This window comes from Lactuca saligna, chromosome 7 (assembly GCF_052625555.1).
Source record: "Lactuca saligna cultivar CGN05327 chromosome 7, ASM5262555v1, whole genome shotgun sequence".
NCBI classification, from domain to species: Eukaryota; Viridiplantae; Streptophyta; class Magnoliopsida; order Asterales; family Asteraceae; genus Lactuca; species Lactuca saligna.
The window spans coordinates 32,091,618-32,142,978 of record NC_136423.1 but is presented as its reverse complement, the minus strand read 5'-3'; the positions used below and the strand labels follow the sequence as shown (position 1 = coordinate 32,142,978).

General features: G+C 32.7%; 4 protein-coding genes across 5 annotated transcripts; 1 reads left to right on the top strand and 3 right to left on the bottom strand.

Annotated features, from left to right (window-relative positions):
* The first annotated feature begins 27,338 nt into the window (after nt 1-27,338).
* Nucleotides 27,339-30,535, top strand: LOC145004210 (16S rRNA processing protein RimM family). Of its 2 annotated transcripts, XM_078963095.1 has the most exons (9): nt 27,339-27,566; nt 27,879-28,015; nt 28,209-28,343; nt 28,449-28,559; nt 28,648-28,917; nt 28,996-29,424; nt 29,555-29,665; nt 29,773-29,955; nt 30,087-30,535. In XM_078963095.1, exons 1-9 carry the CDS (start codon nt 27,398-27,400, stop codon nt 30,429-30,431), a joined length of 1,890 nt encoding a protein of 629 aa, XP_078819221.1. In that variant the 5' UTR covers nt 27,339-27,397; the 3' UTR covers nt 30,432-30,535. The 2 variants fall into 2 exon arrangements, with proteins under 2 accessions (XP_078819221.1, XP_078819222.1); XM_078963096.1 differs by lacking the exon at nt 27,339-27,566 and having other exon boundaries at nt 27,884-28,015; nt 28,213-28,343.
* LOC145004211 (putative ADP-ribosylation factor GTPase-activating protein AGD11) lies at nt 30,491-33,443 on the bottom strand. The gene is made up of 9 exons (XM_078963097.1): nt 32,967-33,443; nt 32,628-32,708; nt 32,454-32,547; nt 32,196-32,271; nt 31,932-32,095; nt 31,540-31,756; nt 31,284-31,400; nt 31,072-31,167; nt 30,491-30,972 (listed from the first exon to the last, which is right to left on the bottom strand). Exons 1-9 carry the CDS (start codon nt 33,010-33,012, stop codon nt 30,694-30,696), a joined length of 1,170 nt encoding a protein of 389 aa, XP_078819223.1. The 5' UTR covers nt 33,013-33,443; the 3' UTR covers nt 30,491-30,693.
* A 5,136-nt stretch (nt 33,444-38,579) lies between these two features.
* Nucleotides 38,580-46,190, bottom strand: LOC145004942 (plant/protein (DUF810)). The gene is made up of 26 exons (XM_078963972.1): nt 45,909-46,190; nt 45,647-45,822; nt 45,216-45,280; nt 44,001-44,334; nt 43,845-43,911; nt 43,527-43,680; nt 43,079-43,246; nt 42,834-42,944; nt 42,501-42,710; nt 42,142-42,243; nt 41,832-42,062; nt 41,674-41,748; nt 41,495-41,566; nt 41,226-41,411; nt 40,981-41,136; nt 40,754-40,846; nt 40,607-40,678; nt 40,397-40,514; nt 40,133-40,323; nt 39,928-40,009; nt 39,725-39,817; nt 39,528-39,637; nt 39,366-39,443; nt 39,187-39,282; nt 38,974-39,069; nt 38,580-38,886 (listed from the first exon to the last, which is right to left on the bottom strand). Exons 1-26 carry the CDS (start codon nt 45,914-45,916, stop codon nt 38,725-38,727), a joined length of 3,306 nt encoding a protein of 1,101 aa, XP_078820098.1. The 5' UTR covers nt 45,917-46,190; the 3' UTR covers nt 38,580-38,724.
* A 958-nt stretch (nt 46,191-47,148) lies between these two features.
* Nucleotides 47,149-50,314, bottom strand: GSNAP (gamma-soluble NSF attachment protein). Its single transcript, XM_078962750.1, has 9 exons — nt 50,160-50,314; nt 49,019-49,086; nt 48,829-48,912; nt 48,580-48,739; nt 48,349-48,486; nt 48,152-48,230; nt 47,967-48,046; nt 47,740-47,869; nt 47,149-47,482 (listed from the first exon to the last, which is right to left on the bottom strand). The coding sequence occupies exons 1-9, from the start codon at nt 50,204-50,206 to the stop codon at nt 47,381-47,383; spliced, it is 888 nt and encodes a 295-aa protein (XP_078818876.1). The 5' UTR covers nt 50,207-50,314; the 3' UTR covers nt 47,149-47,380.
* Nucleotides 50,315-51,361: the final 1,047 nt, after the last annotated feature.

Sequence of the window (51,361 nt, the reverse complement as noted above, 5' to 3'; positions counted from 1 at the left end):
AAAGGGATATGTGATCACTTAGTTTAGAACTATTTCATATGTTTTATTTTTGAATTCAATATTTTTCATGTACGATATGTTATAAGTCGACTTTAGCATAGAGACGTATTTACGATACACCATTATAGGTGTTACTGTTAGGAAGTAAAGCGGATAAACACAAAACCACAAGCATATAAAGACATGGTATTTACATGGTTCGGTTAAGGTGACAAACGTCCACGTGCATAAGGGGAGTATTCTTTATTCACAGAGTTCTTAAACAGAGGTTACAAGTACAATTCAATAGAGATTTGAATACTCACTACAATTCAAGACACTAACAAATTACTAGCAGACATCCCTATTTATAGATAATGGATTAGGCCTAAAACCCGAATGGAACAAACTCATTAATCTATAGCCCCATGAAAGGTGTCAACCAACACAATCCTTTATGCAACTGCTTTTGGAACCTTTATTCTTAATATACATTGTATGAGTATCCTCCTTGATCATCTTTAATTAATGATCACCCTCCTCGAGAATCTTCAACCTATGAGCATCTTCATTCTTAATATGAATTTGATTCTTTCGTTTGTGGCAGTGTCAAGAATTTTCCAAATAAAGAAAGATTCTCGTCACCTGAGTTTCAGTTTGATAGAAACTTAGAATCATGCAACTCGGATTGTATGGCGAATGTGAACCCTTATCTTTTGGAAATTAAGACTAATTCTTTGTTCACATGAATGTGTGAGTCAAGTGAAGGACTAGGAGATTGGGTACACTTGGTTGTGCACTGGTCAGGTCCACCACGAAGATCGATAAGACTATTTGTCATGATTTACTAAAGTTTAGTAAACATGGTTATGCTTACAAATTTAAGTATAATTCTGAAACATTGGAAAATGTTTAATGTATTTTAGAACGAATGAGAAGAATCAAATTAGGTAGAAAAATAAAAGTTTCTCCAATCTGAAAAGATGGGAGAGTACTTTAGTATCGTGTTTTATGATCACCTTAATGATTATGGAAAACCATATCACAATTGATCCTCTAAAGACATCTTAGTGTGTTCTTATGGCTAAGAAGAGGATTCGTGAATTCTTGAAATTGTTAAATCAATAAGATGAGTCATACTTCGTTCCAAAATCAAGTCTTAGAGTCGTACTCCGAGATTCTGCCTTGAGTGACATATCTTAAGAAAGGTATATAACACTCATCAAATGTAGAGTAATATGTCTCTTGCTCTTGTACACTTAAAATTGATAAGTTATGATGTCTTGGACAGGACAAAGACAAACTAAGACCAATTGTATGAAGTGTTAGTCTTGATTAAAATCCACACTAACTCTTGAATATTTTTTTTTCATGTAATATTCCTTGAAAAAGTGAATCTTATATGTCAAGAGGTCAGTGGGAGTCTTGAATATCTTAAAAGTTTCAAGAACTAATCAAGAATAAAACCTATTGTTAATCACTAGCACACGACTTGAGGTTTATAACCTATCGTGTTGACATATTCTTATTTATGTGCTCATTTCAGTTAAAGTTAAGTTCTGTGAGTTCTCAATTGTTTGCATAAGGCAACAACCTGGAAGCAATGGTAGGCCCTTGTGCTGTCCGGTGGCAAGAAATTAAGATTAAACATGTTCAGTCTATAAGAGTTTGGATTTGTCACAAACCTAGTCTTAAGATTATGGTTTGACAAATTCTCATGGATAGGAACACATACACCATAAAATCTAAATGTCATAAGGTTTATCTCTGTGTCATGAAAATTATTGTGAGGAAACGCTTTCACTAAGTAGATTTTAAGGAGATAGAATTATGATATCTGCATTCTCCAATTCAATTATGATTACAACATCCCTCTTCATAATTTGAATTGTGAGACATGGCAAAGGGTCTAAACATTTGAGACTTACTGTTGTAGGTTCTAAATTTTTTAAGACACACACGTGAGCTAAGGAAAGGTGTATGAGTTTGAGAAGCCTATATAAAGTCTTATCGAAGCATCTCATATCAGAAATTTGAACTTTGGTAAGAAAGTCAATGAAGTATTGATTTCTAGAAGTCCAGTTGATTCTGGGTATATATTAAAGCTAGTGAGAGCATAAGTGTTATGCTAATAAAGATAATAATTATTATGCTGGTGGGAGCATAATTATTATGGAAAAATGTTGCAAGTTAGCAATGTTAATTATAGAAAACAAAAGTTTCAATTCGCAAAGTTGTGGATTTGAAAAGTTGGTTTGCTATAACTAAGGGAGAGGAATTTATACTTCATTTCAAATTCTAAAAGCTTAGATTAAGTTTTTAATCAATTTTAGTCAAACATATATGAATGTTATATTGGAATGGTTCAACATAAGGAAATTCTATATATGGAAATGTTAATTGTGTTCTCAAAATTTGATTATCATTACGGCATCCCTTTTCATAATAAAAATTATGAGAACATGGCAAATAGAAATATTGTAGCAAAAGACTGATCAAGTATCATGTCTTTATGAATCGTGTCCAATATGCTTCGAGTATAGGATCGATTACATGTGTTATAATATTCATCCTTTCTAATTTTCCAAATGCCTAGGGCATGAAGAGGGAAAAGGAATAGAATCGGATATGACTAAAGTGGTTAAACAATTGTTAATGACAATCTAAGGTTTGCCAAGGATTAGTCACTTAATGACAGTTGGAAGTATAATAATGGATGGGACATATTGACAGTATTATGAATAAACATGATTCTATTAATAATGAGTTGTCGTATGGCAATATATGGAATGTTTCTATATTGGGAATTGGAGATTAAGAATATATAAAAAGGTTAGAAAGTTTTATGCAAGAAGGATGTTCAAAGGAATATTTTGTAATATCGTTGGTCAAGTCTCTGTGACTTTTGGTACCTAGACATTACAAAAGAATCATTGTATGATAGTTTAAAATTTAACACTTTCTAGTAGCGACAAGAATTTGGAATTCTTACACTTGCAATAAGGATTTCGAATTATGAAATAAGCATCTTTGAAATGTTTTTCAAATGAACTATTTTATAAAGTCAGGACCATAGACAAACATAGTGTATATGCTTAGATCATGACATAGCTATTGTTTAATTCAAGTATTCAGTTGATTATTCGAAACACTATACAATGGATAATGAGTAATCAATATGACACTCAAAAGTTTTGCGGCATATAGGATTGGTATTATTCTTGTGTTTCACCGTGCAGGTTTTGACTTCCCGAATAACTAGGCTATTCAAACCATCCACAGTCGATCATACTTTGGAAGTAGGTATTAAGGAAAGACTGTCATGAATGGGCCTGTAGAGGTGTTTTAGTCATAGCACAAGTTGGCTACAGTGTTCATGAGTGCTCCTGGAATAAGATTCAAGCATTGGATTCAACCACACTCATCTGAATCACTTCATGGATTTTATCACGAGTGATTATGAGATGATAATATCTTATATTCTTGAAACGGAGACATGTGAGTTGTAGTTACAAGTCAGTTGCACATTGACATACTTAAACACACCAGTAACTTAGTGTTATAAAATGTATCGTTGTGTATAATTTGATGAGTAAGTGCAATCAAGCATTTGGGTCGAAGTTTATATGTTACTTTTACCCCACATGGGTAAAGGCGATATATGTGGGCCCTTAGACGATTTAGTGATGACACCCCTAAGTGTTTGGCCAAGCCTGGACTGATTTGATTTGTTCAATTAGTCGGTCGTCATAAATCAGAAATCAGGAAACAACAGATGGACAGAGAGAATGATTATAATCCATGTCTCAATCCATATGATATCTAGAATTGAGGAATATATTATCCATTATCTAATGGACGCGTCATTGACTAGGTCAGAGTTCAACAACGGCTTTTATGAGCTATGATTGCTAGTCGGGTTGTGGAGTCGTACTTGCAATAATAGTTATTAGAATTATCAAATTATGAGACATTTGGATTAGTGTCTAAGTCCATAACTATAATTGGTATGTACTTGACCCGAGAGTAGCATGGTCAATTTGGGTTACATGGCACCGGAACAATCTGAAGGATGGATAATTGAGAAGAGGTTATTTATGGTTTATTAATATACTATAAGTTCTAATATATTAATATGAAATCATGTTATTTAATTAGTATTGATCAAGAATAAATTTGGAATTAATTTTGTGATCAAAAGAGACTAATTAATTATATGGGGATTGATTATGTAAATCATTTATTCTTATAATGTGGGCTTATGATCCATATTTCTTTATGTTGGGCTAAACCCATGTGGTGACCCATTGAGGTTTAAAACCATGGAGCATGAGGAATATGGAAGGTCATGCACATTAGGGTTTGCATGGTGTAACCCTAATTAAGCCACACTATATAAGAACCCCTCTAGCTCATGAAATCGACACCTAAGAAAGCTTAGAAGAGTGCTAGACAATTTAGTGAAGCAAGACAACCTCCTATCAAGTTCCTCCATTGTTGGTGTTGTTGTGTGATTCCATTTGAGGTGCAAGACTTGGGTCACTAAGTTCTTAAAGGTCCAAGGTTTCTGTAACGCCCGTAAATCCGGGCTAGTCAATTTAGAGACGATAAGCATCAAAAATGAATTTTTGATGGAATATTATTTAGAAGGATTAATCTTAACCAAGTTTTAGTATATGTCACAAGGTTTCCGTGCATATAAAAAACGCCAAAATCCGAGTTATAACGAAGAAGCTATGACATGTCGAAGTTTCGCGACAGAACCGGCACGACCTAGCGCGACGTAAATAGTGAATTTAAGGTAGATATATATATCTATCCTTAGTGATCTAAATGAGAATTGAATAAATCATCGATAGTAGTGCAACGACGGAAAGACGGACGAAAACGGCGTTCAGATGAAGGAGTTATGAATTTCGAACGGAGTTTTCCTGTCCCGGCCTACTAAAGATACTATATAAGTAATATATTTATAATATATTAATAATAAAGTCAAAATTAGCCAATGTAGTCTAAACGAGAGTTGTAGAGCATAATCTCACCTTCGCATCGATATAAAGAACGTCGAAAACGAAGTTCGTATGCGAAAGTTATGAATTTCTGAAGTTCGGGGTGCGAAACCCCAAAATTGTCAGAGACCACGACGTGGCATGCCTTCTGACACCTCCGGGAGTCCCCCAGATGTAACTTGAGATGACGCATGCAGTGATGACCAAGCCCACGACGTGGCAAAAGGTTCCACGACGTGGAAAGGGCTAGTTTTGCCCTATAAATAGATTTGAAGGGTCATCCGAGTTTGGTTGCTCATTCTCTCATTTCTCACCCATATTACCTCGATTTACGTGAAAAGAAGTACCCCCGAATCCCCAGTATCATCCCGATACCCAAATCGAGTCCTGAAGCCCGAAGATTCCGAGAAGAAAAGAGTTTCCGAGCCGAAGCTCTATCCGTGAGGAGTCCGGTTTTTTGTGAAGATCTTCCAGATCTACCGAAGAATACTACTTCTACAAGCCGTAGTGCTGTCTTATCATCTTCTGATCAAGTGAGTGTATAGTCCCTTTCATAAACATGATCTTAATACAAGTATTGTTTGAATGTACTAAGTATATGTGTTATGTGAGTGTATCGATGTTATCTTCTAATCTCATAGATATGATTTATTCTCTATGAAATATGTGTTATGTTTATGTGCCTCATCTTTTATATAGAATGTGTTTTGAATGAACGTACTATACAGGTTTTAAACTATGTCTAAAAATGTATATTTTTATCTAATAAAATGTTAGGTAGAACAAGGGTAGATAGTTATCTTGTGATAAAAGGATGAGAGGCCTCGATGTCATTGTAATCCAGTCATCTAGCGGAATTTAGATGATGAACACGGACTTTTCTAGACAGTCCAGTGGAACGCTAGCAGGCTCATAACCTGTAGGTGTTAATGAACTTGGGTATTCATTCGCTGTATTCCATCCCCCTCATGGTTGCCTTATTTGACTTATATTGCTGAGGAACCCCCGAAGCATGTGTTGTTGCCCCGATAAAATATTCTTAGACTAGGTCCCTTGTGTTAGTTGTCTTAGGGATGTAAAGTGAGAATAACGAGAATGGGTAATTAGGTTATTATTGGTTGATGAAATTAAATTAATTATTTATTGTGGGTTGAAAACCCTAGATGCTCACCAGGCTCCCAAGCCTGACCCACTCAGTTTTTCTTTGCTTTACAGGTAATAGCACAAGGGTATAAGTTGGTGGACTTGACGAGAGATTTTGGATTATAGATAAGTAGTTATAAATAATTGTTGTAAGGTCTATTTTATATCATTTATGCTTTTGGTCTATATCGGAACATGGCATCCCGATGTTTTATTATTTAATGAAAATACATTCTCTTTGAGAAACGTTTTGATAAATTTTATCATATTTTGTTTTGGGAACAAATTCCGCAACTCTTTTAATCAAAGGATTACTCTGATTTTATAAAGCAAAGCATAAACAAATCGGTTTTTTTTTGCTGTGAAATTGGGGATGTCACAGTTTCCAACTACAACAAAAGGTATGTCATCTAACTAGAATTTTGTAGTAAAGATACTCCATTGTATACTAGTTAGGATGATGCTTTGAAAAAAAAAGTTTGTATGTACTTTAGAGAAAGCATAGATCCAAAGCATCTAGGGTTGCATGTACACCATATGTGTGTTAGGATGCTCAAAACCCTTCACAAAGACCCAAGATTTATGGAGCTAGAGGCAAGCCTATGAGTACCAAACCCTTGTTGGAGCTTGTATTGGAATTATGGAGCAAATATGCCATGCATGAATGTAAAGATCGAAGCTTTACGTGACATTCTAGCCTTAGGAGACTAGATCTAGAGTTTGGAGTGGTTGATCTGCCTTAAAACGTCTAAATGAGGATACAGACTAAATGGAATCACCGAGTCAATGAGCTTACTCGACGAGTCGGCTAGGGTTTTTCCCGATGAGTCTGGACATGGGTAACTCGACAAGTTGATGAGACAACTCGACGAGTTAAGTTGGGTTTTCGCGGTGATCTAAAGGAACAATGGGGACTCGGCGAGTCACATAGATGTACTCAGTGAGTCAGGTCAACATGGACAGTTGACTTCTGTTGAGTTTAGGGTTTGGTTAAGGCAGGGATTATGGGGACCATGGAGGGGTAAAATGGTCTTTTACCAATTCCAAGAGTTTGAGAGATATAATAAATTAGTTTATTTAGATTCGTGATTTAAATGTTAACTAGAGATAATTATTGTCGAGGCCAACAAAATTAATAACCCTAAATATTACACTCTAAAATAGTGTATAGTAGTAAAGGGGTTGAATCCACGGAAATTGGTTCAGTTTAAATATGTATGTAAATCACTTGTTCAAGTACTTGTAAAGCAAAAGTAAAAGTAAAACACCACCCATCACCACCATCCATCACCACCACCTCCACCCACCACCCACTAAAACCACCACCCGCCACCACCTCCACCACTTATCACCACCACCCGTCAACACTATCAACCACCATACCCACCACCACCCACCACCATGCACCACCACTCATTACTACCGACCACCACCACTCATCATCACCACCTACCTCCACCACCACCTGCTACCACAACCCCACCCATCACCCCATATAAACCACCCGCCACCACCATTGCACCTACCTCCACCACCCATTACCACCTTCTCCACCCATCTAATCACCCATCACCACCAACCACCACCATCCACCACCACCTACCACCTACCACCATTACCACCTATCACCACCCATCACCATCATTCGTCATCACCATCTCCATCCACCACCCATCAAAACCAACACCAGTCACCACCATCACTACCAACCTGTGACATCCCCATTTTCACGGCCAGAAAAGACCGATTTTGTTTATGCTTTATGAAAATCAGAGTACTTCATTTTATAAAAAGGTTGCGGAATTTGTTCCCAGAAAAACACGATAAATACGTTATTAAAACATTTTCGAAGAAACGTATTTTTATTCATCTTAAAACGTTTGGGATGTCATCGTTAATACAGAAACATAAGCATAAACAGAACTTACAATTATTTACACTAGTGATCTACATCTCTTTAAATCTCTCATTGTAATGTCACTTCATTTCGTCACCTGTGGTATACATAAACTGAGTGGGTCAGGTTGGGAAACCTGGTGAGTACATAGGGTTTTCAACCCACAATAATATAATTATTATGTTTAATCAAACAATCAACCCAATTACCCATCCCCATTATCTTCTTTACTCTTTAAGGATTTAACCTAAGATTCATCTATCCTTCATTCGTTTATTCCGAAGTCCCTTACTTCCAGGGTTCTAGGACTGGCACTAAATCCATAGCTGCCAATGTTCGTTCATAAAGCACTAATTCCATAGCTGCTATAGTCTATTCATCGGGTACTAAATCCATAACTACCAGTCTTTATCTAATAGGTACTAAGTCCATAGCTACCAATGTTCAACAGGTACTAAATCCTTAGCTACCAGCATCTAACTAATAGGTACTAAGTCCATAGCTACCAATTCCCAACAGGTACTAAATCCATAGCTACCAACGTCTAACAGGTACTAAGTCCATAGCTACCGGTGTTTGTCCCATAGGCACTAAGTCTATAGCTGCCAATGTATACTCACGTCATCTTCTATCTCTCATCATTTATCTACCCATCATCATACCCAACATATTCGTATATATAAAATACGTATACAGTTTAAATCCTTTAAAACATGTATAAAACGTTCATCCAGCATAGACAGCAAGTATTCAGATAATATGCACACATAGCACGTAGTTTATATAAAATACTTCATATCTATGTGTAAGATGAAAGGGACTATGCACTCACCTGATTAGGTGGTGATTCTGAACTCAGACAGCACTTCGTTATCTCAAAACAATTTTCCTCGACAAAACCTAGTATCAATACCACTAAGGTTTAGTTTTTAACGTTAACCACGACTAATTAATAGTCTAGCTATTATTACTATTATATAAGCGTTAAATAACACTCAATATAACTCATAATAATAGCCCAAATAATTATTTTAAGGTCCTAATAATGTTACTATAATTAAATAAAATCTATATTAAATATAGTATGGGCGTAGCTCACTTACAGCGAGTTTTTATTAAAAACCGGGCTTCGCTGGAGCAGCGTTTCCAAGCCGAAAGCTTTTCTTCTCGGAGCCGTCGGGCGCTCCGGGGCTTTCTTCTCGTGCTAGGGAGGTTCCGTAGACTTGGGAGGGGTTTAGGGAGGCTAGAGAGAAGTTAGAGAGAGAAAGAGAGGCTTATGGTGTGAAGAAAATATGAGGAGTTCACCCTTGTATTTATAGGAGTTTTATAGTAAAGTAGCCTCTAAGCTTCGTCCGTAACTTTTGCATACGAGCTCCGTTTTTGTCTGTCTTTTTACCGTTGAGATCCTATTAATGAGATCTTAAACTTTCATTTAGACCTCGTTAGCTAATTCTCATTCTATCTCGGATTTACAAAACTGTATCGAATTCGCCGTGCTCGAAAAGTAGGGACTAAGCTTCGTCCATAACTTTCGCATACGAGTTCCGTTTTTGTCTGTCTTTTTACCGTTGAGTTCCTATTAATGAGATCTTCAACTCTCATTTAGACCTCGTTGGCTAATTCTCATTCTATCTCGGATTTACAAAACTGTATCGAATTCGTCGCGCTCGAAAAGTAGGGACTAAGCTTCGTCCATATCTTTCACATACAAGCTCTATTATCGACGTTCTTTATATCTACGCATTGGTATTTACGAGTACTACAACATTCATTTAGATCCCGTCGGCTAAAAATCGACCGATCTAAAATTCAGATTTCGGGCTGTACACTGTTATGCTAAATCTTAGAAAAATCATAACTTCCTCATACGAAGTCAGATTTGGGCGTTCTTTTTATCGATGTTCTTAGACTAACATATTATACGACTTTCGTTTATAGCGCTAAGGCTAAATCTCGCTCTATCGTAAATTCACTTTTTACGCTTCTCGGTGCCGTGCCGGTTTTGCCGTAAAACTTCGACGGGCCATAACTTCTTCGTTATAACTCAGATTTCAGCGTTCTTTATATGTACGGAAACCTTGTGACATATACTATAACTTGGTTAAAATTATTTATTCTAAATAATCTTTTTCCGAAAATTCGTTTTCGACCCATATTGCCTTTAAATTGACTAGCCCGGATCTACGGGCGTTACACAACCACCCATCACCACCACCCACAACCACCATCCATCACCACCAACCACCACCACCTACACCTATCACCTCCACCCACCACCCACCAAAACCACCTCTCACCCGCCTCCACCATCCATCATTACCACCCATCAACTACTCACCATTATGAAACCACCTGCTATTACCACCACCTACCACCCATCACCACCACCCACCTCCACCACCCCATCACCACCGACCACCACAACCTATCATCACCACCCGCCTCCACCACCCATCACCTACTAAAACCAAAATACACCCTCACCACCATCACCGCCAACCACCAACCACCACCACCTATTACCTTTCACCCGTCTCCACCACTCGCCACCGCCACCTGCCACCCACTATAATCACCACCCTACATGTCACCCCACCACCCTTCACCATCACCACCACCTACCACTACCAAACATCACTACACACTACCCCCATCAATCACTACCTCTTGTGATTATGTGTATATAATCACATGTGATTATTTATATTTAATCACATATGATTTATATGGACAATATTCCTTTTTGTCCATATAAATCATGTGATTAGATACATATAATCACATGCGATTAGATATAGTTAATCACATATGTCATTATTGTGTTCTCGATTCAATAATTATTTTTTGTCAACTTTAATCATATGTGATTAGATACATATAATCACGTGTGGTTATATGTATCAAATCACATATGATTTACATGAACAATATTCATTTTTGATTTTTCGTTTCAATAATTTTTCTCATATATTTAATCACATGTGATTATAAGTATTTAAACACTTACAATTAATGTGGACATAAATTTGTTTTAACGTTCTTGATTCAATAGTTGTTCTCATATATATAATTACATGTGATATTATATATATATATATATATATATATATATATATATATTTAATCACACATGATTTGTTGAATCAAGAACATGAAAACAAATATTTTTCACATAAATCGTATGTGAATAAATACACGAGACCAACTATTGAATTAAAAACTCAAAAATGAACATTGTCCATAAAAATCATATATTATTAAATACATATGATCACATGTGATTATATGTACCTAATTACATATGATTTATGTGGACAAGATTCATTATTTTTTTTCTCAATTCAATAGTTGTACTCATTTACTTAATCACATGTGATTATATGTATAAAATCACATATGATTTATATTGATAATATTCGTTTTCACATATTTGATTCAATATTTTTTCTTATGTATGTAATCGTATGTGATTGTATGTATTTAATCACATATGATTAACGTGGAAAAAGATAAACTATTGAATCAAAAACGCGAAAATGAATCTTGTATATAGAAATCATATGTGACAAAATGTACAAGAACTATTGAACGAGAATGTGAAAATGAAAATTGTCCATATAAATCATATCTTATTAGATACATATAATATCATGTAATTAAATACACAAGAACAACAACTGAATCGAGAACGCAAAAATAAATATTTTCTACATAAATTCTATGTGATTAGATACATATAATCACATGTGATTATATGCATTTAATCACATATGATATATATGTGAACAATATTATATGCATTTAATCACATATGATATATATGTGAACAATATTTATCTTTGTGTTCTCGATTCAATAGTTGTTCTTGTGTATATAATCATATGTGATTATATGTATCTAACCACATATGATTTATATAGACATCATTATTTTTTGTCCATATAAATCATACGTGATTAGATACATATAATCATATGTGATTATATGTATTTAATCACATATGATTACAGTTGACAAATAACAATTACTGAATCGAGAATGTGACAATGAATCTTATCCACATAAATCATATATGATTGGATACATATAATCACATGTGATTATATGTATTTAATCATATATGGTTTATGTAGACAATATTTATTTTTGCGTTTTTGATTAAATAATTGGTTTTGTGTATTTAATCATATGGAATTATATTTATATATAATCACGTATGATTTGAGGTGGACAAGATTTATTTTTGCCTACTCGATTCAATAGTTGTGCTCCTGTACTTTATCACATGTGATTATACATATAATCACATGCGATAAAATACACGAGAATAACTATTGAAACGACGAAGCGAAAATGAATTATGTCCACATAAATCATATGTGATTAGATCCAGATAATCACATGTCATTAGATGTATTTAATCACATATGTTGAATGTGGATAAAGATTTGTTTTTGCAATTTTGATTCAATGTTTGTTATCGTGTATATAATTACACGTGGTTATATGTATCTCATCACATATGATTAGATATGCAAAAATGAATATTAGCCACATAAATCATATGTGATTAGATACATATAATCATATGTGATTATATGTATCTAATTACATATAATTTGCGTGGACAATATTCATTTTCGTGTTCTTGATTCAATAAATTTTCTCATATATTTAATCACACGTGATTATAAGTATTTAAACACTTACGATTAATGTGGACATAATTCTTTTTAATGTTCTTGATTCAATAGTTGTTCTCGTGTATATAATTACATTTGATTATATACATTTCATCACATATGATTTATTGAATCAAGAACGTGCAAACAAATCTTTTTCACATAAATCGTATGTGATTAAATACACGAGACCAACTATTGAATTAAAAACGCAAAAATGAATATTGTCTACAAAAATCATATGTGATTAAATACATATAATCACATGTGATTATATGTACCTAATTACATATGATTTATGTGGACAAGATTCATTATTTATTTCTCAATTCAATAGTTGTACTAATGTACTTAATCATATGTGATTATATGTATCAAATCATATATGATTTATATTGATAATATTCTTTTTCACATTTTTGATTCAATATTTTTTCTTATGTATTTAATCGTATGTGATTGTATGTATTTAATCGCATACGATTAATGTGGAAAAAGAAAAACTATTAAATCAAAAACGTGAAAATGAATATTGTGTATAGAAATCATATGTGACTAAATGTACAAGAGCTATTGAACGAGAATGCGAAAATGAAAATTGTCCGTATAAATCATATCTTATAAAATACATATAATATCATGTAATTAAATACACAAGAACAACAACTGAATCGAGAACGCGAAAATGAATATTTTCCACATAAATTCCATGTGATTAGATACATATAATCACGTGTGATTATATGCATTTAATCACATATGATATATGTGGAAAATATTTATCTTTGTGTTCTCGATTAAATAGTTGCTCTCATGTATATAATCATATGTGATTATATGTATCTAATCACATATGATTTTAATAGACATCATTATTTTTTGTCCATATAAATCATATATGATTAGATACATATAATCACATGTGATTATATGTATTTAATTACTGAATCGAGAATGTGACAATGAATCGTATCCACATGAATCATATATGATTGGATACATATAATCACATGTGATTATATGTATTAAATCATATATGGTTTATGTAGACAATATTTATTTTTTCATTTTCGATTAAATAATTGGGTTTATGTATTTAATCATACGTAATTATATTTATATATAATCACATATGATTTGAGGTGGACAAGATTTATTTTTGCCTTCTCAATTCAATAGTTGTGCTCCAGTACTTAATCACATGCGATTATACATATAATCACATGTGATAAAATACACAAGAACAACTATTGAACCGACAAAGCGAAAATGAATTGTGTCCATATAAATCATATGTGATTAGATCCAGCTAATAACGTATGATTAGATGTATATAATCACATATGTTGAATGTGGATAAAGATTTGTTTTCGCGTTCTTGATTCAATGTTTGTTATCGTGTATATAGTCGCATGTGGTTATATGTATCTAATCACATATGATTAGATATGCAAAAAAATAAATCTTAGCCACATAAATCATTGTGATTAGATACATATAATCATATGTGATTATATGTATTTCATCACATGTGATTTGTGTGGACAATATTCATTTTCATGTTCTTGATTCAATAATTGTTCTCGTGTATTTAATCATATGTGATTATACGTATCTAATCACATATGATTTATGTGAATAAGATTCAAATCCGTGTTCTTAATTCATAATTTGTTATCATGTATTTAATCTAGATGTTATTATGTATTTAGTCATATGTCATTTTATGTATTTAATCACATACAATTAATATGTAAAAAGAACAACTATCGAATCGAAAACATAAATGAATTTTGTGCATATAAGTTATATGTGATTAGATCATATAATCACATATGATTTAATACACAAGAGCAATTAACAAATCGAGAATCGGAAATGAATCTTATATGCTTGTCTTACTAGAGAACAAACTACATTCTGCCTTTCTTTGTTCACTCTACCGGATTAGGGTATCCGTGAACAATAACATAAAAAAGTAATGCTTACATAATAGGAGAGTTAGTGTAACTCACCTCCTTGAACTTGAAAATTAGCTAGCTTGAGCTAGTTGAATCATTTCCTTTCCAAGAACCTACACAACAATTATAACATTATTTAGCTTGTGCTTTGTTGTATTACTCTTATAAAACTTATGTACACATTTTCTTATTTTCTCTTTGATTGTAGTGCTCTATTTGGGATATGTTTTCTTACATTTCAACCCACTCTTAAATTTCAATAAAATAATATTGGCAAAGAATCCCCTTTTATCTATTCATAAATATAAATATCTCGTTCTAACGATTTTTGATTGATTTTATATTAAATTTATAAGTTAGTAACTTTAAGTTGTCACTTTCTGGACCACTCAACACTCTTGGAATAAAATGTACCAATCTACTAAGAATTATATCAGTTCCTTTATATGTGGGAAACTATTCATCCATATCTAACTATAGGCTTTGGAATTTTAGCATTTGAAGTTCTAATGAATTTATTACGATTTTTTGAAGACAATGCATGAAATCTATGACAGCATGGACCAGCCTAAGAAGATTGCCAATTTTACCCCTCAAGGAGTTGGAATTTCGAAATGCGATTCAAAGTTTGAAGAAAATAGATACACTAAGATTTCCACAAAACTAAGTCTCATGACTTTTAGATGTTCTTATTGACCTGAACAGATTTTAGAAGTTGGAGGACAAATTTGGGAAAATTTATCATAATAGCTTCTAAATCACTTTTGGTGTTCTATTAAGTAATTAATGGTTAAGCCTTAAGTCTATCACTTAATTTTAGCATGATTTTTGGTTACTTATTAGGATATAGAGATTTCAAATTCAATTTAAACTAAGGGCCTTAATGTTCGGCTTAATGAGGATTCGAAGTTAAGAATTTTCACATAAAATATCACTTTCACACTTATTAGGTTCTTTCAGACAATATGATAAACACATGGTGTGCATGAAATCTTACAGTGACCATAAACTCTCTAATAGACTCCAATTAGCCCATAGAGCTTACAATCTATATCATAAGTGCTTGCAACTTTATCATCGACACCTTTATATGATCTTGACAACATTTTTCGACGTGAATAATCAATGAAATTAGGACATCTTTTACACCTAAGTTTTTTCCAATTTCTTACTGAAAAAAGCTAAATTTGCAGCGTCGTTGCTTAACTTAATTCTATATCAAGACAAAATATAAATTAAGACCAACAAGAAGTAATTAAGAATTAAGTTATCATATTTCCCTTGCAATTTCCCTATATGTTGAAAACCTAATGGAACAAAGTATTCGAAATAAAAAGGAAGCATTTAGAGAAATGACCAGAAGAGAACGGAACCAAAGGACGAGGAAGAATCACGGAGCTGAGAAGAAGCAAGGAAACGTCCTACGACGGATACAAGGCCAAAAGGAGGATAAGCGCATGAACAGTAACATAGATGTTCTGCACCGGAACAAAGGTCCCAACCGCCAATTCCGACTTCAATGGATGAAGAAGTGATGGCTATTTCGTCTTCCATTTATAGATAATTTAAGGACTTGATGGAGGTTCGGTTGTAGAGACGACCGCGAATGCAGATGAGATGGAAGTTGCAAGAAAATCAATGGATTGTGGGTTTAGGAACTCCACTGCGAGGGTTTGAACTCATAAGAACAATGTTACTGAAATAGCCCTAAAAACAATTAGAAAAAGAAAAACGCATGTTTTTTGAACTTGTAGGCTAAAAAATGTTTTCAATCTCAAAAATGTTCTCATTTGAACATATATATATATATATATATATATATATATATATATATATATATATATATATATATATATATATATATATAATCAGGTAACGAAACCAAATATTTGAAACACCTTTAGCAATGATTTACCGTCCATTTTGTTTCTAAGCTTTGACTCTTAAAATAACCTAGGATCTTACAAAGGCAAATAAATGTTTTCACATGTGGTGGGACCAAAATGCAAGATATCCAACGAGACACATAGGAGTTATTTTATAATTTACATCTTGAAGATTATTAGCTATTATTAGTTGCATAGAGAAATAATGTTTTGATTTTGATTTAATAATATATTTGATACGTATAGTAGCATTAAGAAAGTGAATTAGTTTGGAAGGCTAAGCTATCGAATAAAGTGACTTGTAATTACAATCGACTAGTGGCCAAAGCTTAAAGTCCTGTATTTAGCAAAAAAAAAAAAAAAAAAGTAGTAGAAGCCAAGCGAACACTTACATGTTCCAAATATTAAGACTTTTAAAATTAAAGGAAAAAATAATATATACAATCATTTGAAAATATGTAGTTTCATTGAACACGAAATATAAAGATGAAATATTAGATCAAAATTTTTTTATGACTTAAATCAAAGATAAGATATTTGTAATTATCAAATTAGTTTTTAATGATACCTTGAATTTTTAAAATAAATGGCAAGGATAGTTACGATATAAAAACTTAACATACATATTAATTAGTCAAAATCTCTCTCTCTCTCTCTCTCTCTCTCTCTCTCTCTCTCTCTCTCTCTCTCTCTCTCTCTCTCTCTCTCTCTCTCTCTCTCTCTCTCTCATCTTTATCTAGATTGAAGTGTAATTGATGAGAAACAACCAAATATGAGAACATTTTCAGGCATCGTTTATCTCAATTGATGATTTTTTTGCCAAGTGACTCTCATTATCTCCATTAGAATAAATTGATGAATCCTTAGTTTCATGTCAAATGACCCCACATTCCCACCATGATAAGTATATGATGGAAGATCTCTTACAAGCTCCTCCGCCAATGATGCACTCACCGACTCCACCATCGTTGAATTTCAGATTTATGTAATTTACAAGGTGGTTAATTTCAATTCCATCATCGCTCTTAATCAATCCATCAAAATAAGAGTTCTTAATGGATCCAAATCTGGAATCGATCCACCAAGTTCAATATAAAACCAAAGTATAAGCCTTAACCACATAACCACATTAAATAACCAATGTTCGTTTCTAAACATATATATGTTCATGACTGTTTAGATTAGATATGAACATGAGTCACTTTCACGTAATTATGAGTTTATGTTGTTTAGTTTGGTTATATAGTAGACCATTATATATATATATATATATATATATATATATATATATATATATATATATATATATATATATATATATATATATATATATATATATATAAGTGTCAAATAAGAAGATAATATTTGGTAGGAGTGATGTATCGTTTGAATGTTTTTTTGGCGAACCAACAAAATGAATCATTAAGTGATACAAAATAACAGGATTAATAAAAAAATTTGAAAAAACATCGATAATTCACTTTTTTACTCAATCAAGTGTTGATTCATTTTCCAAACAACTTTAGTGAATCATCGCAAAAATGGATTATTAGTGTGTTTTTTTTTTCTCGAAATTTTTATTTGTAAATCATATTATTTTTGTATTACCTAATGATTCATTTGCTTATTCATCAAAAATCATGCAAATGATGCATTTCTTACCCTTTCTACCATATATATATATATATATATATATATATATATATATATATATATATATATATATATATATATATATATATATATATAGGGAAAAGTGAATATAACCTTAAGGGTATATAAGCTTAGGTACCCAAACTCATCATAATACAATGTTTTGTTTGATATATTCATTATAATGTTCTTAAACTTCAACCCCTAACTTGATTTACTTTCAACATTTTTAAAATTTCAACATTATTTTCCTCTTACATCACATCTTTTTGTCAAGCACTACTAAGTTATATATATTATAGTTAAAAGTGAAAAATTATGTAAGAGGACAATAAATGTGAAATTTATAAAAATTTTCGAAGTAAATCAAATTAGAAGTTGAATTATAAGAACATTAAACAATTATAGTGTATATATATGATATAAGACGACATTATATAGTGAGTTTGGGTACCTAAGCTTATATACTTTAATGGTATATTCACTTTTTCTATATATATATATATATATATATATATATATATATATATATATATATATATACACACACACATACACACACATAAAGGTCGGTTTATTAAAAAATACAAATAATTTACAAAAAGAAAGAACCATTAAGCATGAGACACATGTAATTTTGAAAAAAATATTATATTAAAGTAATTTAAAGTTTGCAAGGAAGGGTAAAATTGAGATTATATAACAAGTTGGTTTTATGGATGGTTGTAACCGTGACACCATCAACATTCATTTTATTTTAATTTCCATTTTATATTAATACTCATTAATACATACTGTATCTCATTCTAGAAACACTTTCAGAATCTCAAGAAACCCTAACATTAGAGAATACTGTTGTCACCACATCCCCCACTAAAATCGTCGTCATAGTCATCGGAGTTGTCAAGCAGTTTACTATCAATGCTCGCTGCCATTAATACTGTTTTTGGTAATTTCCTCTTCTCACCACTGTTGGCACCACCATATGTGTACACTAAGGCCATCGTCGGTGAGAATCGAACCATCATAGATTGACCACGACTTCAACTAGATTGCATTGCCACCGAAAAACATTAGCACTGTCGGTCATCTGTCATCCATGGTCTAGTGTCTACGCCTAATACCCTCATCGACACCTTAGTCATAATGGATACGAATATGTTAAAACCAAACCTATTTATCTTATTCGGGCTCGGTTAATTGGGTTCGAGTATTTTTGACACCCTAATCATAATGGATGTTATCTTTAATGTACTACTTGAGCTTTTTCAATACTAAAGATATCATGACAAGGCACCACAAACATAGTCTCTTGATGACCATGGCTTTTTGATGAAGAATGAACAAATGTTTGATGATCGTTATCGTTATTGGGTTTACAATAAAATTCATATCTTGCTACATTGCATGGGTAACAACCATGAAATAACTAATTATTAAACATGAAATGGTCAATTATCAAACAAATTATAAACCATAAAACCAATTTGAATGATATAACCATAAAGTGATTAAGTATCGAGCAAGCTACGACCATGAAATCAAATACAAACTACAAAAGCATGAAATTATTAAGTATCGAACTTGTTACAAATCCATGAAACCAACAAATTATAAAACCATGTGATGATTAAGAGCTGGAACAAGCTACAAGCCATTAAACCAATTACATATTACAAGCTATGGAATGATCAAGTATCAAGTGAGGTACAAACCATGAAACCATGCATTACAAATTACAAAATTAATTATCAAATAAATTATAAATCATGAATCAAATCTTTTTCATCGGGTCTTCGAGGACTCCTCTGGTGGATACACAACCTTGTGTTCATGGATTATATAATTTTTTTCATGGGTAACTAACTTACATGTTCACATTAACATCATTCTTTAATCAATAACCAATGATCAAATAATTTGTTTTAAGTTTGCCGATTTGAAGGCGAATATATTGAAAACATTTTAGTACATGTTTTGAAGACAATCGTGATATAATTTTGTGATACAAGTTGATAAAGGAATGTTCAACAAGAATCATAGATAAATCAATGTCTACTTATTAACATCATACCCATTTAATATTTTACAATAAAAGATTGTGTTTTACTTCATTGCAAGAATATACAAATAGTTTGGTATTATGTTTATTAACATTAACTTTGGTTAGGGAGATATCCGGAAAAGTCCATAAACTTTGGTATTATTAACGAAAAAGTCATCCATGATTTCTATTTACGATTAAGCTTAGAAAACCGGTAAACGTTTGCAAAATAAGCCTTGTACCCCGATTAACACTTACATGTATCGGCTTTTTGGTTTTGATCGAAAATAAAAAAAATCAAGGATTGCTTTTCCGTTATATTCGTAAATACAATTTTAATTTGTTTATTCGGTTAACCAAATTGATTAAATCGAATCTTATTTCCTCTGATTACAGACAATTTAAAATTATATAAAAAACTAATTAAACCTAATCAAATAAACCATAATCCAATTACACGAGCATGTTATTAGGGATGACTTTTTCGTTAATATGGTCAAATTTTAGCATTTTTCTAGAGATTTTTTTTATAAAAATATGTTAAATCATTGCGAGTAATTTCGGTTTATTTCACTAACCTTTTATCTTAAGAAAATATCCATAATTAAAATGTTATTTTTTAATCCAGTTAACCAAATCGTTTAGACCAAATCTTATTTCATTTGATTACAATCATTTTAAAATTATATTAAAAACTGATTAAACTTAATCAAATAAACCACAATCCGATTACATGAATACTTTATACTTTTGAGACTACACTCGGGTTAATGTTCAAGGAGTCGATAATTAATATCTATAATAGAATGGATTTGTAATAATGAGAACTTGAGTACCAAAGGGCATTTGATCTAGTGGTAAAAAGTGACTCTCTTAAATTAGATGTTTCAACTCTCACTATGAGATATATGTGGTGTTTAAGATTAGATTAGGAGTATAATAGTTTACCGTTTCAAACAAAAAAGAACTTGGGTGATAACTATATATGAAAAAAAGAAGACTAAAATTGGATTTTAGTAAATTGTATTTATCATGTGGTTTAATAACTATTGTAGCTTTTATGATGTTCTTTGCAAATATTTTCCATATTAGCATTTAAGTTTTATATTGTAGAACAACTTAAACTTCACCCAGTCACTTCTAAAAAAGTGAAAACTTTCTCCATTGTCATTCTTCACACCTAAGTCAAATTGTTGTACACTTAAGACCTGAAAATTAATCAACGAAGGTAGCATAAATGACAACCATATTCATGTGACTACGACAATATATCTTATTTATACACGCCAAGTAGAGATGTCAATGGGAGCAACCGGGACGGGGAGCGCATCTCCTGCCCTTGCCCCCGAAATTTTCCCGTTCCCCCGCCCCCGCCCCTTCCCCCGGAATGTTCAACCTTTCTACCCCCACCCCCGCCCCCGAAGCCCCTTTATTACCCCCCGCCTCCGATTGATTTTGGGCTACTTTTTTTGGACTAAAAGAAGTTGTTATTTAGGTTAAAAGAGGCTATTTTTTAGGTAACAATTATTTATAGCAGAATTTTATATGTTAAAAATAAAAAAATTATGACGTTTTAAAAAATTATACTAACAACTTAAAAACATGTTTTTGATGAATTTTGGAAGCTCAAAATCATGTTATTGTTTATTATATTTATATAATGAATATACGTAAATATATGTGTAATTTATTAACGGGGTCTCCGTGTGGATTTCGGGACGGGATTGCCTGCCTCCGCCCCTGAAATTAAAACGGAGGTTAACCTTTCCTCCGCCCCTGCCCCCGTTTTTTTTTTTTTTTTTTTTTTTAAATCCCCCAAATGGGACGGGACCCCCACGGGAACGGGGTCTCACGGGACTATTTGACATCCCTAACATCAAAAAGATAGATAAAATGGCATATGGAAGAGTAAAGGTTGCCATTACACAGCCAAATACATTCCGTAACTACATCCTACCTAAGAGTTTCTAACAATCGAACAACACATCGGAAAACAAAGGCTCATCAGATGTTGATATTCTGATATAGAGCTCCATTAGACATGTTATGTGATCTAACGCACTCCTTGTGATAAATATAAAAAAAGTAATTTTAAGTTATAGAAGATATAGATGTCTTTACAACCATAGTTATGATATTTATGGAAGCGAAAATAAAAAAAAAAAACCAAAAATGATACATAAATGATCAGTGACGGTGGCAACCATGGGGTGTGCGAGTGTTGCGGTCGCATGGGGCCTCCGATTTTAAATGGCCTCCGAATTTAGAGACATACATATAGTAATAATGTTGGTATTTTCATAAAATATATTTTTATGTGGTATTATCAAATAAAATTAGCACTTAGCTATATACATAATGTAATGTTTTGTTATAATCTCGAAGTAATTTTAATTGTGAAAAAATTAGCAAAAATCAAAAATCAAAATCTTATCATATATATTAAAAAATTTCAACAATTTAAAGAAAGTATCCATACCAGAAAAATATATATGTTTCTAATATCAGTTCAAGCAAACATTATAGATTTTTATAAAACTCACCAAAAATATTAAACCCTAACAAACCTAATAATGGTGCTAGTAGATCACATGTGTTGCTCGTCTCTCTCACCAACAACTGTTGTTATGTTGATTTGAATCTTGATATCTTGATGTCGTTGGAAGTCACCTTATCATCCTCTAAGTGCTCTAATTGACTCCCTAACTACATGTTAATATCTTTTATTTCTTTAAATTTCTCAAGTCGCAACCGTGCTTGACTGTTCTCTCTCAGGCTAAATGCTCATTTCTATTTGAATGATTTATTTATAAATTTATAATGACGCTAATAAATAATAAAGTAGAGAAAGTAAAAAAACAATGTTATTTTTGTATAGTATAGCTTGTAAATTGTGTTTATCACTATTTTTTTTTTTTGACAAAATTGCAAAAAATGGTCACTTTGGTATGCATTTTTTTTCTAGGTTTAGTCCAAACCTCGAATTTTTTGATTTCGTGGTCATTTTAAGCTAGTTTTGTTGCGAATTTGATCACTCAGTATACTGAAACGATTGTAATACCATTGTGGTATTTATTTTCTATTTTCTTTCATTTTTTAAATCTAATACTTATTTATTTATATAAACAGTTAAAAAAATTAAGAAAGGCCCTCTTCCTCTCTCTCTTTATAATACTTTTTTTTTCTTTCTCTTTCTTTCTCATCTCCTTCCCTTCACCTTTTAACTTGCAAATAAGATGAAAAAAAAAACCCAGATTGCAATGAAATAATAGTTTGACACAATGAGCTCCTTATCCATGTTTGATCAAGCTTTGTCTTTCATTGTCATGCATATATCTTCATCTACAACCCATCTTCTTGTTTAAACATTGCATATCTTCATATGTCTATCATTTTTCTTCAAACAAAAAATTCTACGGTTCTTTATAGGTTCATCAACTCAAATCCTAGAAATCCATCATCATCTTCTTCAAAACCCATTTCGATTATCTCTATGCAAAACAAAATCTGGTTCCATTATCGAATCCCATAATAACCAGGTTCAACAGAGATATGTCCTTTCATCTTCACTTATGTTTAAAAATTAAATCATCACACTCATAAATAAGATTACAACTCAGATGTATTTTATCGATCACATATCCTATCAAAAGGAGAAAAGCACGAATGTGAAAACCCTAAAATCCGACCTTTAAAACCCAAAAAATCCACATTCAAAGATATAAATGTTCATCATTTGAAATTAGACCTTGAAACCCATTAAATCATATCATGACACCCTTGAGATCCAAACTTGAAAACCTTAAAATTGGAATATATGAAATTGAACTGATGGTCTTACCTTCATCAGATGAGAATGTGTGTAGAGAGGAAGACGCAAAGGCTGAGGATTTGGGTTATGTTCTCCGATAACAATTTACTAATTGGTTGTCAGCGAAAAAAAGAAAATGGTAGAGGGAACGAGTTTGGTGTCATGATGGTATGGAGAAAAGGGGAGAGGATAGAGAGGGAGGAAATAAGTAGGAGGTGATAATTGGTGGTTGTTGTGGTTATTGCCAGAAAATGGAGGTGTAGAGGAATGAAGACAACGAGGGATGAGGTTTGGAACCAAAGCAGAGAGAGAGAGAGAGAGAGAGAGAGAGAGAGAAAGTGTGTGTGTGTTTAAATTGTAACACTTGAATATGATATGTTCTCTTTCAACCCTCCTAGTTATGATCCTTTCACTTTTGGCTCTTATTGTTAGTACGCAGGGGTACCATAGGGTACACTTAGCATACTAGCTGAGAAGCTAGTACGTGGGGCGTACCATGTGTGTACCCCTAGTGTACTAATGCGAAAATGGATCACGCCTTCAAGCACGTACATGGGATGTGCGTTTATGTACACGGGGGGTACGTGTAATTTAATGAAACCCTAATTTGGGGTGTTTCACCCTATATAAGATCCTTAAGTCCCTAGGGCTAGCCTCTTTATCAGCCTCCATTGCCATAAAACCCTAATCTCGAACCCTAATAGCGTATTTGAGTGTTCTTGTGCCTTGGTCTTGATTTTTGGTGGTTTATGCTCCTTGAAGTGAAAGAAGAAGAAGAAGTTGGAAGATTCATTCATTGGAAGGAAGCTTAGAGATCTAGATTTGGCTCCATATTTTGTTGACTTTTGAGGTATAAAGTCCCAACCTTGGTCCTTGTATGCTTAGACCTCTTCATGTCATGGTTTTTATGCTTTTGGTCCCTTTTGGGTCAGTTTGATGAGTTAAGTCGTTTGTGGGGCTTATCCTTTTAGATATGGGCGTATTATGAGTTTCTTAAGCTTAAAGGTGCAAACTTTAGGGTTTGATGGTCTCATCCATGCATTAAGTCATCTATTAAGTCTTTTTGAGCTTTAAGAGCTTCATTAAGCCATGCATGCATGTAAAGGTAGCAACTTTACATGATAAACCATCTCAAGGAAGTCAGATCTAAGTTTTGGAGTGAAGTTTTAATGGATTAAGAGCTAGAAAATGTAAAATAGCCAAACAGGGGAGTACGTTGGGCATACAAATAGGTACGCTTAGCGTACAAGCCCTAAAGCGAGTAAGTTGTGCATACGTGCTAAGTTCGCTCCGTGTACTCCGTTACTTGGGCTTTAGACATTTTGGGCTTTTATTTGGGACATATTTGGACTTAGATGCTTAGGGCCTTGTTGGGCCATCAAGTTTTTGGGCTGATGATTGTTTTGGGTTCTCTTGAAAAAGGCCCACGAAAGGGAATTGGGCCTAATTTGGAAAATTGGGCCATGATTGGGTATTGGATGAGTATTTTGGTAATCGTGCCTTTTAGATGATAGATTTGGGCCTTAGTCTTGGACCAAACTAGGTAAGGGGTAAAATGGTTATTTTACTCTAATTTTAGAAGGATGGTTTTGGATTGGAATCCAATTATTAATTGGATGTTATTTGATATTGATAGCTTAGGGATTTGTCAGACTAGCAGGCAGAGATTATCAATGTGATTCAGCAGTTCGATGTGAGTTTCTTCATTGTGTTTAACGGGGACCGATGACCATTTTGTATGTTATGTATCTTTGTGATTATTGCATGTGTATGTGTTTATGTGATATATGTTTATATGTATGTCGGGCGGGGACTGATGACGTGCAGGGCCTATTATGTGTTTATTATGTATGGTATGTGGTATTTTGGAAAACTCACTAAGCTTTATGCTTACGGTTTCAATTTATGTTTTAGGTACTTGTAGTTCTAAATGGAAGAGCTCGAGATGATTGTAGAGCACACACCACCTCGTTCTGCATTTTCTTGATTTACTCTGATATAATATGATGATTGATATCTTTGTTTATCTAGATTTTATGATGATGTTTTTGGGATGATGCTAGTTTTATTAATTTAAAAATGAAAATTTTCTGGGATGTTATATATATATATATATATATATATAGAGAGAGAGAGAGAGAGAGGTGGGTCCTTTTAGTTTTATCGTTTAAATAGATAAATAAGTATTAGATTTAAAAAAATGAAAGAAAAATAGAAAATAAATACCCCTAAGGTATTAAAGTAATTTCAATTTACTAATGGACTAAATCCACAACTAAACTAGCTCAAAAGGACCATCGAGCCAAAAAAACCAATGTTTGGACTAAACATCGGAAAAAATGCATATAGAGACCATTTTTTCAATTTTATCTTATTGTTTTAACTTTTCAATGTTTGGTATTGAGGGGTAAACGTATGACATCAATGGATTTTAAGGTGGTGGTGGGGAGGGGAGCATAGGCTTCCTATTATTTGTCTTTTAATATTAGTATAATATAGTCTAATATTTAAATAGATTAGAAAATCAAATTTTTTTTTGATGCTCTAACTAATTTAAACATCATTTTTTTCATAAATATTATATATATATATATATATATATATATATATATATATATATATATATATATATAATTGAACTGCAAGTGCCACAAGATGTGTCATTTGTAGATGAAGATATAGTGATCTTGAATGATAATGATGATAACAAAGAAGATATTTCAGTAAACATCTTGATCCTAGAACCTAGATCTTCGAACGAGATGAGATATAATGTTGTGGTAGTGAGTTTACAAACTTTGAGTTTTGAATTAAGTGGTAGTAAATTTACTTAATAATATTTTAGAAGAAAATTTTTTATAGAGCCTCACTTTAATTTCGCACAAGACCTCCGAAATATCAGAGCTAAACCTGTAAATGATAGTTATTTTTGAGCTTTTTAATAAATAAATATGAATTTTTTAATAAAAAAATATAAATGGTATCTTGTTTTTTTAATAAATATATATGATTTTTTTCCAATGAATTTAGTATATAATCAAAAAGAAATCTCCATAAAAATTCTAAACTTTAAACTTATTAATTAAAAAAGTAATAACTTTTTATTTTCGAACAAAATTCGAAAAGCCGATAATATCTGCCTTAACTGGATACAAAAGACTCATTTTACAAACATTTACCGATTTTTCTGGTAAATCGTAAAATAACATTTTTCGTTAATAGAGTGTTGAGATACTTTCGTGGAGAAAATCTAATTTATGCCTTAATTACCACACACCACACCAGGATTGTTATCATTTGTGTGCGAATCTGGGCAGCGGGCAGGGGAACCAATGAAGGGCTCTAATCTTCTACGTGCTCCAACCTCTCTCTCGACTTCACTTCCACTATATTCTCCTCTCAAATTCGTAGCCCCCTTCAGAAATCCCATATGTTTCAGTCACCTGATCCTAAGTTCTTTGAAGCTTCACCCAATTCGCATCTCTTCTCTGCACGCTACTGGTAAATTCTATCTTCCTGTCTTATTTGATGTTACGAGGTGCAGATTGGTAGGTTTTTGTTATTATACAAAAATTTTATTAGATTTTGACATTTTGTGGATTAGGTTCAGATGGTAATGATTTTCTGCTCGGTAAATAATAGGTATTGTAGTAATAATGATACTAGGATAAGTGAACGAAATTGAACTGGTTGATTTTGGATTGTTTTGTGAAATTTTTAAGTGGGTTTCCAGTGCTCTATAACTCGATTTGGTCAGTGGTAATCGAACGAGTCAAAATCAAATGATAATGATATTCCTTCTTTTTCTTTCAGCTACTCAAGAGACTGTAGAAGTTGGTGAGACTGAGTCACAATTTGTTGAAATTGGGTACATATCTAGCGTCCATGGACTACAAGGAGAGGTTCGGGTCAAGCCTAACACAGATTTTCCAGAACTGAGATTTGCAGAGGTACAAGTCCAAATACTTTTACTTCACTTATTAGATAATCAGAATCCACATTGGTTTTTGAGAATGTTGTAATGCAAAAGATAGCTACTTACTTTCATTTACTTGTATATTATAGCATCCCACTTTCATTTATAGCATTTGTGATTTTGAGAATGTTGTTTATGTTTCTTAGTAGACTTTGTGTTGTATTTAGCCAGGAAGGAGATGGTTGAAGAGACAGATTTTAGGGAGAGAAATAGTTGAAGAGGTTGAGTTGATGGAGGGAAGAGGACACCATGGACAAAAGAGTTGGATAATTAAAATCAACAACATTGACAAAGTAGAGCAGGTATACTTTCTAAATTGATAGTTTTTTTGTTAAATCATATCCAAGAAATTGATGAAATTTTGATAAACCATTATATTTTCTTTTATAAATTCTTAATGTTCTTAGGCTCAACAACTCGTGGGGTCAACAATACTTGTATTGGATGAAGATAGACCAGAGTTGGAAGAAGGTGACTTTTATGCACGTGATCTTGTTGGCATGAGAGTTACTCTTCAGGTATTTGTTTATAGTTATCTCATGTCAATTTTTAATAGTGGGAAATGGAATGATTTTTTTTTAATATATTCCTTTCTTTCCATTTTAGGAAACTGGTGAACCAGTGGGAACTGTTGTGAATGTTTTCGACAATGGAGGAAGTGATCTCTTACAAGTTAAGCTTAATTCATCTTTAGATATAATAGACAAAAATGGAAAGATGAAATCAGAAGCACCTCTTGTGTGGGTCCCATTTGTTGAAGCAATTGTTCCTCATGTTGATATGATAAAACGAGAAATGACGATTACGCCCCCTAAGGGACTCCTTGAATTAAATGTAAGGTCCGATGAAAGGTCAAAGAAAGAACGCCGACAGCTTGTGAGTCAACCTTTTCTATCTTTCTATTGTTTTTCAGATTCTTTATTTGGGATTTCTCATATTTAATTGTTTTTTCAGGAATGGAAAGATAGGAAAAAGTTTCAGAAAAGGGTTATAGCAGCAAAAAAGAAACTGTGTGAAATGGAACAGAAGCATGTTTTTGAGGGGTTTAGATATGGAGAGAAATCTCAAGGGAGTTTATTAGCTGAACAGATTGTTGGTGTTAACTCCCAACTGCTTCAAGTAGCATTAAAGACTATTGAGACACCTTCTGACAGGTGGCATTTATCCGAGTTCTTGGAAGCATATAATAAAGAAACAACAAGAGATGTTTTCAAGGTTTCAAAAGGGTGTCTTGTTAGTGAAGATAAAGAGTACACAAGTTCCAAGATAACAGAGAGGTGTAAGGCTCTGATATCCAATGGCAAAGTTGCAAATATTTTGGTTGTTGAGGGTAAAAGTTCTGAATCTGAAGGGACTGATAGATTTATCCAAAGATTAGTCGAGGTAATACTACTAGGATTCGTTGACTTTTGAGGTCAAACACACTATGCAATTGTTCTTTTCGCATTAAACTAAAAGAACACTCATATAGTCAATACATATGATCCTAATGATTAAAATTTTGTGTTTGCAGATGGAAAGCCATGGAACCACACCTTTGATTCTGGTTTGTCCTATTAACAAAATGGAAACATTTCAAAACTTGATGACAGATAATGACTACTTCGGCTTTGATCCTGAAAAGGTTATAGAATTCTTCTCTATTCATTACTAAAATTTTCAATTTACCTTGAAAATTTTGTTATGTTTCTAATTATGGTTGAAAACTGATAACCAACATTTTACATTCAGGTTTGGATTTTGGAAGAAGAAAAGTTACCAGTTGTAAGCTCTTCACATGGAGAACACAAGATCTTGATGAAATCCCCATGGGAAATACTCCAAAAGCCAGTTGGATCTGGTGGTGTCATTAGCTTACTTTCATCACACAATAGCTTAGAGTCTCTTGCTGCAATGGGTGTTGAGTATATTGAGGTAACACACATCTTTTAATAGTCTTTAAGTTTAAGAAACACTTGTATCCCTCAGTAAGTAAAAAAGAAACAACACCTATCTTGTGGGATTTATTTATTTATTTATTTTAAATAAATTCTATCCTTTTGCAGATTTCTAGTGTAGATCAAAGATATATTGGTGGGGAGGATCTTGTTGGTTTGGTGGATTCAAGTGAAGCTGATGTTGGGATAAAAACCTTTGGTGGCATCAATGGCGTTGATGATATTTTCAACATGGTATTTTCTATAAAATATATAACACAATTGACAAAAAATATCAACAAGTTGCTATTTGATGCTGTTTTGAGGTCAACCCAACACGTGGAGATGGTTGACAAAGAATGGGTGGATATAACACCTTCAACACATAACTCATATGAGTTTCGTTCTTCAATTTATACTTGTTTAAAAGCTTGTTCTTTTGATAAAGTTTGTGTAATGGAGGTTGTGGATTAGATTTAGATGATAATATCTAAAACCCTTTTGTTGTATTAAGTCAATAGTTATACTAAATATATTTCTACAACCCATATATTAATTGAAAATGGCAATTGTATCTACTTCACATATAAAAACCAAATCCCCTACATACACACACACAAGAACATTCATTCATCATGACATCATCCTAATTGCTCAAAAATATATCATCATGAAGATGATGATGATGACGACCCATGGATTTCATTCAAACTTTTGGTCTTGTTTGTTGACCTTGTTATTGGGTCAATGGCACACATTCAATCTCTATGACTATCTCACCACTCTCAACATTTTGCAATTTTAGAGAAACCTCTTGTTTTGCTTTTCTTTCTGCAAGTTTGACCACACCATTCTTGTTGACATTCGGCTTGTCTTTGTCTTCTGCCAACTTCTTTTCAGCTTCATTTGCATTACCATTCTCCAAAGCTTTTGCAGCAGAAACTAATGCTTCAATATCAACCTCAGCCTCACCCATATAATCATCCGTTGTAAACTTATCCTTATCAAAAACAACCTACAAAAAAAAAAAATGGAAAAATTCTTACACAAAAATTGATTTTAGTTTGTTTAATAAGAAACAAAAGTAAGTTGCTGTAATTATATTTGACTTTACCACTTTCAAAGGCGGAATGTCATCAGGAATTGACAACATTAACTTTTCATTCCAAACAGGATTGAGGTTGTTCTTTATAACCCGTGTCTTCACTGACTGCACCCAAAACATAATTTTTATAATGTATTTGAAATTATAATGTTGTGATAGGAAGAAATGAAGTAGGATTTTGTAATAATAAAAAAAGAAAATTTATAAGGTTTTAGGCTTACTTGATTTCCCAAACAGAGCATAACATAAGGATCACTACTCCTGACATCTCTGATAACAAGATCAATGCCTCTGACCACATTGACCTTTATCAAACCAACAAATTCCACCATACCTGCCTATAAACAACATATCACACATCAGACAAATAACTTCATCAACACTTAAGGGGATTCACGTCTTTTACACCCAACAAAAAAAATTGCTAGTCACAGTCAGTATCAGTATCAGTATCAGTATCAGGGTGAGGGTGATTACCGTTGAGTTACTTTTTCTGGCGGGCTTTACTTCAGCATCTTTTCTTTTCCTGGTGTTAAGAAAAGCTTGGCTAATGTTATGCATACGCATACTGTTTAAATACTTCTTCTCCACTACAGAATTTAAGCCTGCAGAACTGCAGTTCAAGGCTGCTGGATTGAATGGGCAAGACAACTGTTCCTCCATGTTCAAAAACTGTTGCATTACATACTTTCTCCTGTATATATACAGATAAAGTTTTCAGTAGTACAATCAGTTTTTATTAGGGATAAATAGATAGCAATGTATTATTTCTTATTAGGCCATTATACTTTGAAAACTTCACCTGTTCTTATAATAAATTTGAAAGTACAATGTCCTAATAGAAAATGTTTGGTTTTCCTTCAGTTTACCTGATAAAATCAGAACGGTCTTCTATAGAAGAGTCTGGTTGTGGTTTTCTACGGTTTTCTGGAATGCTGTCTTCATATTTTGAATTTACTGCTTCATTTCCACCAAGTTTTATCACATTATCAACATCTTCTTCTGTCCACTCGTCTAGATTCACTGACAATATCTGTGCCAAAAACTTTATAATTAGTTTATATCATGATTATGATCAACAGGTAAAATGAAATTTATATAGTTTGAAAAATAGAAATGATTAATTACTACACCTTTGATATATGCACTCCGAGGCTTCTATGTACTCCTGAACACTTAATGCACACAAATGCTCCAAGATTTGCAGATCTGGTCACACCCACAAGGTGGAATTTTAGTTGGAGAAAAAACAAAGATACAAAGTTAAGATCAAACAGAATTTAAGAAATGATAGCTCGCTTTCTCTGTGATCTAGCAAATTCAAACTCCAATGATGTGATTATGTTAGATGAAAAAATTTGTATTGATAAATATTAAAGCTTAGGACTTACACCCATTTTGGACTTGGAGATCCACAATCTGCACATAACTCATTACCAGATTCAGATGAAAAACTTGCTAGCCTCTTTTTTGCAGCTGATGAATCTGACATTGCAAAAAAAAAAAAGTATGAATCTGATATGTAAATGAATCATTAATGATTTATAATAAAAAATTAAACTTACTGGAGGATGATGTCTGTTCATCTGATTCATCGTTCCAGTTTTCTTTTGTATCTATATGTAAGAGGTCATAGAGGCAAGTTGCTGCAATGATAAGTGAACAAATCAGATTCAGAGGTAAAGCTTTAACAGCCTACTAAAAAGTCAAAATAGCACCAAGTCAAACAAAGCATAAACATAATTGTTCGTTTTTCATCATCAAATTGTTGGTCCTCTTGGAAAGGAATTGATTATGCATATATTAAAGGGAACATTAATTGTTCTTATTGTGTTGGCATAACCCTTAAATCATACACAAAATAAGCTGCAAAGCTCAAGGAAAGAAGACGACTCGGTTATTACCTGATACTTGGTCGACATCCTTCTTCTCCTGATTCTTGGCAGACATTCTTTCTCAGCAATTAAAAGATAGAAACAAATGTGTAAACATTTGATCTCTCTGCATTTTTATTTGCATTATACGTAAATGTTAATTTCACAATTCACCGAATCCCCTTCTGCAGAGGTTCATTTACCGTTCCCGATGACCACATATCAGCAACATATAACAAATGTGATAGGTTTTGGAGATTGAATTCGGAGGGAGATGATGATGATGATGATCCACAGGTCAAAATATTAAAAATTCGCAAGAAATTTGGACTTTTGGTGATTATACATCAAGATTTTTGAAGAACTTTTGCTACTTGTGAAATAAGCGTCGGAAATTATTGGGAAAAAAGGTCAAAATTTGGACGAACAAAACCTAATTATTGTTGGGTTTTGAAAGAAGAAGTTATTTCGGTAGTTGATGGATTGCATGTTGGTGGAAGATTTCGTGGTGTCTCCGCTGTTGGCTTGTCTTTATCATCTAGAAATTACATGTATTAACTTCAAGATTGTCTATATGGCAAATACACCCCCTTACACACACGGTTAATATCATAAAATGACAACAAATAGTATTCAATATGTCAACGGATTTTTTTTTTTTTTTTTTTGGATTCTCATTACATCATGTGTATTTCAACCGTATAATTCTGCAATATTGAATGCCACAATGGATATCATATCAACGTCAGATATACATAAATTAACAAATTTTATCATATTAAATGTTACAGTTGACCCAATGTATGATTTAGTCGCAATTTAACGGGTTAAAATCACAACCCTAATAGTGTAAGAAGAACCCAAAATTATTCGGACACGATTAAAAGATGATTGGCTTAAAGAACATACATGTAAAAACCTTTTTGATACCGTGCTTAATAGATTGTTATATAATTTAAAGTTGGATTGTTGCTTCTATTTTTCTCATGCTTCCACTCATTTATGAACTTGCGGGTCAGTTGCCCGACTCAATCCACACCATTTTGAGTTTAATATACGAGACCACTTAGCATCCATCATGATGTCTTGTTGTTAATAGTTATGGAGGTAATGAGTACTATCTTTACTTTAGCTTTAAATAAAGACAACTTGGTGAATCGGTTGTCTTATATATTTTTTTGTAGAAGGTATAATGCTCCTTTAGTGGAGATACCAATCGCTTGTCTTATAGATTTACAATTTTTAGAAAGATTTAATGCTCCTTTAGTGGAGACATCCTCTTACTTTTTCAACACTTGTGGAGAAATAACCTATCAAAAGTTTCCAATTTCATTAAACATCAATCATGAAGAACTAAAATGGTTTGCATAATCGCACTATCCATTAAGGAGTTATCTTTTCGAATATTTGGGAGTCTTTAATTCCTTATATCCAAGACCAAGGGGAAATGTGTTTTATTTTTGTCCTTTTATTATGTTATTTAATTCCTTTGATATTTTTAATGTAATATATTTGAATAAATTTATTTTATATATATAGAAGCCTAACACACCCACATCAACTAATTTTTGTTTTTGTTTTTGTTTTTGTTTTTGTTTTTGTTTTTTTTTTTTTTTTGTTTTTATTTTTTTTTTGTTTTTTATCTACAAAAGAACCTGAACTCTCAACTCATTAAGAAATGAATACATTTTCAACACTTTGATACCGATAAACCAAAAACCCTTTGGTATACATGACACTGTCAGTAGATGTTTTCACCGACAAGTTTATACTATGTAGGATGCTAGTTGTCGTTATGACTCTCACATTTTATACTCGGTTAGGCACATTTTTATGTATATTGGGTTGGGCCTATTTCTATGTATGTTGGGCTGGGCCCATTTTCATATTAGGTTGGGGCCATTTTCATGTATGTTGGATTGGACCCATTTGCATGTTGGGTTGGACCCATTTGTATGTATGCTGGGTTGGTCCCATTATATGTTGGGTTGGGTCCATTTATATGATATGTGGTATTTTGGGGAATTCACTAAGCCTTATGCTTACGGTTTGTGGTTTGAATATTTTCAGGTACTTCCAGTTCTAAAAGGAAGGGACCGACTTGTGTGACGTCCCAAAAACCATGATAAAATTTTTCATTTTTATAAAAATTCCCATAAAACCATAAGATAGTAGACCATTGTTTTAAAATCAAATTCATAGAATCAAAGTATCAAAAATCTTTCAAAACATAAATTAGCAAGAGGATGTGTACGATCACACATTCGTCTTCCCACAATCAATAATGGTACCTAAAAAACATTTATAAACATCTAGGTAAACACAAAGCTTAGTGAGTTTCCCCAAAATACCACATACCAAACAAGTAATGGGCCCAACCTAACATACATGCTTTCAGGCCCAACCCATACATTAAGGCCAAGCCCATATAATCGAGCCCATCCCATATAATTAGGCCCAACCATACAATAAATTTGATTTTCAAAATTAACTAATTGTGAGTTCAATACATATCGATTGAAGGCAAACGGTCAACAAGCTGTGCCGCTAGCCCTTTCTGGATGACAAAACCAATTCTTTTGAAAACAACATTTGTGGATCTAGGAGATACGCATGAAAGAGTCACAAAGACATACCAGCATCTTATAGTATAGTGAGAAGACTCACCTCCACAGCTATCAGATATCCATACTGATGGGTTTTGAACATAACAAACAATCATATGTGTGCATGCAACCCTAAATAATTTGATCCACATTTTCTTTAATTGAACATACAAATTGAACAACAAAGTAGAAACCCTAGTATACTAGTATATAATCAAAATACAAAATAAGGGTTAAGAAAACCATACTTCAATTGTTATGTAGTAAAAACAATGAAAACCTTGTGTTGTTGAAGCCTTGAGAGCAAGCGGCACAAATGTCGTGCCTTTAATGGTTCACACTCAATACTAGCAAATGAAGAATGATTGAGAAAGAGAAAAGGGATTCAAAATTTCGGCTAGGCCTTCCAAAGAAGAGGATGACCAAAATCCATAGGGTATATCCCTATTTATATTGCAGTCAGGAAACCCTAGATAAGCCCAAATCCAAGATTATCTTAAACCGAGTAATTATCCACTTTCCTAATTATCCATTAGGGATTGTTCTAGAAACCTTTAGGCATCAAGAAATCATCTAATCCTAATGGAAAAACCGTCCATAGACTATAAAGGGTTCTAGATGCCTTTTGCTCAACTATTGAGCAATTACAGTTCAGTCCCTACACTTTCAATTCCAATAACTCACCCTACAACTAAAAATTACAACAAACTCACTTTTTGAAAAACTACAAATTACAACAAACTCACTTTTTGAAAAACTAAAAATTACAACAAACACACTTTTTGAAAATATAGAGTAGAGCATGCATTATACCTAACACTATTGTATTGATGGCCAGGTGGGGTTTGTAATTCAAAGTACTTACAACACCATGTGGTTTACAACGGCTAATGACATAATGTTCCCATCAATTATTTTTTAGAATTTTGTTTCCATCACAAAGTTTCACTATATTGGGATCATAGGATGCCATCTTTATAGGCCTACTTGCGATGTCATCATTGTCATATATCCATATTTAGCATATAATCGAGATTTGATTTTATATCTTATAATATATTTTCATGTTTTTACATTTTATACTACCATAAAATAAACTAATTCTAATATTAATTCATTTGGTAAGGGCAGGGAATCACAATGGATCATTTGGTAAGGGCATTAGCTACCAAGTTATAATCTTTGACATGGGCGTCTTTGAGGGTGTGTGGGATGGACAACCATACAGGGTCCATGTCATGGAAGGGGCCCTATTTTACATATGATTCAGTTTATTGTCTAGAAATCAGTAATCCATTAATAAATAAATAATAAGCTCATGTTCTTTTCAATTCCAATAACTCATCCTACAACTAAAAATTACAAGAACCCACGTTTTAAAAATTAGGCTTAAAATTAAAAATTGCATTTTGACTAATGTAAATTTATAGCAAACAAGAACTTATTTTTTGTTCCAATTCCAATCTTCCAAATTTAAAGCATGATTCTTGTTTTCTTATTCCACCAAACTCTACCTCTCATTTTTTTTTTATTGTACATCTCTAGTTTTTTTTTATTGTCAATTGAAATCAAACAAGGATTTCATTATTCATAATTTCTAAATCTGACATCCTCTCATTTTTATATTCCGATTGTTGTCGTTGATTATCGAGTGTAACACACTAACACACATATACTGAATGATTGGATTTCTAACTTCACCTTAGTGCATTACGGAATGTGAGATCTGTTTTGAATGATTTCTCTAATTACTAGTTCCCCTTAGTTTATGTAATTATGTTCTTTGTGGCATCCGTGTATTTGATTAGAACAACATTTATGACCTTCATATTGTTGTTAATGTAATATCATATATAATTTTCAGAAATTGTATCTCCTAAGCATTTATTGGATAGTGAAAAACGTAAAAAGAGAACGAGAATGAGAGAATGAAGAATTAAAGTCTTGGAGTATTTCTCTTGATAAGTTTATCCAAAAAAAAACCTCAAGTTTCTTCTTAAAATCAAAACAGTGGTGATATTAATGTTGATATTGCAAGTGTTGACAGAGATTAAAACTAAAGTTGTTAAAGTCCTACTTGCACTACACAAAGTCACAAGAAATACTTAATGGATTGACAATGATAGCTATTGAAAATGACATATTGGAGAATATTGATTATGAAGAATTGGGAAACAATTTGGCTTCCAATATTGCCATGAGAGCCTTGCGATTCATGTAATAATGTTTGATTATATATTGTATTATCGTTATTTTGTTCAGTTGTTTTTATAACATTTGTCGAGTTATTGTTGTATGAACAAATTTTGCTTTTTTATAAAAAAAAAAAAATTATATTTAAGAGGCATTTTTATTTTTCGCACAACCCCTGAATATCAATGGGAAGCTTCTGATCTTTGAGGTTCTATTAGGAATATTTTTATAGGGTAATGCAATGTCTTTTTGAATACAAGGTGTGACATTGGGTATCTTCACCAAAATGACTTTTTGGTTTTTATCCTATAGTGTTTCAAACCCACAAAATGTAAGAAAAATAGAGGTAGCACCACACAAGATATTGCGGAAACTTCTGTACTTACGACAACTAATTTGTACCCAAAAAAAGGGGGAAAAAGTAATTGGTAAAAACTGCAAAATTTTAAAAATATAAATAAAGATGTGAAAAAAGTTGTAGAAAAGTAATTTTGTAAAAAAAAACATTTATTGATCTAAAGTTTCTAAAGAATTAATAAAATTTTGTTCGTGCGTTGTAAACGAAGTTATATAATATAATAAGATGTCTCATGATGAATGCAATATATGACAAACCATACCACATTTTCTTTTGGGATCTTGTCCGATAGTTTTTTATTTATTTTATTTTTTTCTACTTTTACCATTTTGCAAGATATAAGGTGGTGTTTACTAGTTTAGGATGAGATTAGGATGAGATTATGAGTAGGATTGTTTGCCGTTTAAAAAAAATCATTTAATAAACTATTTGTGAAATTAAGTTTATTGTTTTAAAGATCTATATTCTGATCATATTCATGATAAATTAAGTGAATAAAAACTCGATCCAGTAATAAATTATATGATCAAAATCCATTCGATTGTGCGCATTTCACAAATCAACTTTACAATACAAACGGTATAACTAACCAAACAAAATCATACAAAAGCTCTCCAAGTATTGACAAACCCTAAGCAGCAGATTTAGGAATTTTGTATTGTTTCTTTAGGAATTGAGAAGCCTCTGAATCACCCCTGTGACACAATATTCTCAATAGTGTTTTTGTGTCAGCACCCAGCTTGCTTCTGTCTGTACCACTTGCAGACTTTATGTCATCAATCAGCTCCCGTGTCTGCAAGGGTAAATGCGTAATTATTCTAAACATTTCGCATTTTCCGTAATTCTATACAAATAGAATGAATATTCTAGAAGAACTAACCTCATAGCCCTGCAGCTTTATCACCTGTCGAACACGTGCTACTTGGTTTTCAACAACTCCACGAGGAAGCCCGTCTCCACCAGATATAAAAAATTCCTAAACATAAATCAACCAAAACAAATGTCAGCTTTTTTTGCAGCAGTCTTTTTATTTATTTATTTATTTTATCCATTTAACCACCCAACTGTTATTAATTATAGTTCAGTGATATACCTTTAGAACCTCTAAATCTTCTTCCAAGAATTTAGCATCAGAAGGCATGAACAATCGCGATGGACCTCCATCTAATAGCACTCTAAATAGACCATCCTACAAAAAACAACAAACTTTTATAAATAAATAAATAAATAAAGGGACCATGAAACATCTGAAGAAATAGAAATGAGACACACCAGTGATGCCTGAAGAAGACTTGTTACAATTCGGTCTCTTAGTGGCTCCACAATGATATCACATAGTTGATTTAGTTCCTGTAAACACATTAAACATTTATTATTATATGTTAATAATAATAAAAAGGAAAAGAAACTGTGTTTATTAGACAATAGACATACCACATCAAGAGGCTCAATGAGTGTTGTTTCCAACCTGGACTCTGAAACACTAGGTCTATATAGGTTTTCAATGAAGGGTTCCCTTAGATCCCAGAAAATTATCTTAGTTCCTGTATAATGTTAAAAATTATCATGGAAATTTTTTTAACTCAGATCTTGGATATAAACAAATACTTGAGTTTGAAGAATGTTCTCACCTGTGAACTCACAAATCCGGTCAATGGCTGCATTGATATCTTTCCTACTTCCATCAAAGCTTTCTTTTCTCAAGTCGTCATCTGTAGACCTCTCTGTAAAATACATCCTTAGATATGATTATGAATATTTCATATTTAAGATCGTATTTAAACATAACAATGATTTTTTAAGTAAAATAAAGTTGACTCTAGAATACACGTACTATTGGATTTTCCTTGCTTCTGCTTCCTTATCCAGCGTTCCCAAATGCTATCTTCCAGCTTGTTAAGATGACTAATGCCATACTGTTGTAGAAAATGATAAAAGATTCAGTCAGCTTCTTAAGTCCTAACTTATTCTAAATCTCAAATATTTATCTTTCATTTATCGAGACAACACTTCATGGGAAAAAGGAAACAGGAACTGACATAAAGGGTGTTTAATTGCACACATAGTGTTGATGTAGTCATAACATTGATGTCTCTAGACTTTCTCATATCAGGCAAAGGCATCCTTGAAGTTGAATCATTCAACTCTTTCTTCACAAAAGCTTTGAATCCACTTTCACTCCTGTATCTTGTCAGAATTGGCACAGGAGGAACTATGTCTTCCTTGTTAACTGCATGTTCATTCAAATTCACTATTATGAATCACATAAAAGGAAGAATCTTTTCTACATTTAATATGCATACCCAAGTTGTCAACAACATGCTTTGAATATACTTGAAGTGCATTATCAATGCCTCGGAACAGGCTGTTCATTTCTCCAGATCTCATAGGAATCTTTAGAGCGAAAAACTGATCAACAGTCTGAAGGAACATAAAAACAAAAGTATGTTATTCATAGTAATGGAAATGGATGCTTAAGACTAGATATAATAAAGAGAAAAAGAAATAAGAACCTCTTCTATAATGCGATAAACTTCAACAATCGAACTCCCATGTCGTTGCTGCATCGAAACTGGTTCCCATTTCTGAAATATTAAAATAAAAAACATAATTAACCAAGAAAAAGAACAGTAAATCGTTAGTGGCATTCAATTAGTTACCTCCTGTTGAATAGCTCGCTCAACCCAACCCAAAATTCTGCTTAGTTGTGAATTGACCCAACGCAAAACCAGTGTTCCGGATATAGATTCAATCTGGTATAAAAATTTAAAAAACAGATAAAAAATAAACAAAAAAAATCTATCTGATTATATAGTAAACGGGTAACCATTTTAAAAAGGTAGTAAGAAATAATCTGAAAGTAGAATGCTATAAAAGAACAGCATACCTTGTAAGGAGCAAGTTTTTTCAAGGAGACATCTGTTTGTCCCTCTCCACATGAAGAGGTGATAAGGTCCATAACATATTCCTCAAAACCATCAGCAGCAGGAAATACCAACACAACATCTTCTGTAAGTTGCTCAACACTACTAATGTAGGGCTTCTGTAAATTTATTAACACACATTTATATTTTCATATTAAGCAGTTTTCAACAGCAATGGCTGACATGAGATGAGAGAGGTTACTCATACCAATTTGCTTCCATAGAGCTTGTGAAGGAGAGATGCTGAAACAACAACTGCTTGTGGATGCCATTGGGATAATATTGGCATGAATACGGTTGCATCTTTTTTCAAAAGCTTTCTAGTTTCTTCCCCTAATAGTGCTAGTGGATGTTCATCTGTTGCATTGGACATAGTCTCAACATCCTGCAATATCTGTGAAAAAGTATATGGATGCATACTTTATTATTTTTGGTCTCTAACACATTGAGTCAACTGAAAGTAAGTGAACCACTTACCCTTACAAATGCACTTTTGATGGATGATGATACATAGGACTCTATCTTATCTCCATCTGAAACAGCTTCATGCTGCATTGCCACCAAAACAAATGATAGTTCCAGTTTATTTTAGATTCTGTAGTAAATAATCAAGTTATTCAAAGGAAAAACTTTCAGATGAATGGGGTTTTTCACACCGATCCATGTTCCTCTTGAAGAAGTCTCTTTGCTAGCATTGAAATTGATACCACATGTTCCATCATTGCCAATGCCTAAACAGAATGGAATAAAAACAATGTAAGAAAAACAAAAGGCTAACAAAACAGAAAGGATTGCAAATGACTTGATTATGAACCTCAGGAAAGTGCAAATGGTAATCTGTAAGTTGCTTATCAGCCCACTTCTGAATAGGTATTATAAAGGATTGTATAAAGGATAGCTCTTGGGAGCCTTCTTCACTTTCATATTTGCAAAACAAGGTTTTCAAGTGCATTCTCTCTTGTGGGCCACGTTCTTCTTTCAAGGGTACTTTATGTAATTGCTCAATGGCATGTCGAAGAAGTGCATGCTCCCTTGTCATAACAAACTGCAAAAAAAAGAAGCTAAATTTATTATTTATAGCTCTTTAAAATATTATAATAAACTAATTTAGGATCTGCTACTACCTGGCGGAATAGCACCCATGCATAACAGGTGTGATGAATGGTCTCTGTTATTCCCAAGATACGCCATGTTGACTTTAGAAGTTCAAGTATTTCTTCCACTTCCTGCATACATTCATAAAATATAGCTGTTTGTTATGCATCATCATCATCATATATGCTACTTCCATTTCTTTCTTAAGGCTTGTTAAAGCTACGCAATAATGTTGCCACTTCTTGCATTTAACTCCACAAGTAAATATAACATTAGAAGTTCACTGTTAATCATGATACCATGGTTTCTAAGGGTACAGGTGGGAGGGAGGGAATTTAATCAATTTATAACAAAATCATAGTTAACATTGGATAGAAATTTTACATACCTCAGTTAGTTTCCCCTCATCTAGAACATCAAAAATGCTGGAAAGAAGCTTCTCATATAATCTGACATTCAAATGATACCCATCTGCCCAATGACATACTTCACCAGTTAAGTCACCACGAGCTGGCCTCTCTGCAAGTGCAATGGCAATCTCCCTCAGAGCTCTCAAACATTCTATGCGTTGAAGTTCACCCACAGAAGGTGCAAATGACTGAAATGAGACAAATTTAAAAAATGATAAAGAAAGAGCAATAGAGCATAGAATAGCATATGTAAAAACTAAAAAGGTCTCATTTTTAAATCATGTGTACAATTGTACATCACAACAACTAACCTCAGATTCTTCAATTCTTGCCAATAGAATCCTCATTTCACTTGCTTTGCGACCAGATTCTCCAAATCCCACAACTGGGTGATTCACAAGTCCTTCCTCCAACATATTCAACTGAACTAACACAACATTGGATCAAACATCTTACATCAATATTAGTTAAAGTTGAAAAATTACTTAATTACTTATACATGCCCTTGAATAATACGATAAGGCTATGAAACAAAACAGAGAGAGAAGGGACTGACTTGTCTCTTTTGCCACCTTATGTAAGCTTTTTTGTCAGAAAATTCGGTTCGAGAAACACAGGATAATAACTCGAGAGGAATCAAAAGAGCATCCATTCTTTTCCCCACTTTTCCAGCCATTGCATTGAGTAGCCCTTGTCTTGTTCTAATGTCCATCGCCTCAGAAATCTGTGTTTACAACAATCATTATTATTATCAAGCACAACTTTGTGGGGTCCAGAGTCTACTAATTAATAACATGACATAAGGAAGTAGCATATACTTTATATAACTAATAGTAATATCTGTAATAGAACTCCTATCTGGTAAGAGCAAACCTAAACTCAGTATGGTTTCTAACAGTCCCCATCAATCATGTCCAACATGCAAACAAACCATATATCATACAAGCAAAATAGACTACTATATAAAACAGTGTATATATAAAACAGAAATATATAGTCTGTACCTCCATCTGGACACGCATTGTCTCCAGTAGGCCAGTCAAACCAGTCGATTGTTGGGATTGATTTGTAACTTGTTCACTCTTACTCCTTCCAAGCTTCTTCAACAATTTGGATTTCTTTTCTTTTTTCTTCTCCTTTGATGGCACTATAAGTCCCCTGCTTAAACAATCATTTACATAATAGTCAAAAGTAGTTTGGCAGATCTGTAGTTCTGACAGAATCAATCACAGCAAAATGGGAATTCAAAAGAAATGCTAAAACTATATGTGTGTGTGTACAAAATAAAGTTCATGCAAAGACAGATAAGAAAGAAAAGATACCCTGAAGCTCCTGCAGCAGCCAGAAGGATTTCATAGGCAGATTCACGAAGATCATCATCAGTTATACCTGAAGAAACGACCAAACACATAACTTTAAACACCAATTTCAGAAGATGATACAATATTTTCATAAAACTTTCCATTATATGTGTTTACCTGTTGCAAATGAAGGCAAACCCACGACAAGATCAGCAGTATCATTCATTGTTCTCCTTGAATACCTGCGACTATTCAGTTCCTCCAAATCATCATCATCCTCAAAATCATCAATGTCATCAACAGTTAAATTCTGAGCTGGGCCCGAGTTAAAAGATTTTGAGTTGGATATAACTGGTTCATCCTCTTCTGTTGCCTCAAAGGGCAGTGATGTAATGTCTGACATAATGGGTGATGGGGCCACAAAAGGAACAGCTGGTGGAGCCCTTCTTGGAGGTGATCCTGATAATTCAGGATTGGTAGCCAAAAAAAACTCACCTTCAGACCCTGCATTCTTCATTACACAGAAAAAAAAAAAAAACAAATAAATGAATAATAAACAAAAAAGGAAGGTGATGCAATGTTCAATGATTCCTAGTAATAAGTGCACCAGTGATATATCTACTTCCATCCCCTCAAATCTGCAGCAACTACCAGTATGGGATGTCCTTTATTAATAACAATCTTTGTTCTTCAGAAGTTTTATAAGCTAAATTCGCATATTTCTCTATAACACTACAAAAGCATGTGTAATATAGATAATGGCCCAAATATTTATTTCGATTAAAAATTTAGGAGGTATATGGATTATGGAAACAATTTTGCATATTGATTCATGATGTATATCCTTTAAAAGATTATGTATTTATATGCACATGGGATCAATTGTTATTTCTAACAAGGGCACTTATGACTTATGAGTAATTTCAGTTACACACCCAATAAATACAGTTCCCATCTTTGTCTATTCACCAAAAAATATATGCATTATTATATTTAATGATATAGACATTAATTATTGGATTATGGATAACCACTCTTCCATGAAAAATCCTCCCATCACTACCACTTTCATCACATATTACTATACTAAAAGTCTAAAATATTTCTTGAAAGTCTTCCTTTTGGAAAGCTCTCCTTGAAAGGAGTGTAATGGTAGTGGATTTCATCTGTAAAAAATCAGATAAGAGGAACAAGAGAGCATCCGTTTGAATATTTATATTTCTTGATCCACCATCGTTTTTCTATTTATTTTAGCTGACAACTTAATCCTTAAAAGTTAAAACATAGAATGTTCATATCAAGTTTGATGTTAGAAAATAGTTTGTTTAAAGCTCATGGACACATGCCACCTATTTTCTTTTGAAAAGGAAGGATATTCAACTTTCATCTTACCATATGAGGGTATCCAGTACTATCATGATAATCTCTAATGGCTTCTGAAAGCTCAAGCATGTCACCTGCAAAATAGTTCAAGAAACAGAAACTAGTGATTCCAATTTTAGGTCAAACAAAACGAAATATAGCAGCAAAAACTCAGTTCCCCGTTTACTTCAAAGAGCTGCATCTTGTTTTCTTGTCAGACTTGGTACTTTCCACTTTCCATACCCAAATCATAAAGAAACTTGCTGCAAACTAATATCTTACACTTAGTGCTTACTATAAACTTTAACATAGTGGCAATTGCCCCTTTAAATACTAAAACCCTCAACAATAATAGAACCGCCCAAAAGTAACCATTTGACATTCGAAGTCAAAATGCAGCTCTTATTTTGGAATCTGAGGAAGTACAACTAATTAAATGAATCAATTGCAAAGCTACAAACCTTTTTTCACGGAATTCAGAACAAAATCAACACTAACTTGATCTAGATCCACATCATCCAACGAAACAGCACCAGGTGGCATCACAACTTTCTTAATCAAAGAACCAGATAGTAAGTAGTTAAGAAGTATCCGCCTATCTCGCCTATACCTCTGTAAAAGCTCCACTTCATTTTCCCTGTCAGAAATACACATACATGATACATATATCAACTCCGGTAAGTTCTAGGAAAATCATTAAACTCAATGAGCATTTACACATACTCTTCCATCGCCGATTCGGAAGCTCGATGGTCACTCAATTACCACCAGCTTATTCGGATTGAGACGAAGGAAGAAGTTGAATTTGATGAAAAGATATCTGTTGCAGGTGAAACTTCAACGCGAGAAGTATGAATCGAAATGCAGTGAGACTTCTTCCAAGTTCCAACTCCTTAGATCTCTGTTATTCTCGATAAACTTGTCAAATGCGAAGTTTTGTGTGTGTGAAAGAGGGAAGAGAGAGAGAGAGAGAGAGACTCGAAGGTATATATATACGATGATATGAAGCAGATCAAGTCACCGCCGTATCTATAGTCTTTATTCAACAGCTATTCTCTAAAAATAAAATAAAACGTTTTATTTGAACAAAATATAATACTTTCATAATTGTTCAATGGATCCTTAAATCTCCAGCTTTTCTTTTGAATCTGACTCAGATTTTAAATCTTTCTAATCCATTAAATTCTACACAACTTAACAGACTCTTTTATCTATGTCTTTAGTTGTCATTTAAAGAGTTGTTTGGTATCATATATACTTATTTGATAAGAGGTTGAGTCTTTTATGTGGTCCATTCGATATCAATAAAAGTCTTTTATTCATTTAGACTGTTTTATTCTTCAGTCCTAGACATAACATATGATGTTTCGATCATTTTTTGACTCAATCAAATCTTATTTGGTCATAGACTATCAAATAGCCCCTAACTCTTGTATACTTTATAAATACTCCAATATCATACAAAAATCAAATATTACATCAACGAAAACGAAATTATAGATTATATATGAAAAGATAACATACTCGGTTGTTTAATGATGTATTATAATGATTAATGCATGATAGATGATATTGATTCTCTTAACATGTGTGCATTGAGGATCTCCAAGGAAATCTAACATCAAATCCAAAAGAAATTGCCAACTACATAAAAGTGGACTATAATCACTATATGATTTAATATAGCATTTGAAAACGTTTTTTACAAAAAAAATAAATAAATAAAATAAAAATTGATATTCAAGTGTTCTTAATTTTATGGAGCTCAGATTGTAATACATTAATTAAATAATGTCGACTTTTGAATTTTTATGTGATATGTAATGGGACTTGTCCATCAGATTTATTATTAGGTTGTTTATTTATTTAAAATTTTGTATGTCTGTCTTCTTTCTATAAAAAGAATACAGCAACAAGGTTTTATTTTTAAGTAATTCATAAATCGAGTCCCAAACAAAATGTATTCAGTCAAAAAGTGAAGCTCCCAAATCCATAATATGTAGAATGATAATATGTAAACGCATCATACAACAAATAATATGCGATAAAATCAATCAAATACAATAATTTTGCCACTTTTCACATATATATATATATATATATATATATATATATATATATATATATATATATATATATATATATATATATGTATGTATATATTCTCAAGATCATGTTGAGATAATTGCATATGACTAAGTGAGGTCATCTTCATCAAGGGCCTCTCCATGCTCCACTGAGTTGATTTCCATTGCAATCACCTCCCCAGTAGGAAGCTTCCTTGCAAGTCTGATAATCTGCAGCATTGAAAATAAATAGCAACATATTTTCATTTATTTGTGTAATAATATATATATATATATATATATATATATATATATATATATATATATATATATATATATATATATAGCATCCCACTTTCATTTCTTTCAATCACAACATTCTATTTTTCTTACTATATAGCAGTGAAAATTGCTGGATGAAATAAGAATCAAATCAATGAAAGTAGATTGCTATAGTTGAGATTTGAGAAGGTTTAGGGTTTTTTTACCACATGATCCAGGTTGGATACAGTACTTGATTTTGCTACACGTTGGATTTCTTCAATATCAGCTTCTCTGTAAGCAGAAAGAAGTTTACTAGCACAATGACTCTGATCACTGCTTAAAAAAGTATCAATCCTGCAAAACACAACCCACAATATACATACACTTTAATATTACTATTTATTATAATTGTAAATTCTATATTCGTAGTGTATATATAAAGAAAACTTACTGACAACAATCATTATAGCACTTCTCTGCTTCCTTGAAGTCATGAGCATAAAGGTATACGATAATTGCACTTAGATAAGCCTACACCCAAAAAATAAATATTATTAATTATTGCTAGCAAAATAGAATATGGCCTATTTAAAAAAAAAAAAAAAAAAAAAAAAAAGGAAAAAGTTCTTTTTGCACCTTGCATTGGCTATGAAGAGCATTGCATTTATTAGCTGCTACTGCCCATCTCAGAAGAAAAGTTGCAGCATCTGTATACCTTCAAGTGAAGCAACAAAAATAAGCCAATAAGAATGTCATATTAGTGATTAGTGTTTGGTATGATGGAATTGGAGACGGAATGGAATGGCTGATTCCATTGGAATGAAACTCCTTACTTTTCAAGCTTTATGTAAACACTTGTGATAGCACGATATATATCAAACACCATATTCTCCTTGCCATCTTCCTCAAGTAGCAAACAGGCATCAGTATACATTGTAATGGCTACTTCAGGCTTAGCATCTTCCAAAGCACTGTTCAATAAATTATATATTTATGTTCATACAATGTATAAAATAAATTTAAATTTAATATAAAATGTTGATAGGGAAAATTGAGATGCATACCAAGCACCTTTTGCAAGTGCATCAGATGCAGGTTGTGACCTCCCACATTCATTATATAACTCAGAAGCCCTTCTGTAAAAATCAGCAACTTCATTCCATATGCTTAATTCAACTGCTAAAGCAGCTGCAGATTCCATATGTTTTGCAGCATCCCATGGTGTAACCTTTTGTTAAGTCTAAACAATTGTAATAAAACATGAATGAAATTTAAATAGAAATGAAAGATTAGTTGAAGTGTTGAAGGATATGAAGCAAGCATTTCTTGTCCTTTTGAAGCTTTCTCAAATGCTACTTTTGCTTTCTCGTGTTTTTTGGCAAACCTATATGCAGTAGCTTCAAGGAATAAAGTATAAATATTATAAACTTGTGGTCGATTTTATATGTAATATAAGTTGATTGAATTTGTAAAGTGAAAATGTTAATCTTAAAAGCTTTTTACCTGCTTGTTCGTAATATTGAGTTGCATTCCTCCAGTCAGCACTCCACCTTGTTAAAGTAAGTTTTGTTCTGTTGGAGTATAAGAAAAAGAAATGAATCCAATTCTCCAAGCAATTACAAAAGAACAAGGTTATATAATTATTAAACACCTTTTCTCAGTAAACTAATTACATTAATCCAAAAGGAGTAATAGTGGTATATTGAAATGGATCATGGATGCTTGCTAATTTAAAAGTTTATATTTGTATTTCAAAATTCAAACAAACGTTTCTTTTTACTTATTTCAATCTTAAGCATATTACTTATAAAAAACTTTAAGCTTATTACTTATAAAAAAAGTCCAATGCTTTGGTTTCAAATTTCAAAATGCCCTAATCAATACGCTTGAAGTGTTTGATTTTTTTGTTTCTCTTGTTTTAGAGTGTAGAAAACTGTTAGTCAAAATTTGTGAAAGTGTGGGTGTAATTTGGGGGAGGCTTGAGAGATTCGTCTATATGATTGTAACAATTTAATTTATCATATACCAGATTTTACTCTCTAGAGGAGCGTGCTTTTTCTCTGGTTATATTCTTGTGTTCAGTTATTTTCTCTATTATTATAGAGAGTTCTTAGGGATAATTAAGGCCATTTTCCCAACAGCAATGTCATCTGGTTCAACTAATGAGGCATCCAGGAAAATGATAAAACCTGTAATTTTTTGTCCATCTGACCTAATAACCTATCAAATTATGGACTAATGAGAATCTCTTATTCATTTCCAAGATTGCAAGTTTTCATTAATTGAAATAATGCCTATAAGACAATTAGGTGGAAAACACATTCCATTTGAATCCAGAAAAAGCCAGCTTTCACGACAACAATCAGATCACATAATCTAGTATTGGAAGTAACAGACGGACACTGATCTGTAACTACCGGATGCTATACAAGCTCCATCAACTTAACCTAATCACAGCTATTTGTTCAATTGGAGTCCAATAACCATGAATATCAAATGCAAAAACCTTAGTTACTTGAAATTTTATGTTAATTTCAACCTACTTGAATTATTGCAAAGTTTAACAACCAACATGATCATAAAATTATATACTGATAAACGATAACAAACAGATTAAGAAGGATGACGAAGAATGTGGACTGACAGTTTATCGGCTTTGGCGATCAGCTTTTCGGGATCGGCACCGGCCATGGCTGACTAGTCACACCTTTACTGCCTTCAGCAAACCCAAATCTCCTGTTCTTGTGATGGATGACGAATTGACGATGGCACGATGCTTCCAAAATGCTTATATGCATTGGCCCACAGCCATCAAAGATTCAAAGGCCTCTTTGTCCGGTCCAAGAAAAACCGTAAAAACACCCGGGTTGGGTCGTATTAATAATTTGAACCGGTGCTTATGAGAGAAACAAAAGTGAGTTTTTGGTTTGTAGGATTATATTTTTTTAGAGTAAATTGCATTTTTTTTAAACGGCAACTCTAACCTATTCTTTAAATTCATTTATGTTCATAACGGGACTTGAACACTCAACATCAAGGAGGGAGGGCATCACTGGATATCGCTGGGCTACAAGCCCTTTAGTCCAAAAAATAGTTAGCGTAAATTTGGTCTATAATCCAAACTATTGTTTTATTGTATGTCCTTGTGATTGTTATTAGTAATCACTATTTTGTTATCATTTGGAGTTAATATCTTAGGGTATGATTTGTACATTCTTAAATGTTTCCAAACTAAAGACGATGATAAGACAACATATTAGTTACAGTATAGGAAAGTTTTTTATAAATTGTCTTGATTAAGGATCTAGATCAACAACTCTTGCATATGATTGTCCTATTTATGCAAGTCTCACATTATCAAATGTATATGTGGATAATGTCTTCCACAACAGGAGAAAATTGTTTGATACATAAAATGATGAGTAATTAAGAAAAAATATCTTCTTACAAGAAACGAATAGGAATTAGGTAGATCATGGAGAAATTTGAGAACCACATTATACAAAACATATCATAAAGGTATTGTGTGTTGGTTTGCATATGCATAACAAAAAACCACTACACATTCAGGTATCTAACAAGAATCATGAATTCTTACTAAGAAATATAGATTTTATGTATGTATTATGCGAATCTAGATAAAATGTTTACATTAAACATCTTTTACATTTTATCTGATGAATGGTTCAAAATGATGAATACATAAATACAGTCCATGAAAACAACAAAGTTTTCCACTTAGTTGGTTTTCTCTTAAAATCAAGTGTATTATGACATAATAGATATTCTAAGATAACATTATTTATGGACAACAAAGTACATGATTGTGAGATTAATTGATCCCTT

Excerpts from the sequence above, each read along its gene's own strand:
- LOC145004942 (XM_078963972.1), bottom strand. Across the intron at positions 43,247-43,526 it reads CAATGCGTGTCCAGATGGAG|ATTTCTGAGGCGATGGACAT; the intron begins GTACAGACTATA and ends TTGTAAACACAG. Across the intron at positions 41,749-41,831 it reads ACCATTTGCACTTTCCTGAG|GCATTGGCAATGATGGAACA; the intron begins GTTCATAATCAA and ends CATTCTGTTTAG.
- GSNAP (XM_078962750.1), bottom strand. The coding sequence starts at position 50,206 with ATGGCCGGTGCCGATCCCGAAAAGCTGATCGCCAAAGCCGATAAACT. Across the intron at positions 49,087-50,159 it reads ATCGCCAAAGCCGATAAACT|AACAAAACTTACTTTAACAA; the intron begins GTCAGTCCACAT and ends ATACTCCAACAG. Across the intron at positions 48,047-48,151 it reads CTCTTCATAGCCAATGCAAG|GCTTATCTAAGTGCAATTAT; the intron begins GTGCAAAAAGAA and ends TTTTGGGTGTAG.
- LOC145004211 (XM_078963097.1), bottom strand. The coding sequence starts at position 33,012 with ATGTCTGCCAAGAATCAGGAGAAGAAGGATGTCGACCAAGTATCAG. Across the intron at positions 31,757-31,931 it reads GACCGTTCTGATTTTATCAG|GAGAAAGTATGTAATGCAAC; the intron begins GTAAACTGAAGG and ends GTATATATACAG. Across the intron at positions 31,168-31,283 it reads TGCTCTGTTTGGGAAATCAA|TCAGTGAAGACACGGGTTAT; the intron begins GTAAGCCTAAAA and ends TTTTGGGTGCAG.
- LOC145004210 (XM_078963095.1), top strand. The coding sequence starts at position 27,398 with ATGAAGGGCTCTAATCTTCTACGTGCTCCAACCTCTCTCTCGACTTCA. Across the intron at positions 28,016-28,208 it reads CAGAACTGAGATTTGCAGAG|CCAGGAAGGAGATGGTTGAA; the intron begins GTACAAGTCCAA and ends TGTTGTATTTAG. Across the intron at positions 29,666-29,772 it reads TCGGCTTTGATCCTGAAAAG|GTTTGGATTTTGGAAGAAGA; the intron begins GTTATAGAATTC and ends TTTTACATTCAG.